This window comes from Halichondria panicea, chromosome 1 (genome assembly GCF_963675165.1).
Source record: "Halichondria panicea chromosome 1, odHalPani1.1, whole genome shotgun sequence".
In the NCBI taxonomy this organism is placed as follows: domain Eukaryota; kingdom Metazoa; phylum Porifera; class Demospongiae; order Suberitida; family Halichondriidae; genus Halichondria; species Halichondria panicea.
This window is the reverse complement of record NC_087377.1, coordinates 3,137,522-3,204,377: the sequence shown is the minus strand read 5'-3', so window position 1 is coordinate 3,204,377 and position 66,856 is coordinate 3,137,522. Positions and strand designations below refer to the sequence as shown.

At 40.5% G+C, this 66,856-nt stretch overlaps 5 protein-coding genes and 1 long non-coding RNA gene across 7 annotated transcripts; 4 read left to right on the top strand and 2 right to left on the bottom strand.

Annotated features, from left to right (window-relative positions):
- Positions 1 to 6,688: 6,688 nt before the first annotated feature.
- Positions 6,689 to 18,965, top strand: LOC135334111 (restin homolog). Of its 2 annotated transcripts, none has more exons than XM_064529168.1 (15): positions 6,689 to 7,128; positions 8,435 to 8,629; positions 9,819 to 10,266; positions 10,770 to 11,361; positions 11,696 to 12,607; positions 12,904 to 13,094; positions 13,360 to 13,498; positions 13,776 to 13,997; positions 14,388 to 14,578; positions 14,736 to 14,874; positions 15,152 to 15,373; positions 15,764 to 15,954; positions 16,112 to 16,250; positions 18,048 to 18,176; positions 18,666 to 18,965. In XM_064529168.1, the coding sequence occupies exons 4-15, from the start codon at positions 11,203 to 11,205 to the stop codon at positions 18,963 to 18,965; spliced, it is 2,934 nt and encodes a 977-aa protein (XP_064385238.1). In that variant the 5' UTR covers positions 6,689 to 7,128; positions 8,435 to 8,629; positions 9,819 to 10,266; positions 10,770 to 11,202. The 2 variants fall into 2 exon arrangements, with proteins under 2 accessions (XP_064385238.1, XP_064385245.1); XM_064529175.1 differs by lacking the exons at positions 18,048 to 18,176; positions 18,666 to 18,965 and adding exons at positions 16,528 to 16,749; positions 17,140 to 17,547 and having other exon boundaries at positions 6,690 to 7,128.
- Positions 18,944 to 28,560, top strand: LOC135334126 (uncharacterized). Its single transcript, XM_064529189.1, has 5 exons — positions 18,944 to 19,489; positions 20,040 to 20,147; positions 23,885 to 24,202; positions 27,308 to 28,239; positions 28,304 to 28,560. The coding sequence occupies exons 1-4, from the start codon at positions 18,944 to 18,946 to the stop codon at positions 28,232 to 28,234; spliced, it is 1,899 nt and encodes a 632-aa protein (XP_064385259.1). The 3' UTR covers positions 28,235 to 28,239; positions 28,304 to 28,560.
- Positions 28,561 to 30,844: 2,284 nt separating this feature from the next.
- LOC135334076 (protein Daple-like) lies at positions 30,845 to 46,223 on the top strand. The gene is made up of 22 exons (XM_064529121.1): positions 30,845 to 31,539; positions 31,873 to 32,106; positions 33,198 to 33,251; positions 34,970 to 35,459; positions 35,956 to 36,548; positions 36,899 to 37,795; positions 38,068 to 38,258; positions 38,527 to 38,662; positions 38,891 to 39,019; positions 39,510 to 39,653; positions 39,870 to 39,995; positions 40,150 to 40,260; positions 40,695 to 40,804; positions 41,113 to 41,194; positions 41,292 to 41,396; positions 41,692 to 41,885; positions 42,663 to 42,808; positions 43,928 to 44,050; positions 44,391 to 44,564; positions 44,903 to 45,067; positions 45,360 to 45,572; positions 45,835 to 46,223. The coding sequence occupies exons 1-22, from the start codon at positions 30,973 to 30,975 to the stop codon at positions 46,071 to 46,073; spliced, it is 5,223 nt and encodes a 1,740-aa protein (XP_064385191.1). The 5' UTR covers positions 30,845 to 30,972; the 3' UTR covers positions 46,074 to 46,223.
- LOC135334142 (uncharacterized) lies at positions 33,268 to 34,461 on the top strand. Its single transcript, XR_010394205.1, has 2 exons — positions 33,268 to 34,145; positions 34,291 to 34,461. It is a non-coding gene; the product is annotated as an uncharacterized LOC135334142 (long non-coding RNA).
- A 1,955-nt stretch (positions 46,224 to 48,178) lies between the features above and the next one.
- LOC135334066 (uncharacterized) lies at positions 48,179 to 50,148 on the bottom strand. The gene is made up of 4 exons (XM_064529110.1): positions 49,964 to 50,148; positions 49,708 to 49,809; positions 49,558 to 49,632; positions 48,179 to 49,462 (listed from the first exon to the last, which is right to left on the bottom strand). The coding sequence occupies exons 1-4, from the start codon at positions 50,131 to 50,133 to the stop codon at positions 48,445 to 48,447; spliced, it is 1,365 nt and encodes a 454-aa protein (XP_064385180.1). The 5' UTR covers positions 50,134 to 50,148; the 3' UTR covers positions 48,179 to 48,444.
- A 12,412-nt stretch (positions 50,149 to 62,560) lies between these two features.
- LOC135334049 (histone acetyltransferase p300-like) lies at positions 62,561 to 66,590 on the bottom strand. The gene is made up of 6 exons (XM_064529090.1): positions 66,573 to 66,590; positions 65,757 to 65,987; positions 65,555 to 65,647; positions 65,243 to 65,305; positions 63,171 to 64,394; positions 62,561 to 62,852 (listed from the first exon to the last, which is right to left on the bottom strand). Exons 1-6 carry the CDS (start codon positions 66,573 to 66,575, stop codon positions 62,646 to 62,648), a joined length of 1,821 nt encoding a protein of 606 aa, XP_064385160.1. The 5' UTR covers positions 66,576 to 66,590; the 3' UTR covers positions 62,561 to 62,645.
- Between the last annotated feature and the right edge of the window lie 266 nt (positions 66,591 to 66,856).

Here is a 66,856-nt window from a genome sequence, read left to right as displayed (position 1 = left end):
GATAGCAACGCAATGTTTTACTGTAGTCTACCAGGAGAGAAAGGTGCCTCATCGATGAGCAAGCTGCCAGGTGCAACCTCTGAATATGGCTTTCAGTTCTACCTATTGATGACCACGGTTTCAGAGATGGCCACTGCCATCAACCCCAACTATATAAGTGCAACCATAGATCGTCGACGTCTTCTATAAACCATAGGTAGACTGGGGCAAGAGGCCGCCACCTTCTACAAAAGACTAGCAGACATGCTCGCCTGGAAATAATGAACTCAGTAGTATTAATCAGTTGGCAAAGGTGCAAGCTATCCTTCGCTGCCGTCCGATCTTCAATTATGTGCATCCGTGGAACAAGATCATCAAATCATGGACCCCTATATACGGAACAAGATCATCAAATCATGGACCCCTATATACGGAAGATCATCAAAGTAATCATGGACCCCTACAGAACAAGATCATCAAATCATGGACCCCTACGTGATGCTACATCACTCTTGCTACAGAGGGCCTGATCCCTATAACTGTCACTATAAACTGCTTTCAATAAACCATGTACACGTATACATGCTTCTTCTTCTTCTTACTATTATACTACTCCTGGTTCTACACATATATCGGTATGAGATGAGGCCAGCGTCGTACGTATAGAAGTAATGGAGGTTTAGTCGAGAATCAATGGCAAAAACAATATACATTAGTAATGGTCTATATAATAATGGCAAAACAATAATATTCAATGTCTATATAATATAATTTATAGCTTGCTAGCTAGCTATTTAATAACAATTTAACAGTTTGGTGATATATATACAGTTAACATGAATTAGATCTACATGTTATATACACAGCCATCCTCTTGGCTTGACCTTGATGTTCATGCATTTAAAGTGAAACCACTTTTGGCATTCTGTACACTCGGTCATTCGGCTATCATATATATCTGGAAGACCACAAGTCCAGTACAGCTCAATGATTATCTGTTTGGGATCACATCTGTTGATTGCTGCCGAATTTTTAGATTGAGGAAACGTGCTGAACGTTTTAGCTTCAAAACAGTGCTGAATGTGTGAACGCATTTGTTGTGAGTCATGCGTTACATCTTTCGTACTCTTCGCCTGTGCAGCATTGTATGCATTTGCAATTCTGAAAACACCACAGTCCATTTCTCCTTCTTGCTGCTGTACAGGCCCAATGTAAACTTTGAGTTTGTTGTTTACCGCAAATTGATTGCCGCATATTTGAGCTAGCTGTACTTGATTGAAGACTTGACGTTAATCCTCCAGTTGAACAGCTGTCATATAGCCTCAGTTTTCCATTGGTGAGGCTGGAAACAACCCAGTGCTCTCTTTCCTCAACAAATAGTATCTGAACGGCTGCATATAATTATAGGCAAGTCTGGAATATACTTAGTGAGATGATAATTATACCCACACGCAGTTTTAGTATACACGCATGCATAATAGTTTTACCGTAATATACCTTGAGGGTGTTGTTTTCTCATATCGTAGATCATTGACATAGTTCATTGACTTGACCACAAGTGCAGGTTAGGTATGTTTTACCATACTTTTTTGTCAGGAAAGTACCAGACTGGGGATGTTGACGGATGTAGAAATGTAACAGGCTGAGTAGCTGATGTCAGTGTTTTCTGCTTTTTTGAAGTCGTCAAACTGATTGTGAAGGAGTGAATTGACAACCACGAAGTCAAACGCTTCAACTAAGTCTGGTTGATGGGTGTATGCTCTGTAAGCTAGCCACAGTGCCACATCAGTATCTTTGCTCAAGCCATACTCGTGCTTGTTTTGAAAGAGTACGATAACTGCAATGGAGAATTTTCAGTAATCTACTATCAAGTGTTAAAAATGTACAATACAATACACTTAATATAGCAGTGAACTTACCAAAATCATCATCCTCCTCACTTCTGTACAGATGTGTAGAAGCTCCTGTTCTGTATATACAGTTTTAAAAGGCTTGGATCAAACAGACATTCCATCAGAATAGGATCATCAAACCCACTGGAAAAACGTATTCTGAAGAGAGGCCAGGCGTATTATCCAGGAGTGTGGGTCCATTGTATTATCCGGGAGTGTGGGTCCATTGGGATCCTCCAATTGGTCATTGGGCCCGTCCGGTGCATAAAGTAGGGACATTGGGATCATCCAATGTGGTGGGGCCATTTGATATTCTGGTGGGGTGGGACCATCGGATTTCTCCGGTGGGGTGGGGCCATTTGGATCTTCTGGTGCGGTGGGGCTATTGGATTTCTCTGGTTGGGTAGAGCCATTGGATTTATCCGGTGGAGTTTGGCCACTGAGAGCTACATTAGGGATCGAATCTCATGCGCATGCAGGCTACATGCATGTATATATGTGCAGTATCAAATTGCCGCCTGTGCTGGTAGCTAAATAAATACCTTTTTGTTCAACCAATGAAGAAGGATCCATATAAACCATGTGTTATTTATCACAATTATGGTATATATAGTTATAGGATTAGCTATATACATTCATATTTACCTTGAGACGTTTGATATTATATTTCTTTTTTAACACCTTCCCATCCAAGTCCTTAAGGGTATAGATATACCCTTTCCATCTGAGGTCTTAATAATGTATGGTCCACTATACTTGTTTTCGAGCTTTCCACCTTTCCTCTCCTTTTGTTGGGTGTTCTCAACCAAAACCTTGATTCCAGGTTGCAGTTCCTATTTAATCAAACTGCACAGTTTGAAACAAACCCAGCTCATAATTATATGGTTCGTACATCTAGCATTCGCACACATGAATGTGCAAGTGTATAATTATACTTGCATGCAGCCTGTATAAATATATAGGGCTGTATAATTATAATAATATCTCCGGTGAATGCCGTTTATCATAGCACTCTTTTTGCTTTTTTCGAGATTTGTTTTTATGTTTTCACCAGCTATGCTCTTTATATATCTTCTTGCCTCTTGAGCATTTTCTCAATAAAAGCATCTGCAGTTGTCTCTGTATCTATATCTTCACTGGTCACAACAGTGTCTGTTTCATTTTGCTCTACATCTGCTTCTATAGGCAGCCGAGCTTCACGACGAAACATCATGAAGAATGCATGGCAAATAGCCGGTTGATCGGTGTTTCGACACTCGGTATGCAAACAGAATAGTTTCTATAGCTTTGTATCCCAATCATTGTGGCTTCATTCACTAACTTGCTGAGAGAACGACAGATTGTCTGATTGAATCGCTCCGTGAGGCCATTAGACTGAAAATTCAGTGATTATATAGCCATAATAATTATACCATAATTATAATAGTTGTATGTATTCACTCCTTTGTGTACTAGGTAAAAGTAAAAACGTTCACTCCTTTAAATAAGTTTGAACTTCCTTTCTGGGGTGGTGTGAAAGTATATCTATATATGCCTATAATTATGTGCATGCATGCTTCTTACTTGAGGATGATAGGCGGAAGTGATTCTATGCTGTGTGTTTGTTCTTTTAAGAGTGGCTCAGTAATTTTATTGACAAATTCTCTTCCTTGGTCACTGAGGATAACAGTAGGGCAGCCGTATGTGCAAAATACCTGCGTTATACAGTAAATAATTATAACTAAGGGCCGTTGCATGCATGTATACATGCATGCACAGCACATAATTTATATAATTATACCGAGTATAAGACGTTGGCTACTGACAATGCAGTTTTGTCTTCTAGAGCAGCAGCAGCTACAGCCCACTTTGTGTAGTAATCTGTAATTGTCATCAAGAACTTGTTTCCTGCTGGAGTTACAGGCAGAGGACCCACTAAATCCATTCCAACCTGATACCAGGCTTCTTCTTTAACAGGAATGGGATGAAGTGTTGCATTAGTTTTATGCAATTTATGGTTTTGGCGTTGGCAGTAGTCATATATGAAGCAATCTGCAAGAGAAATACTGTTCAATGCACCAAACACCTGCACTATAACAAGGTAAATTTGAAACTTACGTATAGGCACATGCTGTCTTGTACATGTTTGGCCAGTAGTATCGTTGAGTTAGCTGAGAAAGTGTTTTGTCTCTTCCTATAGATGAGCTTGCCCATGGATGCTCTCAATGATCTTTCTTCTGTCTTCTTCACCTTCCACCCAACCTAGGAGTGTTCTTCTTATTTCCTCCTACATACTGCAGCTTGCCCCCGAACAGCAGGAAATACTTCGCTCTTTTGCGGAGGCCACGCTTCTCCTTTTTGTCAGCGACTGGTGGATACATGACTAATTGTAGGTAAGTAGTGATGGCAGCATATGGGTACGTCTTAGTTTCTTGCTCTTCCATTTGCAACTTAGAGGAGCCAATTTGCACTTTGGAGTCCATTTTTACTGACTTCTGAATTGTGGGAGCAATGTAGACTATACAGTAACTAAAATACTAGCCAAACTGTACATGCATTGTCTTTATATACACCTGATTGGGCGAGCCTGAGGGTGCTAGTGTGTGGACTATGTCAGCAAGAGAGCTTGGTCCCATGGGTCAGATTTATAGAGTCAGCACTGTAGGATAGAGTCAGCAGGGAATTTTACTTGAGCGAATGGTCAGCACTTTGTGGTTGCCCATGCAGATCTATAGGGGCCCCATATCGCTGGAGGGGCCTCAAAGCGCTAGTGAAATAGGGCCGTGGGGGGGGCCCAAATCGCTAGCGTTTTAGGGCCGGGGGGGGGCCCTGAAAACGGGGGGAGCCCCATATCGCTTCTACACCGGTACCGTCTAAATTTAAGCAATTAATCTACTGTACTTCAAGTAATAAATATGCAAGCCATGCACCCAATTAGATACCATTACCACTACGAAGTTATGTCACTCTAGGTACTGCAGCAAGCGATGAGTACAGCTACCCATTACCGCAACGCTCCTTGGAGGGTGAGCCGGACCATGACTGAAGGCCGTTAATATGGATAGGAAGCCCCTCTAATTAATTAGAGGGGTGCAACCTCGCTAATTAGATAATGATGAAGCGTTTCTAATAATTATGATGCTCCCCTAATTAAGTACTTGGGGGTAAAGAGGTGGCCTAGCCAACAGTCATAGCCACGGCACAGTCATGTCGTACTGACAGAGAAATGTATAGAGACCAAGGGAGGGTTGGGTATGGGGCTTTAAACTCAGGTACAGGTATAAGTGTAGCTATAATCGAGCATGAGGTAGGTGTAGAGATAATTACGCATGCGCGTAGATGCTGGGCAAGCGGAGTACATCGATTAACGTTGACAAGGTTAATCGATGTACTCCGCTTGCCCCGCCTACTGCATTATGTATTATTAGTTGCCGACTAACCTTTTCCCTCCTTCGCTCATCGATCCAAGCCATCAGAGGGTCCAGATCGTCAAGTGGACACCCCTTTAGATCTGGGGCCATCGACCTGGTGATCTCGGAGACCCACCTCCACCAATAAACTGAACCTTTGTATGTACCCTTAATTTCTGTACCCTCCACCTTTCATTGTGTCTATATACATGTTATTATTCGTTCAAAAAAAAAAAAAAAAATTATGTACTGCCCAGTATCTACACGCACATGCGTACCGTATATCTTCTAATTTATCGGACAGCAAAAATAGTTATTTTGGAAATTGTCCGGGTATAATTGGAACAGATTTTTATAGAGCATGCGAAGTGTCCGGAATAATTAGAACAAGCAAGCAGCTGCATGCGAGCTAGCTAAGTTTAATAGAACAGGGTACGACTGAATAGTTGCACTAGCTATCTAAAACTAGCTAATCAAAGCTATCTAACTGCAGTACTGTAAGTCTTACTTGCCGTCTATCAATGACAACTCAAGGTATTGTCCGGATATTTAGAACAAATGTAATATTAAAGTACTGGAGTGTCCGTTGTATTAGAACAACGAAAATTGCCCAAAAGAGTGTCCGGGGTAATTAGAAGTGTCCGATAAATTAGAAGATATACGGTAATTATCTATGGGCGTTATAAAAGAGGGCGTCCTAACAGAGGCTGGTTCTATAATTAGAAAGCAGAGGAGGTACGACGTAGGTTGACCTTTTGCTAATGAGTTACTCCCGTATTGCATTCCTGCAGCATGACAGGATGTCACGCCCACATGATATTTGTGTTGACTCAGCAGGTATTTTTATGCACCGTCAGCGCTATTTTACTGTTCTTTGTGTTTATCGCTTCTGGAGTCTCTCCAAGAGGCATTTTCTACTAGTTTATCAATCTTAGTATCTACTATAAGTGTTACATTAACACAGGAGACATAGAAAGCGCAAAAAACTCTTACACTGTAAGTTTATAGCTTATTTCTTCAACAATGACTATGCTATTCATTTTCTTATGTCACAGGATATAGCTAGGCATTATTTACAACTACTGTGGAGTACTGTGATCGTTTGTAGTCTTTTAGCTAGCTAGGAGAGCAAGTTTTGGTGTTGTGCTTCCGTATATTCTCTTCTTTCTCCGTACACTCACAATTCCTCCGTGAAACTTGATGATAAATTATGACGCGAGGCCACACCTTCTCTAGGTGAATGTGGGCGTGACATCCTGTCATGCTGCAGGAATGCAATACGGGAGTAACTCATTAGCAAAAAGGTCAACCTATGTCGGATTAGAAAGTTTGAATTGAAAGACAGGGCCTGGATTCGAGGCTAGCTTGTTCCAGGCTCGAAAACGCATCGCATGATTGTGCACAAAAGAGTGGGAGGGGCTGCTGTTTGCTAATGTAGGTTATTCTATTAATCTCGACTTAGAAATAATACCTCGGAAATATACTGTGTAGCTGATAGGCGCTAGGCATGGTGTTAGTTAGCTAGTTTCAACCTTATACTCTATTCAGGCTCCTGAAAGACAATAATGTCAGAGAAAAGAAAGTCTGTCAAGGATAGACTGAAGGACTTCTTTATTGGGACTGAAGCAAAAGCCCTGTCCTTGACCTCACCCCCTTTACCAGGCGCGGGCATGGGGACTTCGGGCCAAGCTGAGAGTCAAACTAATGTACAAAGCGCAGCTAAACAAGGAAGAAAGGAGAACAAGTCCAGCACTACTCACACTAGGGACAAGCCAGCAGCACACACTGGGCCACAGTACTCGTACTCGAGTACAACTGACAATCATTTGATGAATTCCTTTGGGATATCGGATCTCCCAACCAGCCCAGTGAGTCTGGCGAGTCCCGTCACTTCACCCACTCTTACCTCACCAAATCCTTACCCCTCACTTCAACTCGACGAGCGTTCCTCTAAATAATAGTTATAGGCTGAATCCAAGGTCTCTATGGGATTATGAGACCCCAAGGGCCTGAGGGTCTCATAATCCCATAGTGACCGTTGGATGAGGCCTATAACTGATTTAGAATAGTGCTAAGCAAGCTAAGCTATATTAACACAAAGAAGACTTTGCAACCAATAGTTTCTTCAAGTCTCAAGCATAGTTATAGCTCTGCACTAGAGCACTAGCTATTGGTAGCTGCAAGATACATACAATCATACATGGAATGCTTAGCAACATCTATTTTATACATGCACAAGTACACACAGTTTATGTTGAAGTCATAGTAAGATGATGCAGTGCATCATAATTTTTAAAAGTCTTTGTGTTCTGCAGTGCCGCTTTGTAGCTTTTATCTCACTCTTGCAGCTACCAATAGCTAGTGCTCTAGTGCAGAGCTAACTACTAAGTAGAATAGCAACTTTCTATTAACCGTTTTTGCTATGCAAGCTAGAGACGGAAACTGCCTTCAATTTTTTATGTAGACTAGCCAGAGCAAAGCTTTAATGTTGCTTGAGGTTTGTAGAAACAGAGTCTTCTTTGTGTTAATATAGCTTAGCTTGCTTAGCACTATTCTAAATCAGTTATAGGCCTCGTCCAACGGTCACTATGGGGTTTTAATACCCTTACTGAGGCCCTTAGTATATAGCACCCTCGCTACGCTCGATATGCTACAGCCTCAGGCCTTCGGGTCTCAAACCCCATAGAGACCTTGGACTCAGCCTACTGCATGTGATACATGTACGTAGAGTTTTCTAGTGAAACGTCACTATCAGTAATCTTGTGGTAACCGCATGCTGTTAGTTGCCACAAATATCGTGGCAAACGTTACACGAGTCTCAACACGGAGTTTGACCAGTCTACTGTTCGCCTGCAACAGTGACGGCTTGCGAGTCTAAGCCCCCCTCCACCAGATGAAACCCTGGTACCCGTATACAATAATTGAGTATCAGAATTAATTTGTTAAATAATAATTATTCGTCTGCACATTATCAGGGTAGCCGCTATTGTTGGAAATGTATACGTACACTGTGTACATGTATTTATTGCTTGTTTATGCTGTATAAGTAATGCTAGGCTGGCTATGTGTATTTATACCGTACCGTGGTTGTGTGGAACGTGCCATCATAGCTATTGTCATTATGCACCTGTTTTTTGTTTGTATACATGTATTTGGCTTGCATTTTTCTTGTAGGAGGGTGACGAGGGTAATTCAAGGGAAAAACCCAACGAGCCACTGAAGGGCAAACCAATGCTTAGAGGCAATTCCAGTGAACTGTCACATCCCTCACAACCTCCACTAGAGTTCCACTGCCCACTCAACCCACAGTACCTGTCCACTCAGTACTCAACCGACTCCCTCCCGTGTAGCGACGAGTTCCCCACTCAGGTACTATCATTGCTTGTGTGTGGGTGTGTATGTGGGTGCGTGTGTGGGTGGGAATTTCTGTGTGTGTGTGTGGTCCATGATTATTCTACGTAATTAGGCTATAGACAAGATCCCCACTTAGTACTTCCGTTATTTGGCACTGTTTATCAATTTTATTGTTTGAACCGTCTGCTTCAGAGTATAGTACCGTAATACCTCGATTTAAAGCGACATTTTTGAATAATTACGAAACCAGAGGTCGCTTCTTTTGTAGGTTGAACAATTATATTGAAGTCCTGGTGTTGCATAATTATTTAGAGGGTCGCATCTAATTAGAGGTAACTCTACAGATGCCTCGATTTCAGGCCGCTCAAAAAGACTGATTTTCCAATCGAGGCTAGGGAGTGCTACATTTAGAACCCGACATTAAAAAATAATTGTTAACGCAGCTGTCGAGAGGTCAGAAAATTGCTGAAGCTCCTGTGTATCACATATTTGGAGAGTCGCCTTAAATCGGGGTATTACGGTAATAATGTGTTATGTGCTTTATATGCATGTTGTGTGTTTATAGAAATGAAGGTCACTCTAAGTTGCCTCACACACACACACACTCACGCAAGTACTTGTAGTTTAATTATCCATGTCTTCTAAGAAAGATTTCACGTATCAGGTATAGGTATATAATTCATATGTACAGTACCCATCAATAACCGTTCTGTTTCTTAAAACGCACGTATAAACGGTAGCGTTAAACCGGATGTAGAACGGCCACTTCCCTCATTATAAATAAAAATGGTGACGTCATCATGAAAAATTAAAATTAATTACACAATGAGTTTAGTTGACATGTTGATGTATAGTTGAGATAATTATAGTTCTGCCTGAGGCAAGTGTGGTATAATTATAGTCTTACAAGATTGTGCTACAGTTAGTGGAATAGGGCGTGCAACTTACTATGTACAGCATATAATTATATATACCCTATGTAATCATCAAACTTAATATCAGAGGCAGGTTCTACTATAAATAGAATCCAGTAGAGGCAAAAGTTACAAAAGTTAAGCTTTGCGCCCACGTAGAATGTCTAAAATTTAACAGTATGAAAATAATTTGCTGGGTCGGAGAATAGTCTGGGTTGCATGTCCTTGGTAGAAGTTACGTTTATGTGGACTTTACTTTTGATTTGTGTATTTCTCATATCTCTGCTTAGGCAATCAGTAAGTTTGTTGGAGGAGCTGGTTACGCATCAATGCCTTGTGACCCTGAGACTGGGAAGCCAGCAAAGCACGAAAATGTCTTCAAGCAAATCTCGACAGCATCAAGTGGTTCAAGTGGATCTGATAAACTATGCCTTGAGGAGTCCATTCCTATGAGGGTTTACACTGGAGAGAAGATGTCTTCTTTTAGAAATCTCAGAGAGGAAAATGATAAATTAAGGAATCAACTCGAATGTCAAAATGAAGAGATCAAAGTTCTAACCCATCTTGTGGAAAGTGGACTTGAAACGAATGGTGATGGGGGGGGAATTTTCTCAGGGGATTTCCCTAGTGAACTAGACAGCGTGGAAAATCGTATTATAGGCGTAGCTAAGATAGTGACCAATAGGAGCTCCATGAGGACGGATGAGAAGGGAGATCCTGTGCCCTCGTCAGCTGTCAGTGAGTATCGTACAATGATACTAGAGAAGCTTAATAATTGTAGTGATATGCACATGCACACACACACACACATACATGCACACACTCACCCCTCCACACACACACTCCCCATCCACACACTCCTCCCCCCTACACCACTCCCCCCACACACACACCCCCCTACACATACTCCCCCCACACACACACACACTCCCCCCCCACACACACTCACCCATACACACACTCCCCCCCACACACACACTCTCCCCCTCCACACCCCCCCCATACACGCACTCCCCCCCACTCACCCCCCCCTACACATACTCCCCCCATACACGCACTCCCCCCCACACACACACTCCACCCACACACACTCACCCCCCTACACATACTCCCCCCATACACCACTCCCCCCCACATACATACTCCCCCCATACACACCCTCCTCCCACACACACACTCCCCCTCCACACACACACTCCCCCCCACACACACACTCTCCCCCCCCACACACACATACACAGGTCAACGTGAATCCAAACAAGAGCACGAACTAATGCGACAAGTGGCCAGTCTGAAATGTCAGCTAACATTGAAAGAACGAGAGGTCACAACACTGAATGATCAAATGCACGCAAAAACGAAACGATTGATACCCTGACCCAAACAGTTGAAACTAAAGACCTTGAAAAGAGACGAGGCTACCATAATAAAGACATGGATGAATATCTTGTTCAAGTCACTCAACTAGCCAGTCAACTCAGTGCCTTGGAAGAAAAAGAGAAAGCGTATGTGAAAAGAATTGCCATGTTAGAAGTTCAACTGTTGAAAGTTACTGGCGTTGCTCGATTGACAAGAAAAACTTACGACGACAATACTAAACTTCAGGCTCAAGTGAAGGTATTAACTTCCTCTTTGGAGTCCGCCTAACAGTCGATTGATGAGGCTTCAACTCCAATGGTTGATGAGAGAGCTGACACAAGACTATTGACCCTTGAAGCCCACAAGGTGCCTGATCTTGAGAGTGAAGTGGAGGAACTAAAGAAGAAGTTGGAAGATATCGAGCAGGATACTGCAAGGCAGTACCAAGAGACACAGATGAGTCAAGTTATGGAGGTTGGTTATTTCCGTCCAGTAACGATTAATTATTCGGACTCTCTTAATACATTTAATCACTTTACCTTATAATGAACGCTAAATTATGCCCAGGCTTATGAATTTTTTCAATGTACTTTTGAGAGTGCTAGCCTTTTTTCAACTCCTTAACTTTATATTCAACCTTAAACATTTTCCGAATCGGCAAAATTAATTCCCTAAAAACAGAAAAATCTGGCTTCTATATAGTAGTTTCCAATCCATGTAGCTTTTTTATCTGGTCTCATTTCCTGCCATCGATTATATCCTGCCCCTATATATGCTATACTTGTGCATTATTGTTTTCCCCTCATAGATCAGTCAAAAAGAGGAAAACCTACGCAAGCTGAGCTCAGAGATGGAGCTTCTCAGAGAAGAAAATGCTTCATTGTCGTCTCGTCTCCAATCACCAACGACCTCTGACCCCACACTCGATACTGACTCATACCAGATTTTGTTGCAAGATTCAGGTGACAAAGATCAGAACGTACGACAATTGAAGAGATTAGTTGAAGAGAAACAGATGCTACTGGAAGTGAAAGCACAAGAACTTCAGGCAAAGTCACAAAATATGGAGGCTGAAAATGCTAAACAAATGGAAGAAATTAACAAGCTCAAGGTTCTAAATACGAAATTACGAGACCGTGTTGTTAGTCTTGCCACTCCTATTGACAGCCAAGCAGCAGGAGCTAGTGCAGACACTACTGAAACAGAGGTGCTTCAGCAAGGTGGAGCTCAGTTGGAGAAGGAGACCGATTCTAAAAAGAGGCTGAAAAAAGCAGGGCGTATAAAAATGGAGCAGAAATCAGAAATCAAGAAACTTGAGCAGCAAATTACAGACCTTGAACCTAGACAGAAAATAAAAGCCACTGACAGTGATGGAAGATTGACAAGAGCAATATCAAAAATTCAAACGTTAGAAGACACGATAAAAGAACTCGAGGAACAGATTGAACGTGGACAGCCAATGTCATCTGGAAATGGTGGTGATGGAAACAAATCAGCCGAGGGAAGATCAGTGATTGATAAGCAGCAGCAACAAAAGATCCGCGATCTTGAGCAGCAGATTCACGACTTGAAAGTTGGGCAGGAGAGTATGTACCAGGCAATGGATGACAATCAGGCAGCCGTGGATAAAATGTCCAAAGATCAACGTGGACTCTTGGAGCACTCAAAATCACAGAGCAAGAACATTGTGGAGCTGAAAGACGAACTTAAATTCTTGCAGGTACACACACACATGCACACACATTAGCTAAAATATATGATACAATCTGTTCACTAGCATGTGCTATCTATATACATGTACCATACAATTTATTCATTAAATTGTACGTAAGGTTAGTGGCTTTGAGTGCTAGCTATGTGTATATATACATGCAGTTGAATTAGGCCAACAGTTTTGTGATGGCAGGCAAAATTAGATCATCTATATATAATTATTTTACCTAAACATTTATACTCTACCATACAATCTGTTCATTATTATGTTTTCACACATAAAATGTTTTCACACTACTGCAGGAGTCAAAGAACGAGATAGAGGCCTCTCTAAGACGTCAACAAGACGAGAGAAAAACGTTGGACTTCGTGCACAAGAAAGTAATTTCCGACAAAGCTAAACTTGAGCAGCGAGTGACGCAACTACTACAGCGCCAACGTGACTCGAACTCTTCTGCAGATCGACTAACCAAAATGGAGGCTGACCTCGGCAGGTTTGTTGGTTGTCATAACAATACATCTTATGTTACCATAATGGTAATTTTCGTGGGGAAAAATACTCGTGGTTTTCGTGATTGAAAATCGGACCCACGAATGAAGCGACCTTGCCTACAGTTCAAGCAGCAACCACGAAATAATAATTATCTACAAGTGATTAAATATTGCTCAACTACGAATGTTTTGCCCCGAAAATTACCTGCTATACGGTACTCTATAATCACACTATATACGCACACCATAATTATACGTACTGTACAGGATAAGAGCTGAGAGGAATGAGCTAAAACAAGTTGTGACTGAGTTGTCCCAGAAGAGTGCTCATCTAAAGGAGGTGGAGGTGTTACAGTGTCAGCAGAAATCTATCGCTCAAACTGCTGTTATAGAAAATCAGCAAAAAGTAAACCATGTATTTTATACACAGTATACGTGCACATAATGTACAGTAGCTGATGTGTACATACGTACAATGTACATATACATGAGTAGGTCAAGGGTACACATAATTATCAGTTATATAGTCATTAATTATATAAGTTCAGTTATTCCTTTAAGCAACCCTTATTATTGTATTAAACGGTACTAATGCATGCACTTGTATATACAGGAACTGAATGATCCGAAACATGCAGGCAGGATGCTACTTAATATGTGCATTATTGTTTTCCCTCTCATAGATCAGAAGATCAGTGATTGATAAGCAGCAGCAACAAAAGATTTGCGATCTTGAGCAGCAGATTCACGACTTGAAAGTTGGGCAGGAGAGTATGTACCAGGCAATGGATGACAATCAGGCAGCCGTGGATAAAAGGTCGAAAGATTACCAAGGACTCTTGGAATACTCAAAATCTCAGAGCAAGAAAATTTTGGAGCTGAAAGACGAACTCAAATCCTTGCAGGTACACACACACATGCACTATATACATGTACATGTAGCTATAACTATATTATGATACAATCTGTTCACTAGCACGTGCTACTACTTAAACATGCTCGTAATTACGTTGCAAAATGTTTGGCCACTCTCACATTTGTTGACCACACCCCTATTACATGCTAGTGCAAAAACGAAAAGCAATTTGGCCTGGAATGTCATTAAAAGATCATAATTAGTGAAAGTTCAAGTGATGTCCGACCTCCTCTGCTAGTGCATCGTAGTAGATCTAGATGTGACAATGTCATTACTTCGAAAAGGGGGAGTGGGAGGTTCACCCCTACCCTCTCCACTAGATTAAACCCTGATACCATACAATTTGTTCCATTATTAGTTGCCATACTTCACATTGCAGGAGTCTAAGAATGAGATAGAGGCCACTCTAAGCCGTAAACAAGAGGAGAGAAAAATGTTGAGCTCTCAGTATAAGAAAGTAATTGACGACAAAGCTAAACTTGAGCAGCAAGTGACACAACTACTGGAGCACCACTGTGACTCGAACTCTTCTGCGAATCAAATAACCAAAATGGAGGCTGACCTCGCCAGGTTTGTTGGTTGTCAAAACAGGAAAATGCTGTTACAGTACAAAATTACAATTAACGCACATCTGCATTGTACATGTACTTTAAATGTAATATTTTTAATCAATGGCTTTTGTATCTAGCTCACGCACACACCATAATTATACGTACTTACTGTACAGGATAAGAACTGAGAGGAATGAGCTGAGACAAATTGTGCCTGAGTTGTCCCAGAAGAGTGCTCATCTAAAGGAGGTGGAGGTGTTACAGTGTCAGCAGAAATCTATCGCTCAAACTGCTGTTATAGAAAATCAGCAAAAAGTAAACCATGTATTTTATACACAGTATACGTGCACATAATGTACAGTAGCTGATGTGTACATACGTACAATGTACATATACATGAGTAGGTCAAGGGTACACATAATTATCAGTTATATAGTCATTAATTATATAAGTTCAGTTATTCCTTTAAGCAACCCTTATTATTGTATTAAACGGTACTAATGCATGCACTTGTATATACAGGAACTGAATGATCCGAAACATGCAGGCAGGATGCTACTTAATATGTGCATTATTGTTTTCCCTCTCATAGATCAGAAGATCAGTGATTGATAAGCAGCAGCAACAAAAGATTTGCGATCTTGAGCAGCAGATTCACGACTTGAAAGTTGGGCAGGAGAGTATGTACCAGGCAATGGATGACAATCAGGCAGCCGTGGATAAAAGGTCGAAAGATTACCAAGGACTCTTGGAATACTCAAAATCTCAGAGCAAGAAAATTTTGGAGCTGAAAGACGAACTCAAATCCTTGCAGGTACACACACACATGCACTATATACATGTACATGTAGCTATAACTATATTATGATACAATCTGTTCACTAGCACGTGCTACTACTTAAACATGCTCGTAATTACGTTGCAAAATGTTTGGCCACTCTCACATTTGTTGACCACACCCCTATTACATGCTAGTGCAAAAACGAAAAGCAATTTGGCCTGGAATGTCATTAAAAGATCATAATTAGTGAAAGTTCAAGTGATGTCCGACCTCCTCTGCTAGTGCATCGTAGTAGATCTAGATGTGACAATGTCATTACTTCGAAAAGGGGGAGTGGGAGGTTCACCCCTACCCTCTCCACTAGATTAAACCCTGATACCATACAATTTGTTCCATTATTAGTTGCCATACTTCACATTGCAGGAGTCTAAGAATGAGATAGAGGCCACTCTAAGCCGTAAACAAGAGGAGAGAAAAACGTTGAGCTCTCAGTATAAGAAAGTAATTGACGACAAAGCTAAACTTGAGCAGCAAGTGACACAACTACTGGAGCACCACTGTGACTCGAACTCTTCTGCGAATCAAATAACCAAAATGGAGGCTGACCTCGCCAGGTTTGTTGGTTGTCAAAACAGGAAAATGCTGTTACAGTACAAAATTACAATTAACGCACATCTGCATTGTACATGTACTTTAAATGTAATATTTTTAATCAATGGCTTTTGTATCTAGCTCACGCACACACCATAATTATACGTACTTACTGTACAGGATAAGAACTGAGAGGAATGAGCTGAGACAAATTGTGCCTGAGTTGTCCCAGAAGAGTGCTCATCTAAAGGAGGTGGAGGTGTTACAGTGTCAGCAGAAATCTATCGCTCAAACTGCTGTTATAGAAAATCAGCAAAAAGTAAACCATGTATTTTATACACAGTATACGTGCACATAATGTACAGTAGCTGATGTGTACATACGTACAATGTACATATACATGAGTAGGTCAAGGGTACACATAATTATCAGTTATATAGTCATTAATTATATAAGTTCAGTTATTCCTTTAAGCAACCCTTATTATTGTATTAAACGGTACTAATGCATGCACTTGTATATACAGGAACTGAATGATCCGAAACATGCAGGCAGGATGCTACTTAATATGTGCATTATTGTTTTCCCTCTCATAGATCAGAAGATCAGTGATTGATAAGCAGCAGCAACAAAAGATTTGCGATCTTGAGCAGCAGATTCACGACTTGAAAGTTGGGCAGGAGAGTATGTACCAGGCAATGGATGACAATCAGGCAGCCGTGGATAAAAGGTCGAAAGATTACCAAGGACTCTTGGAATACTCAAAATCTCAGAGCAAGAAAATTTTGGAGCTGAAAGACGAACTCAAATCCTTGCAGGTACACACACACATGCACTATATACATGTACATGTAGCTATAACTATATTATGATACAATCTGTTCACTAGCACGTGCTACTACTTAAACATGCTCGTAATTACGTTGCAAAATGTTTGGCCACTCTCACATTTGTTGACCACACCCCTATTACATGCTAGTGCAAAAACGAAAAGCAATTTGGCCTGGAATGTCATTAAAAGATCATAATTAGTGAAAGTTCAAGTGATGTCCGACCTCCTCTGCTAGTGCATCGTAGTAGATCTAGATGTGACAATGTCATTACTTCGAAAAGGGGGAGTGGGAGGTTCACCCCTACCCTCTCCACTAGATTAAACCCTGATACCATACAATTTGTTCCATTATTAGTTGCCATACTTCACATTGCAGGAGTCTAAGAATGAGATAGAGGCCACTCTAAGCCGTAAACAAGAGGAGAGAAAAACGTTGAGCTCTCAGTATAAGAAAGTACCGTATAGCGCGAAATTTTCGAGGCACTTATATTTCGTGGATTGGCCTCTAAAAGCCATTTCGTTGCACAATGTTCGCGGAATGACTGCTTACCGGAAGCCACGCCTTTAAATATTTGCATGATAGCAGGTAATTCTTATTAACGAACACTTTTCGTGGACTTAATTTTCGTGTAGAATTCCAACCCACGAAATCCGCGAAAATTAAGCCCCTCGAAAATTTCGCGCTATACGGTAATTGACGACAAAGCTAAACTTGAGCAGCAAGTGACACAACTACTGGAGCACCACTGTGACTCGAACTCTTCTGCGAATCAAATAACCAAAATGGAGGCTGACCTCGCCAGGTTTGTTGGTTGTCAAAACAGGAAAATGCTGTTACAGTACAAAATTACAATTAACGCACATCTGCATTGTACATGTACTTTAAATGTAATATTTTTAATCAATGGCTTTTGTATCTAGCTCACGCACACACCATAATTATACGTACTTACTGTACAGGATAAGAACTGAGAGGAATGAGCTGAGACAAATTGTGCCTGAGTTGTCCCAGAAGAGTGCTCATCTAAAGGAGGTGGAAGTGTTGTACGAACAGTGTCAGCAGAAGCCTATCGCTCAAACTGCTGTTATAGAAAATCAGCAAAAAGTAAACTTATACACAGTATACGTGCACATAATGTACAGTAGCTGATGTGTACATACGTACAATGTACATATACATGAGTAGGTCAAGGGTACACATATCAGTTATATAGTCATTAAGTTATTTCCTGTTTAAGCAACCCTTATTATTGTATTAAGTGGTACTAATGCACTTGCATACAGGAACTGAATGATCTGAAACGTGAAGCCTCCGGCCTGAAGGATGCCCTCACCAAGCAACACACAGAGCTCCAGCAAGTGACCAGACAAAGAAATGAACTCATGGGAGACCTAGAGGCTTACAAGCAAATGGTAAGTTTATATAGATTGCGTATGTTATGGATCCAGACTTTGAACTTACATGTACTTTATATTGTGTGAGGATGTGGGCGGTGTGAGGGTGTGTGTTGTGAGAGTGTGATGACAAGATTAAGAGCTTTCAAGAAATCTAGGGAATTGGATGTAAGTATATGCAGTAGCACATGTACCTAATTAATGCTTAAAGTCCCGCCCCCTCACTTTCTCCCCCTCTTTGGAACTAATTCCAAGTATGATTGTTGCCGAATTACTTAACCTGACCACGGGCCAGTCTGTCTCTGTGTATCCTGAGTCAGCTCACCTGCTGTCATAGCACTGCATTTAAAGCTAGCCTCCACATAACAATGTACATTGTTTTAGTGGCAGACTTTACTCTTTTGTCGAATAAAAGTGAGCAAAAGCTAAGAAGTTTTCCTTGTGTACATGTAGTACGTTAAAAGGTAGCAAAGTACTTAATATTATTGTTTTTTCCCTCTCATATAGATCAGTCAAAAGGAGGAAAACCTACGCAAGCTGAGTTCAGAGATGGAGCTTCTCAGAGAAGAAATTGCTTCATTGTCATCTCGTCTCCAATCATCAACGACCTCTGACCCCACACTCGGCACTGACTCATACCAGATTCTATTGCAAGATTCAACTGACAAAGATCAGAACGTACGACAATTGAAGAGATTAGTTGAAGAGAAACGGATGCTACTGGAAGTGAAAACACAAGAACTTCAGGCAAAGTCACAAAGTATGGAGGTTGAAAATGTAAAAAAATGGACAAACTCGAGATTCTAAACAAGAGATTACGAGACCGTGTTGTTAAACCTGCCACTCCTATTGACAGCCAAGCAGCAGGAGCTAGTGCAGACACTACTGAAGCAGAGGTGCTTCAGAAAGCAAGAATCAAGGACCTTGAACAGCAAATTAGAGACCTCGAACCTGGACAGAAAAGAAAATCCACTGACATTGATCGAAGATTTATAAAAGCAAATTCAAAAATTGAATCGTTAGAAGAGATGATAGGAAATCTCAAGGAACAGATTGAACGTGGACAGCCAATGTCATCTGGAAATGGTGGTGATGGGAACAAATCAGCCGAGGGAAGATCAGTGATTGATGAGCAGCAACAAAAAATTCGTGATCTTGAGCAGCAGATTTACGACATGGAAGTGGGGCAGGAGAGTATGTACCAGGCAATGGATGACAATCAGGCGGCCGTGGACAAAATGTCCAAGTATCACTCAGGGCTCTTGGAACACTCAAAATCACAAAGCAAGAGCATTTTGATGCTGAAAGGCAAACTTAAATCCTTGCAGCAGGTACATGCACACACACATACATGTACACATATACATGTACACATATACATGTACACATACATGTACACACATACATGTACACACACATGCACTCAGCTATAACCAAGAGGAAGAGTACGCAACTCCACTTAAAACCGTAGTGGGCGTTTCTTCCAACCTACGTCACAACCACATGCTGTTGTATAAACTGTGAAATCAAATTTGCAATGAATAACTTACAACTGCCAGTAGGAAAGGCAATAAATAACATAGTTACTCATTGCCTTTCCTGCTATATAGTTGCAGTTACAACAGCTATAGTATCTGTGACGTAGGTCTGGAGGAATGACTTTTGTGTACAGTCTATTAATTGGAGTTGCGTATATACTCTTTCTCCTGTTATAACTATAATTATTATGATACACTGTGTTCACTATATAGCACGTGCTACTTAAACATAAACACATAATTATAAGTTGTATAGACAGAATGCATTAATTATTTCCTGTTTATAGGCAACTCTTATTATTGTATTTAAACGGTACGAATGTACTTGTATATTATTATACAGGAACTGAATGATCTGAAGGGTGCCATCACCAAGCAACACACAGAGCTCCAGCAAGTGGCCAGACAAAGAGATGGACTTATGGGAGACCTCGAGGCTTACAAGCAAACGGTGAGGTGTAATTATTTGTTATTAATTTAAAATGATGTCAATTAAAGCTACAGTTTTGTACAATAATAGCATATTGTATAGCTGGGATAATATTCAATTGTTGTGACAATCTTATAGTTATTCTGCATGAGTTTAGTTTCAATTGCAGTACATGTAGAAGACATTAAAGATGTACCGTCACGTATAGGATGTATAATATTGTACAGTGAGATTTTCACCTTGCTGGGCAGACCACTATGAAGCACTGAAGTGCTATTTGACTGTTAGCATGAAAAATAAACATATAATTATTATAGAAGCGTGGCTAAACTATATAATTATATAGGCTACGAGGCGTGCTGAGAACAGAGTTTTGTTTTGTTTTGTAGTTGGTGATTTTCGTCCATGCAGTAATGATTAATTTACGGACTCTCGTAATGCATCAATATAACCAGGAGCGCATTACAGAAGGAGCGTCTAACTCTGCATGGGTTCGGAAATCGCATCTCGTGTGTTTTCCTAAACGACGCATTGCCTTATAAGAAAAGTGTGTAAGTACCTTGTATACATATAAATTACAGACCGCGGTCAGCCTGTGAATATCGTTATGAACGGATTTTGTATGTAGTGCAGCAGCAAGAGAGTTTAATAGGTTGAGCGAGAAAGAGCTAAAATGAATAGCTATAGGTCTTTGATGGGTGTTGGTATAATACATCATGGAGAGGAGCATATCCAGTCACTTTGTACAGAGAAAGTTTGCTAGACATAGACTAACACATACTATAGGCGCTTTGTTTTTGCAGTAGGGAGTCTTACTGGGGTTCTTAGAAGAGAGAGCTTACTACCAGACATATAGCTTACTACCAGACATATAGCTAACTAGCTAGCTCCCGCAGATGCATGATTATCACCCACTTAGCGGTTTTGCATATAAGGTTATGCTTTGCAAAGTTTCACGAGATGCGGTTCCCGAGGTAAGACGCTCCTTCTGTAATGTGCTCCTGATATAACGTACAATAGCCCTCCAATAAAAGTTCCCGCTTCGTTTGCGTTGAAGTCAAAGCCGTCCACGAAGGTCATATGCAGGTATACAATCTTTTTAACCCAACTGTAACATTATTACATGTATATCTTTTTCTTGTACCATTCATGAATTATTGTCATAAAGTAAAAAAAAAATCGGGTGAAATTTGCTGAGGTAGCAATAAAATATTATTATGCCTCGAGGCGTAGCCGCACGAGGGATACGGTAAAGTGTGTGTGTGTGTGTGTTCCAGCTGTAACTGCTCAATTTAACGGTTGCAATGCGACGAAAACTAACAGCTTTTATAGGCCACGTTCTCTTGGATTTTGATTTGTGGAATAGCAAACTAAAGCTTCTTTCTCGAGTTATGGCTAGTTTGACTCACATTGAAGGCTGTTGCAGTCTCTTCATAATCTTTCATAGCATCACCTGTTCGCACAAATTTTCTATTCAACTTATGAGTTAGCCTTGCACTAAAGCGCTAGCTTTTTGTTAGCTATAATTATAACAAAAGTCAGAAAGAGCTGCTAAAGAAGCTAGCTATTTTAGTAGCAATTATTAATTTTTGTGAACTTGCAGACACACCCCTTATTCCTGGATGTAATGCGCATGCGCGCTCAATACCAACGCGCTCAATACCAACGTGTAAGAGAATCAAAGAGCACGTAGCCAAACTTGTTTACCGAGTGTTGCTATACTCTACTTAGTATATAGTTAGCTCTGCACTAGAGCGCTATAGCTATTGATAGATGCAAGAGTGAGAAGAGAGCTGCAAGGCTCTGCTGATGTCAGCTATTAAGTTTAGACTTGAACTTTTGGTATCGATCGTTTTTAAAACAATCATTGTCGATCATTACCCATGCATTCTTTGGTTTGCATGCAGCAAATTGAAAAAATGTTCATTGTGTTAGTAGCTTTATGTTATGTAGCTTATACCGAGGCATCAGCATGCATGCACCCGCGGTGCTTTCATTGAATCAGGGATACAAAAGAAAGAAGGATTGGAAACGACCGCCCATGCACGCCCTGTGTAAAAGGACTGACATCCGGTGAAGCACTCCGTGTAATTAATCGCGCTCGCAAATAATTACATGGAGGACTGCGCTATGGTTTGTATCCCTGGTTTCTAGCTCTCCTATATCCACTAGTGACCACTCAGGGCCTGGGAGATACTCGAGAGAAGTAAGCTTATACCATGCACTGACAATTAATTAAGCTCTAAGTCCATTGTCTTTACTCTATATTGTTGAGTTTAGCTTGAATTACTCTATGTAAACTTTTCTCTGTCCCTCCTGTGAAGTCAAAACAGCAAAGGACATTGCTTGACTTGTATCTAAGTGCTACATAGAATGCCTTCATGCTATAAATAAGGTGTATACTGTTCATAAACGTTTGCAGTATAGTCCTTTAAACTGCTTTAGTATACTTTTAGACACATGCACCACGGGCCTGTCCCTCTTACGACTTCATAGTAAAGGCTATTCCTTCTTGCGTAGCATTATTTGTCTATAGTAATAGTGCATGGCTGCATGGCTTAGTCCACTTTTTAGAGCTAAATTCTCTTTACTTTTTAGAAAAATCAACATCAATTTCACTGTTCTATGTACAACACATTGTAGAGCAGTCAAGACAGGTAATGAGCATGCTGACTATAAATATAATCCCTTGTAGTTTTAGCCATGCCGTATAACGTGCAGTTTTTCACGCAAAAATTGTCGTTTCCTGTATCCCTGATTGAATTCTGTCTTAAATACTTATCTCACAGACTACTGACTATGCCTTTAACAAATGTTTGCTCCCGCTGTTTGCTAGAGGCCATTTAAGACGATCAGTATATGCACTATTAACTGTTGAAAGCACTTATTTACCTCTTCTATAACACTCTGAGCGAAAGCAAATTAAAACATGGCGAGAGGCATTAGCAAGCGCACGCTTGCAACACTCGTTTATTCTGTACGTATATGTAGCTTGCTAGCTGTATCTATGTGCTACAATGGACTCAGGAGTGTACTAACTTTACTAGTGCATGTGCATGTGTCCAGGGACGTAGGGAGACTGCAGAACTTCAATATGCAAGGCTGGAAGAAGATGAGAAAGTCTGCAGTAGCAAATAAATTCTCTGGAATCTAGATCTTCCTATGACTGCAGTGTATACATTTGTTGCACATGCACTTCGTTATTATAACGTACCATTGTCAATGATCGAAGAATACATACAGTTAATTATAATATTATTGTAAATGTTCTTACTGAATGTCAGTAACTCTAGCTCGCTTGACCTTACTTCTTGAAGCAGTTTTTCCACGAATATTGTGCAATGAAATGCTTTTAGAGGCCATTCCACGAAATATAATTGCCTAGAAAATTTCGCACTATACGGTATTTATCTATAAAAAGAGACAATTTAATATCTTACTTTGATTAGACGTCGTCTCCTGACAATGTATATAATTATAATTATACATGCATGTACCGTATTACTAGAATATTTTGCGGGTGAAAAACTTTGCAAGTGAGCAGAAAATTTGACCCTTTGCGATCTAACCATTGCGTTCTGGCAAGGATCGTGTGTACTTACTAGGTTTTGCGGATTTTATTGTATGAATTGATCAACCATCGTAAAGTTTGCAAATGTTTGATACTCGCAAAATATTCTACGTGCAGTAGTACAGTATAGTTAGTACATAACAGTCAGGTGCTACTCTTGTGCATTATTGTTTTCCCTCTCATATAGATCAGTCAAAAGGAGGAAAACCTACGCAAGCTGAGCTCAGAGATGGAGCTTCTCAGAGAAGAAAATGCTTCACAGTCAGACAACAATACTAGACTTCAGACTCAAGTGAAGGAATTAACTTCCTCTCTAGACTCCGCCCAACAGTCAATTCATGATGCAATGGTTGAGACGAGAGCTTCCACGAGACTATTGACCCTCGAGGCTTGCAAGGTGCCTGATCTGCAGAAAGAAGTGGAGGAACTAAAGAAGAAGTTAGAAGATATCGAGCAGGATACCGCAAGGCAGCACCAAGACAGACAAAAGAATCAAGTTATAGAGGTTGGTTATTACCCGAGGCGCGCGTGGGCAGCCACGGGTATAGTAGTCTATTGGTTTGTTTGTGTGTGACATGTGAGTCTACTTACCTGGATGCCATAGCACTGCGTTTACAGCATGGATAGCCTCCACACAACAAGTTAATGTCGTATAAAAGCTGTTGTCACTGTTCATCCATAATTATAAGAAAGACATAGTGAGGCAGCAAAGAAAGAAATGGGCGTACAGTTAAGAAAAAGTAAGGCCTGGTGTGGGAAATCGCGTGATCCACAAGGATTTTTATGAACGTGGGCGATATGTAGCCCACAATCGTGACGTAAAGTATATTCTCCCACGCATTCAGAGTGTACTGAGACAACCACCAATCTGTAGTGCTTGCAAACTTCCAGTTCCAAGTCCATGTCCAGCTTGCTGCAGGCAAAGTTTTATTAGTCATAGATATCTGCGTTGGCAGTCCAACATCTCTAGCTCAGCATACCCACGCTCATTTTCACCCTTCTACCACCCTTCTACCCTCACGCGACTTCCCGATACAGGTTCTCCTTTTTCCTAACTCTACGTCTATTTTTTTCTTTATTCCTCCAATTAATACTGTATTAATCTCATTGAACGATTAATACTATGATATTATCCTATGGATACTGAAGATTATCACGAGTCTGTGCCAGTAACTGCACGAGTGCCTGCAAGGCACGAGTGACAGTTATACTAGGCACGAACGAGTGATAATCATCAGTATCCATGGGATAATGCATTTATTGCTTGGAAACCAAAATGCAGGCTGAATCTGCGCATGCACAGCATGCGGTTGCTTTATCAACCAGAAGAATGCGTAGCAACAAAATTGAGTTCTCCCAGTTGAAGACGAGTTTTAAGAGAAAGAAAACAGCTAGAAAGACAAAGAAATAAGACTCTAGAACACCAAGAGAGCTTGCAAAAGGTTACTTAAAGATTTTATAGAGAATAATAGACAAGAAAAAAAGACAAGAAAAACGTTGACAACCAGCAACCCATTTTGAAAATGGATAGTTCTAAAGGATAAACAGCATGTGCTTGCTTTCTATCATGCTCCAGTGTATCAGAAGAGGAAATATGCACCGCTATAACTGAAGAAAGTGTGACAACCGTTTTTGAAGCCAAAACGACTTTATACAAGCCTGAACAGGCTTATATGGTGGTGCAGTACACTTCTACATGTGCAATACTCCGCTCAAAGCACCCACTCCCAACACTGATTCCTGCATTAAATATGAACACTGACAACCTCCTGACCCTCAGCTTCACTGCAAAAAGAGCATAGAAGAGCATCAAAAAACAGGAAAAGAGACTGATAAACATTGCAATGCATGTGTAAACTATGTTTTTCTTGTTCTCTCACTGCTGAAAACGTTTTATTCCAAATAATAATCACTTCCTAGTGTGCAATAACAAGTGTGCAATAATACTTCCGGGTATGCGATATGGAAAAATATCTACACAGTTGGTAATGAGTCGCTTCCTGTGCAATTTGAATGTAAAACGCTGATGTCAGCACTTATTAAAAAGCAATAAAGTATTGAACGATTGTGATAAAGAACAGAAAAAAAGAAAAAGGAGAGCCTGTGTAGAGGCTATGTGATTGGCTCGCTATATATACGTTGCACATTTACTGGGACCAGCAATTATTGCTAAAACGCAGCCACGCCCACGATTTTTAATGTGTTTTGTGTGTCAGTTTCGCTAGTTATCTTTTTTAGTTCTAAACGCGGTGGTCTAAACCTTCCTTTCAGCTCTAAATTGTTAGTGTAGTATTAGGTAGTTCAAGGGTTCATGCAGACATTCTCGTCGGGAGGGAGCATTGTACTCTATGCAAGGTTATTATAAGGTTTACATGTAAAATTAACAGCTAGAAAACTAGGTTTTTTTTGCAAAATTTCACCTTTGGCTGAATGAACAGCTCCCTCCCGATTGAAATGTCTGCATGAACCCTTGCTTTGTAGAATGCAATTAGGGTGGGCGTATCTCAGTAGAATGCGATACATACATGTGGATTATTAAATCACAGACAAAACTCATTTAGATATATAGTGCGCTGCATGCGCAAACCTTGCATGCCCTCGAGGCTTGACTATACAATACAATTACTTGACAATGGTCCCTAGTCCGACGACTTTTATATGCATGACTGTATTATATACTACCCATGTGCATTTTGTATACCTATAGTTATTATGCCTCGGTGCGCATGCGCAAGCGAGGTATACGGTAGTGTGTTTGTGTGTCTGTGTGTCTGTGTAGACTGCTACAGCTGCTCAAGGATGAATCCAGTGCAAGTAAGAGTTTCTATAGGCTTCTAGTCATGTTTACTTGGATTTTAATTCGTGGATTTGCAAAATAATGCTTCGTTCTCTAGTTATGCCTAGTTTTGCTTACTTGGAATGCCATTGCAGCCTTTTCAGAAGAGCACGTAGCCAAACTTGTTTACCAAGTGTTGCTACTCTACTTAGTAGTTAGCTCTGCACTAGAACGCTATATAGCTATTGGTAGCTGCAAGAGTGAGAAGAGAGCTGCAAGGCTCTGCTGACTTGCAGCCATTAATTTTATACTTGAACTTTGGCATCGATCGTTTTTAAAAACAATCATCGTCGATTATTACCCGCTCGTTTCCCTGGATTTTGCATGCAGTAAAATTTAAAATATTCATCATGATAATTGTGTGTAGCTTAGTAGCTTTATATTATGTAGCTTTGGCACCTCCACCGAGGCATCAGCACCCGCGGTGCTTTTATTTTTGTCAGTATTGTAGTCAAGCCTCGAGGGAAAAGTGAGCAGCACTATAAATTATAGCTATTCAGATTGAAAGCTAATTTAAGCAACCATGTGCATGGTTGTAATCTTTTTACCTTTATGTATAATATTACAATTATATTGGTGAGGTTTATAATCGTAGTTCTTATACATGACGATTTTGTTTGAACGTCATAATTAAGACTACACCCTTAAAAACGTTGTCATGCACAGGTGTAGCTACTGATGCGTGGGCACATAAACATTTTCGCAAGCTTTCAGCCTTTACTGCATTTCCTAAAAAACGAAAGCTATCGTTAATTTTTGATTTTATTCATACAGGCCAGGGATGAGTTGGCTCCCTACGTCCTTCCTCAACTTCCTTATCTCGGAGAGTGTCAGGGGTCGGGGTCTTACGGATCTGTGTATCGTATCCATTTGAACGGGATCAATTGCATCGCAAAGCGAATTTACGACATCTTGCTAGGTCAGGGGAGAGAGAAAGGAGTGAATATAGAAGACAAGCAAGCTGCCTACAAAAAGTTCTATACCGAGTGTGTGTTACTGAGTCGAATGCGCCACCCCAACATTGTCCAGTTCATGGGTGTGCACTACGGGCCACAGAGAGATTACGGGAAAGAGCTCACACTAGTTATGGAGTGCCTGTACATAAATCTCGAAGATTGCCTAAAGCGATACAAAAATATTGAAATGTGGTTGAAAGTGTCCATTCTTCTAGATATTTCCCAAGGTTTGCTCCACCTTCATTCTCAGGGTATTGTTCACCGCGATCTGACAGCTGCCAACATTCTCCTCACAACGAGCCTCCATGCTAAGATTGCTGACCTTGGTGTCTCAAAAATCATCAATGTCCACCCTCTGGCTGCCTCCAAACAGTCGATGATTCCCGGCACCCTCGGATATATGCCTCCTGAGGCTCTGGCTGAAATCCCCGAATATGGCTCTGCTTTAGACGTGTTCTCCTTTGGTGTGCTAATTCTGTTTGTTGTTCTTCAAGAATATCCACAATTCTATGACAATCTTGTCACTCCGGAAGGATTAATTCGCAAGGAATCTCATATTCAAAAACGGTCAAAATGGATCAACAAGATATTATCCGATAATCCCTTTTGCCAACTAATTTGTGACTGCCTTCAAGATGTTCCTGCACGAAGACCCACCACTAACAATCTCAATTCTAGTCTTATTCAAATTGCCGAGATGTACCCCAAGCCTTACCAAGATATTATCGATATGCTATCACATTAATTTTGGTAAGCCAATCATCGTTTGGTACACATTTAATGTGATTTATTTACTCGTGTGTCTATTATGCAGGCCCAACCACAACATGGTTTCCATACTACACTCCATAGCTCTCTCTCTGCCACATGCACATGCATCTAGTTATAGCATTAACATGCATTTACATAATTAATCCTGTATCTTGTTATTGTCATGATAGCCTATCAACAGCACGCGTGCATATATACATTCCAACAATTGACAGTTTAATTTTTTTGTAAGTATGCTAGCTGGTATAATTATTATACTTGTTTACAGTAGTGCATAAAGTCGATAAATTGAACATTGAACGCGTTAGTTTTCCATTATTTTTGGTCAAACGCTTTTAAAAATAAATGCATTATGTTCCCAGTGGGTAACCGTTCCCATGCAGTACAAAAGGTGGAAGATTCTGTGTTTGTAATGATGCATGCATGCATGGCTATAGCTACTTCACTATAAATCAAGAGTAGCTATTATATTACCTGATGTGCTGGTGCCTCTAATTATAAATACAGTAGACTCTCGCTATTCCGGCTCTCTGAAGTACGGCCACCTCGATATACTGGCCATTTGGCTTGGCACGGAATGCTATAGCTATAATTAATATGTTTACTGCACAAAACTCACCCTGAAGTATACGGCCACTCGCTATTCCGTTTACCGGCCAGTGCTGGCTGTCCCAACAAGGTTTTCAATATGTATTTGAGGTAACGTCGTTTTTAAGCCGCGGCTATTTCCTGAGCTACCTATTCCGGCCAAGCTGAGGGTGACCGGATTAACGGAAGTCTACTGTATAGTCTTAAGCTTGTGATCGTATATTGATGCGTCAAAGATATAATTATGTATACATATATTAACATAAAATTATGTATAAAGCTATTTATTTATAATTATTATAATAAGTAATCTCGGTCGGTTAAGTGCATGTTGTGAACAAATTCAACTGCATGTTCAGATTAGACAAAATGAGTATTATCATGCATGCATAATTATAGCTGCCTGCGCGTGCAGTACTGCGATTATAGCTGGACATGCATGCATGCAGGTGCCATATATATTTAAAAGTAACATGCATGCATGATGAGCAGATGTACATTAATGTACTTTATAATTACCTCCCGAAGATGTAGCATAATTATTATGATTGTTTTTAGGAATAATTAGTTTTGCAGGAAAAAATTTCCTTATATAAATCAAGAGAGTAGCTATAAATTATAATAATTATAATGCCCATGGTATTTGTTGGTGTTGGCAGTTTTTTGCCCGGCCTCGGCCCTCCCTGAAGTTTGTCAAGTGATAGGTGATTAGAGGTAGTACAGAATGCATATCTAATACTTGTCCTATGAAACACACCTCCTTCGATCTCCTTATATACAGTCAGTCAATTTCACCGGTTATACAGGAAGAGCGTCTGCAAAGTATCGATGACCTCACTATAAAGAATACGGTAGGTATATACATGCACAAGTGCATCTTGTTATATATAATATGTTACTAAACCACTCGATCTGACACAATTATAAGAACTCCAATTAAATATTGTTTAGTGATATACCGTATATAGCGCGAAATTTTCGAGGGGCTTAATTTTCGCGGATTTTGTGGGTTAGCAACTCTACACGAAAATTAAGTCCACGAAAATTGTTCTTTAATTAATTAGAATTATCTGCTATAACGGTGCAAATATTAAAGGCGTGGCTTCCGGTAAGCATTGCCACGAACATTGTGCAACGAAATGCTTTTAGAGGCCATTCCACGAAATAATTATAAGTAAAAAATCGCGCTATACAGTTTATAATTAGTGTGATATATACGTATAGCTAGCTACTCTTAAAACAGTTTCGGTATATACATCATGTAATTATTATTCTACAGATGCTATTGTCTGAGCTACCAGCGCTCAAGAAAAAGGGTGTGGTGTCATTGTAGGAGAACATTGAAATTTATTTCTGTACTTGTACTATTATTTTGCCTTAGTGTATATAAATTACAATAGAACCTCTATTGCTGCATGCCTATGTGAAGACTAGCTCTTGGGGAACTAGAATGCTGTATTATAGAAGGTTCTAGATGGACGCTATTTTCAGTGCATGTGTGTTGCTGTTATCATTGTGTTCATGCACTTCTATATGTGTTGTAATTGAGAGTTAATAATTATACGTGTCAAGTTATCGTATTAGCTATAGCTATAATAATTACAACCTCAATAAGAAAAGGCACAAAATATAATGTTATTACACAGCAGTTCATGCAGATCAGAAAGGTCTTAAGTGAGTTACCTCAGGTACACTAGGTAATCCGTTTACGGTGGTCGGTGTAATAAGGTATTAATTGGAGGAATAAACAAAGAAATAGACGTAGAGTTAGGAAAAAGGAGACTCTTTAATATTTTTTTTTACTTTTTCACTCACTATTCTTTCTTACGGATGAACAGTATATAACAACAGCAAGAAAAGTAAGGCCTGGGAAAGAAGCTAGCTTGTTCCAGGCTAGAAATCGATATAATTATGCATGATTGTGCACAAAAGAGTGGGAGGGGCTGCTGTTTGCATAGTTTGCAATAATTATGTCATTGGGTTAATATGTAGGTTATTCCCCTAACCGGGCTCAACCTGCTATAATCTTGGCTTATAGAAATACTGATAGGCGCTAGGCGCTAGGCATGGCGTTGGTTAGCTAGTTTCAACCTTATACTCTATTCAGGGTCCTGAAAGACAATAATGTCAGAGAGAATAAAGTCTGTCAAGGATAGACTGAAGCAGTTTGAGCCAGATGGGACTGAAGCAACAGCCCCGTCCTTGACCTCACCCCCTTCACTGGGCATGGGGACTTCTGGACAAGCTGAGGGTCAAACTAATGAACAAAGCTCAGCTAGACAACGAAGAAAGGATGAGAGGAACAAGTCCATCCCTACTACTAACACTAGGGACAAGTCAGCAGCACACACCGGGCCACAGTACTCAAGCACGAACAATCCAGGTTTGATGAATTCCTTTGGGATATCGGATCTCCCAAACAGCCCAGTGAGTCTGACGAGTCCCGTCACTTCACCCACGTATACCTCACCAAATCCTTACTCCTCACTTCAACTCGAAGAGCGTTCCTCCAATCGATTCAGTGACAGATCCTCTGTTAATCGTGGTTCATCGTCGCAGTCACAGTCAGCCGGTGGTGGCAATACGAGTGAGAATATTGGGGGAGGTGGTCGCACACCAGTACCCCCTCTCGAGAGCCAGAGACCTTCTGATCCCTTCGTCAGGACTCGGAGAAACAAACGAACAGCACAGGTACGTGTCATGTATTGATAGTACAGTGAGTGCCGTCTGCATTCAGTACCCGTATATACAATTGAGTATTATTGTATAGTTTGAAGCTAAAGTTGTCTGTAAATTATCAGGGTAGTCGCTATTGTTGGCAATGTGTACGTACACTGTGTACATGTATTTATTGCTTGTTTATGCTCTTTCCTGTAGACTAAATATAATTAATGCTAGGCTGGCTATGTGTACGTGTATTCATACCGTGGTTATGTGGAATGTGCCATCATAGCTATTGTGTAATCTCATTACGGTTGCACCTGTTTGTTTGTGTACATGCATGACTGTGTTATTGGCTTGTAGGGTGACGAGGGTACTTCAAAGGGAAAACCCCACGAGCCATTGAAGGGCAAGCATGATAAACCAATGCTTAGAGCCGATTCAAGTGAACTGTCACACCCCTCGCAACCTCCACACACCTCACAACCTACACTAGAGTCCCACCGCCCACACAACCCACAGTACCTGTCCACTCAGTACTCGACCGACTCCCTCCCGTCCAGTCCTCCGTGTAGCGACGAGTACCCCCCCACTCAGGTACTATCATTGTGTGTGTGTGCGCGTGTGTTTGTGGGTGCGTGTGTGTGTGTGTGTGTGCGTGTGTGCGTGTGGGTGTGTGTGCGTGTGTGCGTGTGTGCGTGCGTGCGTGTAATGTGAACAATTGCGAGTACTAACGGCTTCGTAAAAATAAGAGTCTACTTGTCTGACAAATTATTGTCCTTGTTGCAAATAGCCAAATAGTCTGCTTATTTTTGGCTTATTTGCAAAAGTTTGTGGCAGTACGGTAAATTCTTTGTTGTTGCTTTTGAAGCAATAAATACCTTCCGTTTATTTGGTACTGATTATCAATTTCCAGTGTTTGAACCATCTGCTTCAGTAATAATTTGTCATGTGCTGTACATGTTACTTGTTGTGTGTTTAGAAGGTCACTCTAAGTTTTGCCTAACACACACACAAGCGCAAGTATTTGTAGTTTCATTATCCGTGTCTTCTAAGAATGATATCTTATTATAGGTACTCTATGTACATGTAGGGGATTTATAATAATAATATTAAAGTGGTATTTACCCCCTAGATATACATGTACCATACTGCTTTTTAATGATTACCTTTTTTAGTCTAGTGTACATGTGTAAACAAGAGACAGCCAATGAGTTTATATGGTGCCTTATGGAGAAATCTTATTAGAAGGGGGCGTCTTTTAGCACAGTAGGTCATTTCCCTCATACGCATATCTCTCACTTCCCTGTAACCTTATAGCTTATTTAAACAATTATACACAATGTTATCTAGTGGGGGGGGGGGGTGAACCTTCCCCCCCAAAATGTTGGTAGAATAATGACATCATCACATTAGTACATCATCACATTAGTCTATGATGTGCAATATGTAACTATAGATGTACTATGATGCACTAGCATGTAATAGGGGGTGTGGTCAACACATGTGGGAGTGGCCAAACATTTTGCGGCGTGCGTAAACTCCCCCCCCCCCCCCCCCCACTTTTAATCCTAGATGAAACTTGACACGTATACCGTATAACAGTTTATGTAGTTTCACACTTTCTGAATCATTATTACGTAATTTATTTATTTATGCAGATTTATGATTAAACTATTTCCCTTCAGACTGATGCTGGATCTAACTTGACCGGTAGCCCTTGTCAAGCCGACAACTGTTCAGTAAGTATACACATGCAGTATACAAATGTAAGTACTGTGTGCCCACAGTTTAGTTGACATGCTGATGTATAGTCCCCCCTTCCCCCCCAGAGGAGGTCTGACATGCGTGCACGAATCACTACAAGTGCTAGTGTATTTTGGCCTGGACGTTATTACATGACATCAATGCACTGAACTTGTAGTGATTCATGCACGCATGTCGGACCTCCCCCCTAGCAAGAACCATGTAGTTGTGTGTACATGGGTATATGTTACAATTGATGTGGATTCCCTTACAGAAATGTATAAGTGCAGCAAGTATGCTGCACACATGCAACAATGAGTGCTGCACGTGTGCAATGGATATTTATGTGCAGGACAAGCGTGTCATGAGAACCGAGCTTTACGGCTATCGTACATATATGCCACACGCATGTAGCCTGCACACGTGTCTGTTGCACGCCTTCCACACGCATCTAGTTGGTATATGAGCAAACTGCATGCAAGCCACACACGTGTGCTTGCACGCATGCCAACTGCACTCGTTCCACACACATCCAGTTGGTATGCGAGCGAACCGCATACAAGCCACACACGTGTACTTGCACGCATGCCAACTGCACTCGTTTCACACACATCCAGTTGGTATGCGAGCGAACTGCATACAAGCCACACACGTGTACTTGCACGCATGCCAACTGCACTCGTTCCACACACTGTATTACTAGCAGCTGTCAAAAGTTTACTTCAAATCTTTGTCAAATTCTAGTCTAGTTAATAAGGACTTATAGCTCTTTTTTAAAGTTGGCTGAAGACTGAAGAAAATGCTAATGTGTCTTACCAACCAGTGACAAGCAATGCTACAGGCAACAAGTTCAAAGGAGAAAATCCCAGAGAAAACTGTTTTAGAGATTGGTGAGTTGTTTACATACTAAGTAGTCTGTTGGTTCTATTTCTGTAGTGGTTAAAACTGGTACATTAGTATAATTATGTACAAGCAGGAGTCCTTATACACTCCTGGTACAAGGAAGTGTAGTTTTCACATTATTTTCTAATGTAGGTAAAAAGAACATTTTCAAGCTGCAAGCAAAGCTAAAAGAAAACGCCTATATACTTCTTATGCAACAGAGGTTGGAGAACTAGGAAAAGAACAAATATATATAGCACAAGTCCTGTATATAATGTGATCTACTGTATGCTGCAGTTTTATATCGGATAGACGATATCTTGAGTTTCCATGGTAACAATGGCAAGGGCATCATACGTGCATAAAGCAAGCAGCACACGTGCTACATGTATGTAGCACGTGTGCTGAATCTGGAAGCATAGGTGTGAGACAAAAGCATCACACACGTTATGCACACGTGTGACATGTGTGTGGCATGCATACCATACACGTATGCCACACACAAGCAATACATAGGTGCAGTACGCGTGCATACAATAAGAGCAGCACGTGTGCAGACTGCATTCACAGTACATTCATGGGGCACTCTTAGTACAGCTTTTATGTTACTCTCCTCCTGCACTTGTACCACGCTTGAGTGCGAAATTCTGAAGTGTAGCACACGTGTGGCATACATGTCAGAAGTGTGTGCTATGAGAGTATATGCGTGCAACTGATATGTGCCACACAGGTGTCACACTCATTGCATTTCTGTAAGGGTTATGTACTTTTAGTTTTACTGTCTTGTTATTTCTCAAGTTTCACTATCTTGTATTTCTCATATCTCTGCTAGGCAAATAGTAAATTTGTCGGAGGAGCTGGTCATCCATCAATGCGATATGACCCTGAGACTGGGAAGCCATCGTTGCCTTGTGACCCTGAGACTGGGAAGCCAGCAAAGCACGAAAATCTGCTGAAGCAGATTTCTTCAGCATCAACTGGTTCAAGTGGGTCTGATAAACTATGCCTTGAGGATTCCATTCCTATGGGGGTTTACACTGGAGAGAAGAAGATCCGAACGCCTTCTTTTAGAAATCTCAGAGACGAAAACGATAAATTGAGGGAAGAAATTGAACGTCAAAAAGAAGAGATTAGAGTTCTGTCTGAGGCCGTTGATGATAGTATTGACAAGCAGGGAGGTGGGCATGACATTTATTCAGGGGATTTCCCCAGTGGACTAGAGAGAGAGTATGATCATGATATGGGCGAAGCTAAGATGGTGACCAATAGGAGCTCCATGAGGACTGATAAGAAGGGAAATCCTGTGCCCTCGTCAGCTGTCGGTAAGTACATGTATCGTAGAGAAAGGAGCCTTGATCAGCTTGTAGTATGTGACACACACACTCCCCCCATACACACACACACACACACACACACACTTCCCACACGCACGCACACACACACACACACACACACACACACACACACACACACACACACACACACACACACACACACACACACACTCTCTCCCCCATACACACACACACACACACACTCTCTCTCTCCCCCATACACACACACACACACACACACACACACACACACACACACACGCACACACTTCCCACACACACATGCTGGGTAAGTACATGTATCATAGAGAAAGGAACCTTGATCAGCTTGTAGTACGTGACACACACACACACACACACACACACACACACACTCCCCCCATACACACACACACACACACTCTCCCCCATACACACACACACACGCACTTCCCACACCCACACACACTCCCCCCCTACACACACTTCTCACACCCACACACAGGTCGACGTGAATCCCAGCAAGAACACGAACTAATGCGACAGGTAGTCAGTCTCAAATATCAGCTAACAGTGAGAGAACAGGAGGTCAAAGCACTAACTGAACATAATGCACGCAAGAAAAAAACAATTGACACTCTCACCAAAACAGTTGAAACTAAAGACCTTGAAAAGAGAAGAGGCTACCATAACAAAGACGTGGATGAATACTTTGGGCAAGTCACTCAACTAACCAGTCAACTCAGTGCCTTAGAAGAAAAAGACAGTGAGCATGTGAAAAAAATTGCCAATTTAGAAGGAAAATTGTTCAGAATGACTGACGTTGCTCGTTTGACAAAAAGAGTTCGCGATGACAATACTAGGCTTGAAACTCAAGTGAAGGAACTAACTTCCTCTCTGGAGTCTGCCCAACTGTCGATTGATGAGGCTTCGGCTCCAATGCTTGAGGAGAGCGCTGACACGAGACTATTGACCCTCGAGGCTCACAAGGTGCCTGATCTTGAGAATGAGGTGGAGGAACTAAAGAAGAAGTTAAAAGATATCGAGCAGGATACTGCAAGGCAGTACCAAGACAGACAAATGAGTCAAGTCATGGAGGTTGGTTATTTCCGTCCAGTAACCAATAATTTATGATGGACTTTCTTAATACTTATACCTTATAATGAACGCTAAATTATGTCCGGGCTAATTATGACTTACGAAAATGTACTTTTGAGAGTGCTGGCCCTTTTTCAACTTACATTCAACCTTGAAAATAAAAAAATTTTGAGGAATATTGTGCTAATGAAATAAATTTAGTTTTCTAAAAACAGAAACGTTAAAAAAAATTACTACACTTCTATAATAGTATAACCTAGGTACATGTAGTTTGATTAGACATCGTATACGTACTTACGTAGTACATGCAGGCAGGGCACTACTCGTGTGTTATTGTTTTCCCCTCATAGATCAGTCAAAAAGAGGAAAACCTACGCAAGCTGAGCTCAGAGATGGAGCTTCTCAGAGAAGAAAATGTTTCATTGTCGTCTCGTCTCCAATCACCAACGACCTCTGACCCCACACTCGGTGCTGACTCATACCAGATTCTATTGCAAGATTCAACTGAAAAAGATCAGAACATACAACAATTGAAGAGATTAGTTGAAGAGAAACGGATGCTACTGGAAGTGAAAGCACAAGAACATCAGGCAAAGTCACACAATATGGAGGCTGAAAATGCTAAACAAATGGAAGAAATTAACAAACTCAAGGATCTAAACAAGAGATTACGAGACCGTGTTGTTACTCTTACCACTCCTATTGGCAGCCAAGCAGCAGGAGCTAGTGCAGACACCACTGAAACAGAGGTGCTTCAGCAAGGTGGAGCTCAGTTGGAAAAGAACACTGAGCTGAATTTGGCAGGCAGTACAATTGCCCGTCAGAAAGCAAGAATCAAGGACCTTGAACAGCAAATTAGAGACCTTGAACCTGGACAGAAAAGAAAATCCACTGATAGTGATCGAAAATTTGCTAAAGCTACAGTAAAAATTCAAACGTTAGAAGAGACGATAAAAGAACTTGAGGAACAGATAAAACGTGGACAGCCAATGTCATCTGGAAATGGTGGTGATGGAAACAAATCAGCCAAGGGGAGATCTGTGATTGATAAGCAGCAACGAAAGATCCGCGATCTTGAGCAGCAGATTCACGACTTGGAAGTTGGGCAAGAGAGTATGTACCAGGCAAAGGATGACAATCAGGCGGCCGTGGACAAAATGTCCAAAGATCACCTAGGACTCTTGGAACACTCAAAATCACAGAGCAAGAAAATTTTGGAGCTGAGAGACGAACTCAAATCCTTGCAGGTACACACACACATGCACACACATTAGCTAAAATATATGATACAATCTGTTCACTAGCACGTGCTATCTATATACATGTACCATACAATTTATTCATTAAATTGTACGTAAGGTTAGTGACTTTGAGTGCTAGCTATGTGTATATATACATGCAGTTGAATTAGGCCAACAGTTTTGTGATGGCAGGCAAAATTAGATCATCTATATATATTTTACCTAAACATTACTGTACCATACAATCTGTTCATTATTATGTTTTCACACTACTGCAGGAGTCAAAGAACGGGATAGAGGCCTCTCTAAGACGTCAACAAGACGAGAGAAAAACGTTGGACTCCGTGCACAAAAAAGTAATTGCCGACAAAGCTAAACTTGAGCAGCGAGTGACGCAACTACTAGAGCGCCAACGTGACTCCAACTCTTCTGTGAATCAAATAACCAAAATGGAGGCTGACCTCGCCAGGTTTGTTGGTTGTCAAAACAGTACATCTTAGGAAAATTACCTGCTATACAGTACTTTATTATGTACAAAGGCGTTTGTATCTAGCTCACACACACCCACCCACCCACCCACACACACACACACACACACACACACCCACCCACGCGCACACTTCACACACACACGCGCGCACACACACACACACACACACACACACACACACGCACACACACACACGCACACACACACACACACACACACACCATAATTATACGTACTTACTATACAGGATAAGAACTGAGAGGGATGAGCTAAGACAAATTGTGACTGAGTTCTCCCAGAAAAGTGCTCATCTAAAGGAGATGTATGAACAATCTCAGCAGAAATGTGTGGGCCAAACTGCCGTTATCGATAACCAGCGAAAGGTGAGACAAGAACATTAGTCATATACAGTAGCGGTTAAAAAAAGTACCCGTTCTGTTTACGTAGTACGTCCGTAGTACGCTGGTACAGTACATAATTATTATCTCAATGGTATGTTATGTGTACGTTCACATAGACATAATTAAATGCACACATACGTACAGGATACAAAGTATGTCCTTCCTGTATTAATTGGTATGATTAACCATAATGCAATTATATAAACACAGGAACTGAATGATCTGAAACGTGAAGCCCCCGGCCTGAAGTGTACCATCACCAAGCAACACGCAGAGCTCCAGCAATTGGCCAGACGAAGAGATGAACTTATGGGAGACCTCGAGGCTTACAAGCAAACGGTGAGGTTATTAATTATATAATTATGTTAAATTAATTGTGTCAATTAAAGCTACAATTTTGTAACGTATACATGTAATAATCATAAACTAGTCGTAATTACACCAAGCTGGCTATAATTATAGCAGCAACTATGAAACTAAACTATAGATTTAGGCTAGATTGAGGCGTGCTGAGAACAGATGTGACATGCGTAGGATTACAGCAAAGAAGCCTGGAGTCTTAGAAATATATGGCTCCTGATACATGTCCTGGGTGTATCCTTCCAAGACAACAAACCGCGATGTTTCTGCTTTAGTGACCCTTTTCCATTTTTCCTGGTACAGGATCACTTCAGCAACAAATACGCGCCTCGAGTTAATAAAGAGGTGGCCTGCTAACGCAGGTCCCAACACATGCTATGAAGAGATGTTGGGGCCCAATAACCTGGCTGTGGTAAATGCTAGGGACACCACGATTAATATGTGCATTTATTATTCCAATTCTCTGCAGGCCCAGACGTACCTGGCTGACTTTGAAGAGGAGAGGAAGGACAGAGAGGCAGCTCACTCCAAAATAGCTGACATGGAGAACAGATATGGTCACCAGCTGGAAGCAATGAAAAATGACCTGCATACGAAATCCAGGGAATTAGATGTAAACATAATAATAATTATAGTAGCAGATTCGTATCAGTAGTGCCCTAGAGCTTGTAGCTTGTAAATGCATGTACATGTTCGGGCCAACGGCTAACTATTCAAAATTATATCTATAGAGGAAGCAGTTTAAATATCTTCTTTGGTTTAGATTCAGTATGTGCCTTTGTGATTAACGACTATTATAATTATGACATTGTCATTTCCTATTGTTCAGGTGGCAGTTCGTGCTAACAATGAGCTGAAAGAGGCCAAAGTTCAAATTGAGGATCAGATAACTCGTATGAGCTACACCGTGAGAGAGAGGGAAGAACAGTACGCGCAGGAAATGAAGAAACTTCAGGTGAGGAGTAGAACATGTATTGTATGTTACCAGAAATCTGCTGCAAATACAGAAGTAAACATGAGCACTTATTGGCATTTAAAACATTTTTATACTACCGTTTCTGTAAAAAAACGTTCTAAATAAATTTTGTTTTTGCCTTTGTTTTCTCCAGGAGGATATTCAGGCAAAGACGGCTCAAGTGAAGCAGTACAAGAAACAAGTGGACCAGTTCAGAGACCAAGTGGAGGTCGGGAAAGAACAGGCACAGATACACAAAGCTCAGGTGAGCTAATGTCAGAGGATCAGTATGACCTTTTCTTTGAACGATTCTTTCTTTCTTTCTTTACCTCTGTATGTTAGACACGCCTGAGCGTGTCCAATAACAAAAAATAAATTGTTCAATTAAAAAGGTCATAATTAGTGCCTAAGGCTCTGAGCCAATGTTGTGCATATAATACAGCTGGTAATAGTCGTCGCATTTTTTGTCAGCACTGTACGTTCAGGTTGTGTGTCCAAGCTACATGTAGAACATTTTTATGTGCAAGGGCCAACCGCTGAGTTCTTCGTTGCATACTAATTGTCCGTGTAGGTGGTACAGTAGTAGTAATGCACGTACTTGCAATCAAAAGGCATAATTTTTTGAGTAAGTCAGTATTATTATGTACTAATTTTCTCAATGTACAGTCATCAACCAGACTGCTTTCATTACGTATGTAGGTGGAGTCAACTGTCACACAAACTGATTGTTTAGAGAGAGATAACAAGAAACTGACCTACGAGAACCAACAGCTGATTGGACGTCTACGTCACTTGGAGGCTACCCAGAGGTGAGCTTATCACACACACTACATGTTTGTATACAATTACAGTGTAGTACTCTCAGTCGGTAAAATGAACCTTTCTGTACGTGTGTAAGACTGTGGTTTGCTGAACAGATGTATGCTGCCCTAGCTTAATTAGCAAATAGTAAATGCAACATTCTTATAATAGCATGTTTTGTAATTCAACTGCTATACTGCATAGGTACGAGCATTCAGTGGATTAGTTGAGGACATTATTATTAATAGAGTACACTGTTTTCAAACTAGGTAATGAGGTAGTCATGATAATTAAACCTCTTCTCCCTCTAATGCAGTCAACGTCCTGGTGACCGTCAGTTACAGGAGCAGCTTGACAAGTGTGTGCAGACTATCGATGACCTCACTATGAAGAATGCGGTAGGTACATGTACACTGCACATCACGTTATTATCTTAATCAAGTTCGTTTGCATTACGCTTGTGTTAATTACATTTTGATTAAAAATGTTCTACAGATGCTACTGTCAGAGCTAGAAGAGCTCAAGAAAAGAGGTGTGGTCTCAACTCAAGCCCCTCCCACCAGATCTTCTGAGTCTAATACAGCCAGACAAATGCCAGGGGTGTGTTTACTATGTTGCATATATGCATCAACATAATTTTTAATTTTTCCTGTCTGACATACCGTATAGCGGGTATATCATGTTTGTGATTTTCGCTGCTTAAGCACGTTTATACCCACGAATTTAATATCGCATGCACGCATATAATTATGCTACAAAAAGGCTGGTATTCCGCGAAAACTTTCTAGCGGCCATTCCGGAAAAATGTTATACCCTTAAAATACACCCGCTGTACTGATATACTGACTATAGCTACATGTATTTCCGGTGAATTCATTTTGTTTGTTTTTCACAGAATCGGTCATTATTGCCAAACCAAGCAGCCATGCGTCCACCGACACACCCTCCACAGCAGCTACTAGTGCCCCACCCACAACAAGCGCCACACCCCCAACGACTGGACCCTCAATGGAAGACCCAGTCAGTGGACGACAGCTACTACCATCGTGGTCAGAGGCTGGGTAATGATGGTCGACCAGCACACACTGGGTGAGTGGGCATGCATGGGGGACACAGTTTGTAAGCTTTCAGAGAATTATTGAACTTTCAGTTTTGTGATGGGGCTTAAAATACATGTAGCGCCTGTGAGGTATGCTCTAGGATAGGCAACAACTGCAATCATAATTCTAGCTTTCTACTTAGTGACCCTTTTCCATTGTTACTGGTACGGCCCGGGATCTCTTCAGCTGTAAATATGTAGTCTATCGAATAAAGGCCTCGTGTAGTTAACTAGCTAGCTGCCACATGAAAGTTCATCGCTTTTATTCAACAAAGAAGCTTTAACGCCACTATTAACTAATAACTTGTGTGGAGGCTTATATCCATGCTGTAAACGCAGTGCTATGGCACCCAGGTGAATAGATTCACCTGTCACAAACAAACAAACCACTATACCCGTGGCCGCCCACGTGTGCCTCGGGTAATAACTAATATTAATTGTTGATTTCAATATTTATAATACAACAGTGTAAACTGTGACGCATTAGCGTTGTGATGGATTGACATACGGGTAATTTTCGTGGTTCAGCAATATTGAGACTTTTCCTGGGTAATATTTTCGTGGTTGGAGCTTGCACTGCAGGTAAAGGTAGGCAAGGTTGCTTCATTCGTGGGTAAAATATTCGTGGTCAGACCTCCAACCACAAAAACCACGAATATTTTGTCCCACGAAAATTACCTTCTGTACGGTAATTGTATACGTCTTTCTTGCTTTGTAACGTTTTTACATGTTTCAACAAGTTGTTTTAATCTATATTGTACGTGCAGCTACGTTGACCAGTCTCACCTGAGTATGGGCGAGCCACATCGCCACCACAGGACAGCTGACTTAGGGAGACTCCCACACCCACCACAGCAACAGAGCCCCGCCTACCCTCAGGGACGTAACCTACCACCACCTTCATCCAATGCAGGTTTGTAGAACTATTAATTGATTGAGGAACTGTGAACTCCCTTAAGATGCGTATGTACTGATAACCATTGTCCACGTTACGTTAATTTCTGTAACGTTAATAGTCTACCACATGCAGTATCTCCATTGTTCTATTGTGGTGTCCCTATAAGCAGGCCACCCTCTATAATACAGCCAGATTAATGGGCACCAAAGTCTCCATAGCCTGTGTTTGGACCTGTGTTAGCAGGCCACCCTCTATAATACAGCCAGGTTAATGGACATCAAAGTCTCTCCATAGCATGTGTTTGGACCTGTGTTAGCAGACCACCCTCTATAATACAGCCAGGTTAATGGGCCCCAAAGTCTCCATAGCATGTGTTTGGACCTGTGTTAGCAGGCCACCCTCTATAATACAGCCAGGTTAATGGGCCCCAAAGTCTCCGTAGCATGTGTTTGGACCTGTGTTAGCAGGCCACCCTCTATAATACAGCCAGGTTAATGGGCCCCAAAGTCTCCGTAGCATGTGTTTGGACCTGTGTTAGCAGGCCACCCTCTATAATACAGCCAGGTTAATGGGCCTCAAAGTCTCCGTAGCATGTGTTTGGACCTGTGTTAGCAGGCCACCCTCTATAATACAGCCAGGTTAATGGGCCTCAAAGTCTCCGTAGCATGTGTTTGGACCTGTGTTAGCAGGCCACCCTCTATAATACAGCCAGGTTAATGGGCCTCAAAGTCTCCGTAGCATGTGCTTGGACCTGTGTTAGCAGGCCACCCTCTATAATACAGCCAGGTTAATGGACCACAAAGTCTCCATAGCATGTGTTTGGACCTGTGTTAGCAGCTAGGCCACATATATAATTATCACAGCCACTGTTGATCTGCCCAATGGCCGCTATAGACACGTTTTTAAATTACAGCATCCATTAATGGTAGCTTTGATTTCTAAGGGCCTGGGATACACAAATGCACAGTTCTCCAATTTCAAAACTGCTGTTATAATTATAGGCTAATAGTCAATTGCTTTTAGTTTTGTTGATGATTCACTTTACATGTAATTAATTCCTATAATTATTACACGCTTTAATTTTGCCGTACAAATTTGGGTACCAATGTTTATATCCTAGCTGTCTTCCCCCAGACTCTCAGCTGGTAGGAACGGGAGGAACCACTAGAGGACCATACGGGTACCCCACCTACAGCAACATGCCGCTATCTAGTGGCTTTGGACAACAAGGACCTACATCACTGCCTCCATCAATAGGTATGTGACAACAAAGAGCAACTCTATTAAATGTACACGTAGCTTTCTATTGATGTTTTTTTCTGAAACTGAAGCTATTTGGGAAGCTACACGTATCCTTGATGGTTGTAGCTTGAATCACGATTGTCATTTCTCTGAAAATTTACTATTTCTGTAGCTGGTCCAATCACAATTTTCTTTGAAAGGCCAAAATGGTATAATTATACATGTATGTTTTATTTACTACACACACACACACTCTCTCTCTCTCTCTCTCTCTCTCTCTCTCTCTCTCTCTCTCTCTCTTCCTATTGTGTGTTTTCTGCCTGTTTTTATAGTTCACTTTTTTTGGTTCTTACAGGCAGTCCGACTCATCCCACATATGGCCAGGGCTACGGTCGACCGGATGTGGGCGGGGCATATCAACAAACAGACGTCATAGAGAGAGACTCTCCGCCCAGTTCCTACCAACCACCCTCCACCAGTGCGTCACAGCAGAGCAACGCTAGGAACCAGTTTGCCAATAAGCATCCAGGTACAGTATGCGAAGCCATGTACATGTATGAGAGTATGTATGTACGTATGTATGAGAGTGTTGACAGTGAGGTATTGTGGTGAAAGTGCATAGTAACCCCATGCATATGTCGTTTGTACCACAACAAATGCACTTTGTAAACAATCATCGTCCTATCCCACGTGATGTTTTGCTTGTTTGCCCTAAAATTACATTGAATTTTCGGAAATGTGAGCAAAACACGATATTTTAAATGCAAGCTAGCATATATAACACTAAAAACCTAGAATTGTGCTTGCATACTATTGATCCCCAATTGAATCAAATTATTGTAACTATAAAATATCGTCCTATTGCAGGGATGTCTCACTCCACTGACAGCTACCACAACCAGCCCGCTGGTGGTCAATATCGCCCTCATACTGGTAAACCTATCCCCACCCCCAGGATACAGGGTGGCAGCGAGACTAGTGGGAGGAGACCACCCGCACACTATGGCACTGGACAACAGCAACTGCATCAAGGTTTGCACGTGTATGACATTACGCTGTAGTGAAACCTAGTATTAAATTCTCAGGTATACACTCGTGTGTGTGTGTGTGAGGGGTGTGTGTGTGGGGTGGGGGGGTGGGATGGAGGTGTGTAGGATCCGTTAATTAATGATAAGTAATAATTGTTGTTGACTCAGCGAAAACGAAGCTCCGCCCACGCTTTCTACTATCACTTACACTCAATTCCGGAGCATGAAATCTTCGTTTATTACTATAAAAAAAATAATCCTCAATTCATTGGTGAATTCTCTTCCCTCCCTCCCAGTTCCCTCCAGTGGTCTGCCCCCCACCACCAATGCTCAGCATCGGGTCCAGAGCTCTCAAGTCCCTCACCCTCAACAGGAGAGTCGTGGAGCGGCTGCCGTGAGGTCACCATTGCCCCCTCAGATGAGGGCACAGAGTCAAAACTTCTCCTACAGACCCCCGGCTCCACAGCAGTCAGCAGGAAGGAGACACGCTCCAGAAACTAACAGTAGAGGTACATGTATAGGTCAAACTGGCATTGATAATTAATTAATGTACATACAGTCAGTTTAAATTATAACTTTGAACATAATAATTATTTTGAAAACTCCTGACTCCTTGTAAGATAGGTGCCACACGCTTTGTCAATGAGTTCATTTATACAAATCATAATTGTACATGTACCTACAGTCATGCTGTCGTAATTATCATACTTATAATACGTATATTAATTTAAGGACTCACATCATTAACCCCTCCCGCACACCCACACACAGAAGAGGTATCTACCAGCAGTGACTATTCGACCTCCAATCAACTGGACAAGAACATTGACAAGGAGATTCGACAAGAGGCCCTGAGGGTGGCTAGACAAGGTTCTGGGGAGGACTCCCAACCAGCCGACGGTGATACCATTCCACCCGATCCTAACCTCATCTGCCCCAGGTGTGGGAGACAGTTTAGATTAGGAGAGATACAGAAGTTCAAACGACACGCTGATAATTGTAGTCGTTGATTGATAATTAATTCATAATTATAATTATGGCTTAAATTAATCATACAAAATATTATTACGCTTTGTATGTACATTGTGATGTTGTCAGCAAAATAAATTTATGTTTTCTTTTATTGTTTTTTGTGTATTGATTATTGTTTTACGATACTATCATGCCAGAAAGTAGATTACATCACCCACGCTTGGATTGGTCAGTGTGTAAATTTCAAGCCCATGACTAGTCCCTGATAAATATGCTGGAATAAATTTTAGCATAAAATGTGTCCCAAGAATATCAATGTCCATTTTTGGTAAAGATCATTACATTAAGTTTTTCATAAGGAGTTCTCATGGAAAGAGGGTGTCTCATGAATCAGCCTCCCTTCTTTTAATTAATTTTGGGTATGTAGAGTGATGTCAGAATATTTCAAGTCAGTGAGAAAATACAGATCGATCAGAATCATGATACTATGATATTATCCTATGGATACTGAAGATTATCACGAGTCTGTGCCAGTAACTGCACGAGTGCCTGCAAGGCACAAGTGACAGTTACTAGGCACGGACGAGTGATAATCATCAGTATCCATGGGATAATGCATTTATTGCTTGGCAACCAAAATGCAGGTGGAATCTGCGCATGCGCAACATGCGGTTGCTTTATCAACCAGAAGAATGCGTAGCAACCAGTTGAAGACGAGTAGAGAAAGAAAACAGCTAGAAAGACAAAGAAATAAGATTCTAGAACACCAAGAGAGCTTGCAGAAGGCTACTTAAAGATTTTGTAGAGAACAGACAAGAAAAAAGACAAGAAAAACGTTGACAACCAGCAACCCGTTTTGAATGGATAGTTCTGAAGGATAAACAGCGTGTGCTTGCTTTCTATCATGGTCCAGTGTATCAGAAGAGGAAACATGCACCGCTATAACTGAAGAAAAGTGTGACAACCATTTTTGAAGCCAAAACGACTTTATACAAGCCTGAACAGGCTTATATGGTGGTGCAGTACACTTCTGCATGTGCAATACTCCGCTCAAAGCACCCACTCCCAACACTGATGCCTGTTTGATGCATTACATATGAACACTGACAACCTCCTGACCCTCAGCTTCACTGCAAAAAGAGCACAGAAGTGATACAGAGCATCAGAAAACAGGAAAAGAGACTGATAAGCATTGCAATGCATGATTATAAGTGTGTAAACTATGTTTTTCTTGTTCTCTCACTGCTGAAAACGTTTTATTCCAAATAAGAATCACTTCCTAGTGTGCAATAACAAGTGTGCAATAATACTTCCGGGTGTGCGATATGGAAAAATATCTGCACAGTCGGTGATGAGTCGCTTCCTGTGCAATTTGAATGTAAAACGCTGATGTCAGCACTTATTAAAAGCAATAAATTAATTTTATATTTATCTTGCATGTGTGTTGTGTTTATATATAACATACGTCTTAACGGCCATATCATGGTTTTCAGATTTTTCTGAGAATAATCAGAGAATAATCGAATTTTTTATGAGATTAATATAGGCACATTTTTCAAGATTATTAAACAATGGGTGAAAAAAAAGCATAATTTACCAGGGCATACATCTGCATGATGCACAGTACGTATGCCTACGTTCGATATACTATCTTCTCTATCCTAATTATACTCTTGCAGAAACAAATTGAGTTCGATAGGAATTAATGTCTCAAACACTTCCTGCGACTCGCGGATGTCGTACCTCCTCTGGATACTCAACTATAAAGCCGTTGCAATGAGAAACATGAGAGGGTGAACTCCTATACTCACCAAGTTATTCATTATTCAATAAAATTCCACACAAAAATTATAACAAACATTTACACAGCAAAAACACCTATGTTATGTTATAATTATGAGATACATCATCGTGTTAAAATGACAGAAATTTAAATAATTTCTACATGAAATTTTAAAAGATGCGTTTCATTAACATGTTTATACTGTGCAGCAAAAAAAGGTGATGTGTTATATATAGCTATAATGCAAACATCCGTTCGCCAGTTCCAGTCAAATCGATGATCGCATGCATCATTAATCTCTTTTTGACTCTATTAGCCTGTTGGAACTATAAGTGCTTCCCCCCACATTAATTGTAATAATTATGTCTATAAGTTTATACGTCCTTGACATTGATCTAAAGATATTTATAATTAATGTCTATATACATGCACTAGAGTGAAGGTATACAGTTATATTGGTGTATAATACTATAATTATGCTCTTATATAGACTATAATTATGCATTCTATAATTTATACTGCAGGAGTCTATAGCTAACACTCAACTATATAGCTAATCTACACGAGGTGTAAGTCAAGTCTGTAACGCAGTTCAAAAGTATTCCTCAAGTCTCTTGGGTTGGTATTCAAGAGCACCAACCCACATGCTTCTTGGTGCTCTCGCAAAGCTTAAAATCATTGTGGTCCATAATGCAGCTAACTTGAGAAGAAGCGCAATTATTGCAGTTGGCATTTGTAGCAGTGCAGTTTCTTCCCCTGCCATACCGTTCTTGGCAATCACAATCGTTTTTGTATTCGTCCTGAGCGTTAAAAACATGTCCAGTTTCATGAGCAAAAACCCTGTCAATCTGATCGACACCCCAATTGCCATTGCTGTACTGCATGCTGATAGGTCCGCCACCAATATATGTAATCGCGTAAGTGATTTGCTTGTATTTAGAGAAGAAAGCAAGGAATGCACCATCAGCATTAGCGTTATTTTTGAAAGATTGTGCTAATTTGTCCTCTCCGACTTTACCAGTTGAGTAACCAGAAGCTTTGAGGAAAGCATTAGCAACAACGCTGTAGCAAGATGCATGACTATCGCAAGAGGTTGGGTTTGTAGCATTGATTGTTTCCTTCTTATACTCCACCACAAATAACAATTTGAAAGACTTCAGAGCTTCGTCTGCCCAGAATTTAAGCCCTGCTTGGCATTCACTTATGATCTTCTTTGTCTCACTATCGTTTATTGCTAAGCTGCCAGGACCGGAAGCAATAAGAATAACAGCGACAATCTTCCCAATCATGGTTTGGCTGTATGGTGAATCTCCCCGAAAATGTTCGTCTGAATCTTCTCGTTCAAAGGCCATTGGAGCCGTTCTTTCTGTCCAATGTTGAACCGTTGGTTGTGGTTTCAGCTCATCTTCTCGTGCCATCCAGTAGGCACTAGCATGGCTCAAAGTTTCTGCTGATGCTGAACTCGAAATATGGGCTGAAGCTTGACTGAATCTATTCTGCTTGGCTACATGAGAGGGGACTTTTGCAACTAAGAGGTTGTGACCAAGTTGGAGTAGAACGTGGCCCCCAGCAGCTTCCACTTCAGCAATTGCCTCGTCAATGTTCTCAGTATGAAGCAACATTTCCTCCATAGTGGCAGAACTTCTGTATAATATAGAGCAGATAATTATCGTGGAGACGAGTATATATAATTATACATGCATGCATGCATGTATTTAGAAATCTGGCAACCATTTTACCCTTGTGAGTTTTGTCTGTCGGATGGAATATCTCCCTCGATCGCTGCTCCATTCAAACCTTTCTGAAGTTCAGTGCTATAATACAAATAAAATAGTGAATTGTATAAGATAATTATGGCTCATTATCGTGTTGGTAATCAAACTTTATACCGATCATTGATCATCGACTCAAGTTTTTGAATGTCTCCGAGTGGTTCAGGATGAGGCTTATCATCGTCAGCTTTCAGGTCTTGCAATACCTCATCAATTTCACTAATGAAACAAAGCAAAGAGACATTAATTTTATGCATCATTATATCTCAGTATCTATCTCACTATAATATAGGTGAATGAATGCATGCATGCATAAAACCCCTGCTATATGAAGAACGGGTATAATCTCAGTTCATGTTCATGTATAACTCACTTGAGCACAGTTTCCAGTTTAGCCTCTTGGTCAATCAGACCAGCTAGTGATGTGGAAATCACACAGCAAACCACAAGCAGCAAAAACTTCATTTCATTCTGTTGGCTTAATTTTCTTGTCCCTTTGTTTTGTTGCTTGATATCTCTGAGAGTGAAGAAAGCTCTACACATAAGCGCGCTTTTATACAAGCAAATTAAGGCATGCATGCATGCACGTATATACAGTTGATCATTAATTAATGCTAAGCTACATGGAGGAGAGACTGTCTGAGTATGCACTTAGTGTATGGCGGCAGGCCAATTGGCCATATAGGTCGGAATTCCAACTTGATCAATCATGCAGATCAAGGATTGACACAATTATATAATTATAGAGGATACAAAGCATGCAAGAAGCATGCTTTGTATATATGCAGCCCATCATGCATTCAGGCACATGCACAATGAACTATACAGTTGGTCATGCATGACTATTGCATAAACTTATACATAGAATGTCCAATTATCTCTAATATTATTTCTCCAATGTGCATGCTCCTATAGTATAGCTATAGCACTTATTATCTGTTGCTCAACACTCAACGCTCACATAATTATATAGAAATTTTGTTGTTGCATGCTTGAAAATTATATACCAATACTATAAATTATTTCAATACTGAGTCTTGCTGACTGTGACCATTATCATCATAATTATTGTATTAAGCCTCCTATACTTCTGCATGTCAAATGTCACATTGTTATTAGCAAGGCACATTTACAAAAGACATTACGGTTATTCTACTGTATAGTACAGATTTAATTGGAGGTCAATGGAGGACAAAGATCATTGAGCAAAGTGTCTCTACTGTACTAAGCGGGCACATACCACCACAGCCCACACAGCTCACAAACTCTGACTAATTGATTGCAGCCATCTGATCATGCATTCATGGTGTCTAGTTGGCATGACTATATACTTATTGCATTATAAAGGAGATTGGGTTACTTGCATTTCAACACTTGCTCAGTAGATTAATGTCAAATGGATGGTATGGTACGTTACCAGGAGTTTAAATAGGGGTTGGTAGATTACCTATTATAAAATTATACTCTTTTATGCTCATGCAACTTTAAGTAACATAATTGCTTTTCTATTATTCCCACATATTTATTCCTCCAAAGCAAAACATTGATCTCCTAATTATGTCGTTGCACAAGTAACATCAAACTATAAAACAATTATTATACTGATCTATTATGCATGCCAGCATAATTCTCACCAAAAATATTTGCTATATAATTATTAATTAAAATAATTATGCCGACTTTTTCTCAGAGGGGGGAGGGGGAAGAGCTCCTAAATCCTAGCTCTCTAGATTTTGCCCCCGAGCTATTAGGTCTGGCCCCCAGACTACTGACAGTATAATTATACTCATGAATGTTCCTAGAATGTTTTCTTGGACAGTCATGCACAACGAGATCCGACAAGAGCGGACCCTGAGGGTGGCCACACAAGGTTCTGGGGAGGACTCCCAACTGGCAGAGGGTAATACCATTCCACCCGATCCTAACCTCATCTTCCCTAGGTGTGGGAAGGAGAGATACAGAAGTTCAAAATATTTATGGACGTTGATTTAACTACTCATAGTTACTCTTTGTAATTGTGCATGATACTATTGTCAGCAAAATTGTATATTATTGTTGCACGATACATTCACTAGAAAATCACGACGTCGTAATTATTAAAAAACAACATTACGAGGCCTCGTACACTGTTATAATTTCTGATGTATAGTGACGGGACGTGGTGCGTTATATAACATGCATACAATTTTGATTTACAATACTGTCAGCTATTGCATAATTATTACCTAACGCAGCCATTACTGTAAATAAAGGCATAAATCCCTTTTTACTTAACTCAATGGAATGTGCTGACATTGCAATTAGTTTCCTGGGGGACAGAGTGCTGCTGCCACGCCCATTTTACTATCAAATGTGTATGAAAATGATCACTTCAGTTGCAACTGCATTCTGTACTGCCATGTGCTTGATCTATTTATGCAAGACTGCATGCAAAATTGAAGTTTTAGCTATTGAATGATGCACAAGTGATTGTTAGCAAGCGCTCAGGAAAGGAGCTACAGCCCACAGAAAACAAGCAGTTATGACAGTAAATCCAACCTTCAGTGAACCAAACAAGAGTGGCAACTTGCAGTAATACTGTCTGTATAGCTACAGTATGCAGTAAGCTAAGGTATAGGCAGGATTTGTTGCAGAAAAATCACTCTTACTGGTTGGATTACTGCTTGTTTTCTGTGCTGTAGCTCCTCCTGAATGCTTGCTAACAATCACTCTTGCATTATTCAATAGCTAAACTTCAATTTTGCATGCAGTCTTGCATAAATAGATCAAGCACATGGCAGCACAGAATGCAGTTGCAACTAAAATGATCATTTTCATGCACAGTTGATAGTAAAGTGGGCGTGACATCAGCACTTCCGTCCCCCAGACTGCTGGAAAAGCTAACTCTATCCTAATGCAGAATCCAACTCAAAGAGTGGGTAATCATCGACAATGATTGTTTTTAAAAACGACCCATGCCAAAAGTTCAAGTGTAGCTGCGATTCCCGGGTCTATTGCTCGAATAGGAGGCCCATCTTCACTCTCAAAAGGATTGTAAACTGGCCGTTGATCTTGTAGTGATTGTTAGCAAGCGCTCAGGAGAGGAGCTACAGCCCACAGAAAACAAGCAGATAAGACAGTAATCCAACCTTCAGTGAACAAAACAAGAGTGGAAACTTGCAGTAATACTGTCTATATAGCTACAGTATGCAGTAAGCTAAGGTATAGGCAGGATTTGTTGCAGAAAAATCACTCTTACTGGTTGGATTACTGCTTGTTTTCTGGGCTGTAGCTCCTCCTGAATGCTTGCTAACAATCACTCTTGCATTATTCAATAGCTAAACTTCAATTTTGCATGCAGTCTTGCATAAATAGATCAAGCACATGGCAGCACAGAATGCAGTTGCAACTAAAATGATCATTTTCATGCACAGTTGATAGTAAAGTGGGCATGACATCAGCACTTCTGTCCCCCAGACTGCTGGAAAAGCTAACTCTATCCTAATGCAGAATCCAACTCAAAGAGTGGGTAATCATCGACAATGATTGTTTTTAAAAACGACCCATGCCAAAAGTTCAAGTGTAGCTGCAAGTTAGCCTAGAGTCCAGGCCGTATGGCAAGCGGTTTGTAACATAAGTATTATTATGACGTTGACATGCTTTACAGCATGACGTGTGAGGGCCTTACGGCCCTCACGTCATGCTGTAAACCACGTCACGTAATGTAGGATGTGCAAGGAACCGCGCATGCGCAAAGTGGAAAAGGTATGTGGACCTCCTTGGAGCACGAGTGCTACTGCAGTTATACATGGTGGCTGGATGTCCCTCTATATCAGAGACTGTTAACTCTCTTTCCTGATGTCATGGTGTTGTGATGATGCAAAAGGTGTAAGCGGCTCAACTTTAAATCATAAGGGTTGATGTACAAACAGACAGTGGAAGCCTTACTCTCAACTCTTCACAAGTGCAGTGCAGTTTATTTTTCCCCTCAATCATCACAACACTGATGTATATACTAGCATTGGTGAATGTGCTATTTGGCTGGTTATTAATCTCCTTGTGGAGGAAATGCAAGTGCCCTGTGAAGAAACCTTTTACAGTAGCTTTCTCAACTGAAGGCAGAGCCTCTAAAATCGGCTCCCTCTCTGACTACACAAGACTGTGGTGATCTGAATGATCCACAGAGGAGAACACTATCATGAGGTGGGTATAAAGTATATTATGTGTGTACAGTATCATTGACTCTCGCTATTCTGGCTCTCTGAAGTACGGCCACCTCAATATACCCGCCATTTGGTTTGGCACGGATTGCTAGCTATAGTTGTTTATACTACACACTTGCCTTGAAATGTATACCTGCCAGTTCTGGCTGCCCCTAACTATATGTGATATATACGTTTTTATTTTTATTACGGCCGGATGTGACGTTTTGGGTGTAGTTTGGCAGACAAGAGCATTATCTTTGCACCGCAAAATCATGCAGTCATTAGATTCGAGGTAGGGTCGTTTTAGCCGCGGCTATTTTCTGAAATGTGGCTACCTCGCTATTCTTGCCAAGCTCCACTGTCTAAGTGTGGCTGGATTAACAATGTATGTGCATGGTATTGCATGCATGTGTGTGTGCAAATTAATAAAGTGTGTTTTATCGTTGTGTTTTCCATTCAGGTTTTTGAGTTGATTGAATCATAGATTGAAGAGTTAGAGGGATAGGAAGCGGAGTGGTGCACGTGATGATTTTACATTGAATCTGCAGTGGAGCCTCGAAAATTATCCGCGTTACTCCCTATGAATGAGGCTATTAAGCACATTTTTGCCGGGTAACTCCCAAAGCTGTGTTTCCTCGAGAAATCATCTCTTTCAGCAACTTATAACACGCCTAGTCCATGAGCCACATGTAGTACTTGCTAATGACTGACCACACCCAGTAAAAAGAGACTTTCCAATAAAGTTATATATGTTCCCAAGGCTGTTTTAGAGCTATTGGAACATGTAACGTGTAAGCGTGCTGGTTATGACTACTACAATAGGTATAGACCTTGAAATATAAGTGAGTTGCACGGACTAAGCACAGTTACTTGTAGTTTATTATGCACTGCATGGGTGTAGAAATAGATATTGTTGTGGTGGCCTCGATTAAACTGCAGCGTATATAGCGCAGATGTTACTCGAGATACCAACCGTTTCCTATCCCTATAACTCTTCAATCTATGATTGAATTAAGCTGTTGAGATGCATGGTAGTGCATGTGCGGCCATTTATAATAATAATGCTGTATCCAGCGTGAGTTTTTAAGCCTTGGCTATTTTCTGAAATAGCAGCTTGCCTGATAGAGTGGACATGGTCACTATAGGTAAATTGTTGTGTTAAGATCTGTACGCTTATATATAATTATAATTATGCTTCGATCAAGTCCAGCTCATGCAGTAACGATTGGTCTATAGATACAATAATTATATTTAATCTGCTATAATTTATTTATACCTTTTACAGGAAGCTAGAATTATATTAGCTGTTCCTGGTATAACTGCATTGATCACCTAAAAAAAGCTTGCTGAATGGAACCTCATGCACAGACTGTCAGAGCTCACTTCACTTTGCATGGTCCAGTGATAGCTATGCATACACGAGCTGACAGCACCAGATTCTGTGATGGCAGTCCTAAATTTAACTTGGCCATTTTGGTCCACTGCGCATGCACTGTGTAAAAGCTCATAGCCATGGCAGCAGAACCTAATTTCATATACGCACCAGATTCTAAATTGAAGTTGGCCACTTTGGTCCACTGATCCATCAGCAATTATGTATACCAGGTCTAAGATTTGTTGATTCACCTTATAGCTGCTACAATACCATGCATATGCACCCTCAATAGCCTTCACTCCTTATCCAATATGCAACAAGTATCCAATATGAATGGAAGTGTTAGAACTAACGGTTCTTAAGAATTCCAGGTAATAAAGATAGAGAAAGAAAGCAAAGCAAATCTGAGTACCTGAGTTTCTTTAAAGTGGTTTGTCAGATATTATGATACTGTTGAAATTGGTGTATAGGACACTACCAACAAGAAACGATAATCTGTCGTTTAATGCAATTATATATATACACAAGGATAATAATAATCGGCAACTACTAAAGCCGCTATATATAGAAATCCTGGTAAGACTGCAATGTTATGCTATATTTTTAGCTCATAAAATTAATGTTCACTCTGGAATAATAAACTGTATATAGTAACTGAACTCTAAACTCGTTGAACCTATTTACTTATAAATCTTATAAATTATTATTATGTATATTTTATCCTCACGTGATTTTTGTGTTTATGCCATGCTAGCCTCGTTGTTTGCCTAACTGTTATAAAAGCGAAAACTCGGCCTGGGATCGAGGCTAATGCCATGGTAAGACTGCAATGTTATATATTTTTAGCTCATAAAATTAATGTTCACTCTGGAATAATAAACTGTATATAGTAACTGAACTCTAAACTCGTTGAACCTATTTACTTATAAATCTTATAAATTATTATTATGTATATTTTATCCTCACGTGATTTTTGTGTTTATGCCATGCTAGCCTCGTTGTTCGCCTAACTGTTATAAAAGCGAAAACTCGGCCTGGGATCGAGGCTAATGCCATGCATGTGTTTTCTGAAATAAGATTTAATTTGTCACTGGTGTCTCAGAACTAACTATGGTCCTATATAGTTGTCAGCGCATGCTTAAAATTTTCATTGTATTTGTGTCGGCTAATTAACCAATAATACATTGTATTATAGAAAATTCACAGATACCGTATGCCGGTGGAAAATTTCGAGGTGTTTTTTAATTTCGCGTTTTTTGTGGGTGGCTGCATGCAGAACACGAAAATTAGAACCCGTGGAAGGCTTCATATGCGCATGCAAGATAGGTGCCACAACACCCTACTACCCGCGAAATATTCTAAATATTGAAAATTTTCCACCCGTATGGTACATATAGTATACACATTATAGAGCTGCTTCACAAGGAGAGTTGCCATGCAGTTGTGCTGCAGCATGATTATAGTGACCCAGCTAGGGCATGTAACTTCATGGATGATGATTGAATTGCTCAAATTATGAAGGTTTAGCAGGCTGCTGGACCTCTCTGATATTCTAGACCTCTATTTGTAACTCATAATTTATGTTTGAGAAAGGTAGATTCTCTTCATGGCTCTGAGCTGCCAGAAACAACACTCGAATGAACAGGTATACATATACACTCCAGTCCTGTGAGTATAGGAAAGATTACCAAAGACAAAAAGAGGGTTTCAACCTTACTTCACACTATCCAGTCTCCTCCCTTAGTAGAAAAGAGGAGCACTGTTGGGATAGCTGGATATTATCATTGCTCTTGTGCAGAGAAGTATAGACATTCTATAATAATATATGTGTACATGCGATGTAAATTAAATGTGTCGTATTAAACAGGTCATTGTCAATCCCTCTGATGATGGCACCACCAAGTCCTCTAGCTCACATGCACTCTTCACTTCATCCACCATAAGATAATTATACCAATGATGGATCTAGATCTTTCCAAACAAAAATGACTTGATATGATAGAACCACACAACAAATCTGACCTTGACGAGCTTTAATTGTCAAGATTTGTAGCCTCCTCACTTGTTCTTCTGTCTTCAGAATAATGTTTTCTAAATAATTAAGAGCCATTCCAATCGATTAATGATAAACGGGATACTGACTGCTAGTACGATAGTACACGAATATAAATGTGAACAAAAATATCCATTAGTCTAATTTTTAATCTACTTGAATGACTGGCGCATGCATGCGCAGACAACTAGTGCAGGCCTATAGTTGTTCACCTAAACGTTATAAAAGCGAAAACTCGGCCTGGGATCGAGGCTAGCTATAATATAAAGCTACGACAATTCAGATGTAGATTAAATTTGGAATGTACCTTGCCATGTCTTGAACATGCACACGCATACATTGCATGCAAAAATAGTTTTTTTATGCATGAGTCTAATCTATAGCTACACAATTGTATTGGCCGCATCTCCTTTAACACGCAGGAAGAAACATCAATGATCATTAACTCTATCTGCTGCCATTGACTATAAGTTGGACTTACTATACCTCACGAATACTAAACTATTAATTTTTATCTTTACACTATATACTTGTAATAATTTATACACTTGTACACCTATCTCTAGTGGTGTGTTAATTGTTATTATTGTTGTAACATGCATGATATTACTACATGTTTTACTTCATTGAAAGACATAAATTTCTGTCATTTTAACACTAAAATACGATGATGCATCCCATATAACATATGTGTTTTTGCTGTGCTATAGCTAGCTTACTCTCAGTGTCATCCTTCATTTCAATGAATCACCTTCATGGATGTTCATAATAATTATATGATTATCGTCAATTCTAACAATAACTCCCTTTCATTATATAGGTAGTATTGTTTTGGCTTATAGCTATGTACTGCATGCATATTCTCATTAATCATTTTTCATGTTGATAATTATGAGCTTTGTTTACTGAGCATCACAATGGCATGCATCAAAATAATAATTATGTAAGAATAACATCAAAATTGAGTCATCATGGTCATGTTTTATACCGTAATCGTTGACATAAACTGCAAAACTTGTTCATACAAATCAATGCCAAACTCATCAGAAGGTGCTAACGGATTAACAGCTTGCTGTAGGAGAGCAAAATTCTCTGAACTTAGCCTTATTGGCACCTCAGGCACAACTATAGAACGTCCCTGAGACGGGATGGGGCCTTCCATATCAATTCCATATTCTTCCTCCACATTCTCAAAAAAATCCAAAGCTGCGAGTCGTGCTGCAAAAGTAGTGCCCCTGTTGTAAACAACTGGTGTGGAGACTTATGGTGTGCAGTTCGGATTGAGTGATGGTTCCATCCACCAATGAACAGTGCAAGTGCCTGATTAATACGTGGAATGAACACATAATGAAGGGAATACAGATGCGTCTCATTCAAACAGTCTAATAGATCCACTTGTTCCATAAAGTAAAACAGCTTGTAAAAGAGAATAGTCACAGCGGTGCATGTCCCTCCATATAGTCGCTCTATGCGTTGATTATGGACCGAGGCTCCTACAATCACACTCCTCATATCATGTCCTAACATGTGACGTGCGACCAATACATTTTCCCCACCTTGGTCCATTCTTATAATTATACGAGATGGCAGCTGATGCTTTTGAACTGCACACAAAAATAATTCGTACACGGTTGACGATTTATTATTGCCACAACACTTCAAGAAAGTCACCAGCCTACTGCAGCCGTCAATGCAGCCACGAGTGACGATTCTCCATCTAATAAGCTTATGATGTGAATCTGAAACAAGATAATTCAACCATAATTAATTTTAATGTGATGAAAATTAGTCAATACTATAATGAAAGCACCGCAGGTGCTGACGCCTCGATGGAGATGCCAAAGCTACATAACATAAAGCTACTAATAGCTTTTATACACATGATAAACATTTTTGATTTTGCTGCATGCAAACTTAGAGTGGGTAATGATTGACCATGATTATTTAAACAATAAAACAATCGATGCCAAAAGTTCAAGTCTAAAATTAATGGCTGCATCAGCAGAGCCTTGCAGCTCTCTTCTCACTCTTGTAATGCAGCTACCAATAGCTAGCATTCTAGTGCAGAGCTAACTACTAAGTAGAGTAGCAACACTCGGTAAATAAGTTTGGCTACGTGCCCGGCTTCTGAAAAGACTGCAATGGCATTCCAAGTAAGCAAAACTAGGCGTAACTCGAGAACGAAGCATTATTTTGCAAATCCACGAATTAAAATCCAAGTAAACATGACTATAGAAGCCTATAGAAACTCTTACTTGCACTTGATTGCAGTCTACACACACATAGACACACAAACGTATACCTCGCTTGCGCATGCGCACCGAGGCATAATAATGGTCTAACTGGTTTGGGTTTACGGGGCTGCCCAGGGTAATTAAAAGCGTATCACATACGGATCAGTAATTGCACAGGGTTCAAACAACAGCTGCGGCTAAAAATATTATTAAAATTCCTGAGAACGGCATCATAAACGATTAGGTTACTCGTATAAGGGATTAAGAACACTCATAACAAACACAAGCAAGGGCCAATTAGAAGCCTTGCCATTGCTTGTTACTCGTACTACTTGATCAGAGGCTGCAGCTATATACGATATTTTGCTAGCAATTAGAATTCGAGAGACCAGAAAGGTGTTCATTACGTCTACTAACGCTCCAGTAAAATGAGACCGCTTCCTTTTTTGCCTTTGGAAAGGGCTACTTTTAACCGTGCGTAAAGAATCTCACGCACGGAATAACTCTTCTTTGATAAGAATACACAAGTCACAAATTAATACTCGCGCTTATTTATTAATGTTACCATGCAGACTCAATTACAAACACATCTATGGCTGCTTGTCGCGGCTAAATGTTTGGCATCCATCCACGCATTATGTAATTTGTGGTTAGTTCTACGCTGGGACAACTCTTTGATAAGTAGCATACCAGTTCAACAGGAAGTGGTTTAGCAGGTAAGTTCTTTTCACCTGCACAAACTCAAAGTCTACCATGTGAAAGTCTACACTAAAAAGCTGCTACTTAGCTAGCAGCTACTGTAGATACCAGTATCAATATGACTCAGAGGTGATTACGGTTAAAGTTTATTGAGGCTACTATTTGAGAGCGGCTTTTATCGCACTGAAGATGGGGATTAATTTTAGAGGCTACTACTATTTGAGTGTGGGCTTTATACAAGGGCAGATTTTGACGAATATCAAAAGGATGATACCGTATATTTATTCGATCTAAGGTGACACTTTTAAAGCCTAATTTTGGAGGTTGAAAAATTATGTTGAAGTCTTGGTGTTGCATATTTGATCGTTGTTTCTCTATAGAGGCTATATAGTTTGACCTCTATTTAGAATGTGACATACAAAAATATTGTCAACACAGCAGTCGCTACAGTATAGCCGGACCACGAATATTTTACCCAGCGACCTTGACTACCTTTACCTGCAGTGCAAGCAGAAAATAAGATCCACGAATGGACTTCCTCCCGCTCCCCCCCTAAACATCTGCATTCAGGAATATGGAAAGGCAATCTCAAAACCCACTAGAATTTATCCTAGATCGACCTTCGAATGAACACCAGTCATGTCTCTGTTATTAATTATTAAACAGGGTGTTAAAATAATTATGGTGACTTTTAGACCCCCCTTATTTCCACTCGCTACTTCAAAGTCCTGTAAATGACACCCTGCTGACTAAATAACCCGAAATAACCTGCTATACAGTACTTTTAGAGGTTACAAAATTGCATATTATGGAGGGCCGTGCATGTCCCATATTTGGAGGGGGGCTGCTTTACATGGATACCTTTAGCTATTTTCCAACAATCAACATCAAGCTTTTGAGAGACTTAAAGAAGGCCTGTAAGGCCTTAAAGTTATTGCGGGGGACAAGATTAATCCCTCTTTCCTATTTTTCCTATAATTATATCTACATGTATATGGTTCCAGTTTTCAATATGCATTTACAAAAACTTGTACAAATAATAATTATACCCACCAATATGCCAGAGGGAGTTTGGACCAGCAACTGAGTAAGGCTGTCGTCGACTAAGACCACCCATCAATCTTGAAGCTGCACTTAATGGGTCAGATGACCTTAGAGAACATCGGACTCTATCCCTTGACATTAATCCCATTCTTCTCAGCCTTCCACATACCATCATAATGACTCTTAACGTCGGGGATTCTGAATGAATTTCCTTGACAATTCTATTGAGCTCATCATTTGATAAAGTTGTTGCAGAGTCATCCAGCAATTCAAACTCAACTCGTCTTCTGTATACACTAGTAAAACATGTATTACTTATGTTTATCAGTCAAAAACTTAATTATATATGATCATACAAGACACACCCAGCAGGGCCGCAATTTCAGTCTAGTTAAAATTTAGTGATGATAGGTACACTAGTTGTTCCTTTTCAATTTCAAACTTAGGTCTTCCTCTTCCCAAGATTCTTCTAGCAGCTTGATACTGGAATTTGGTGGTTTCTACATCCAACATCTCTTCATATTGCACCCACTGTCTGTGTACACTTCTCAGGCACTCTAGTAGATGAGCCAAATTCGATTGATTACTAGCTCATCTTCTTCTCCAACTTCAGAACCCCCTTGCAGCATTTGATCAGATAGTTGCATGCAAGTACTCAGACAAACTTCTAGTCTTGACAAAACATAGTCACAAAATTCTCGATTCGCTATTCATGTTGATGTTCTGTGTTCTCTAGGAATCTACTGACATCAATAAAGTATTGACTCCATGCTCCAAACAATTCATCCTGCTCAGCCATTCTAGCTAGCTAGCTTGTTATGAAAGCTAAGGCATGCAAGGTTGCTTATGCGCATGCGCATATGAAAAGGTTATAAGGTCACGTACGTCATGCTATAAGGTTATGTACGCCACGTTATAAGGTCACATACGTCATGCTGTATGCCACGTTATAAGGTCACGTACGTCATGTTATAACATTCAAACGTCATAACGCCATCATTTCTTTATGTTACAAACCGCTTGCCATAAGGCCGCTCTCAATTGAGATAGTGAGAGTATATAATTATAGATCTAGAGAGGGGGCTGGGATCGAGGCTAGCTGCAAGTCAGCAAAGCTTTAGCTACACAGTCTTCTGAAAAGGCTTCCAATTAATAACTAGAGAACGAAGATTTATTTTGCAAATTCCCGAATTGAAATCCAAGAGAACATGACTAGAAGCCTATAGAATCGAAACTCTTACTTGCCACTTCATTGATCCTTCAGCAGCTGTAGCAGCCTGCACACACACACAAACACACCATAGATGAACACACTACCGTATACCTCGCTTGCGGGCATAATTAATGCTTTATGTATTCTCTATACACATTTTACATCATGTAAGTTCACATGGAAAATTTACAGTATACATTAGAAATACAACTCGATTGAATACAGAAACTGCACGAACACAAATAATTAACAGTCATTTTTTTATTGAACGTTTTCGAGGGATTGGCTTATGTGGTGTGAGCGGAATGTCATCACCAGCTCCTCTGCTCACCAGATCCCTCCTCTCCTGTCCATACGGTGAATCCTTGGTATCAGCTCCTGTCCACTCAGCAGGAGGGGACGTCTTCTCCAAGCTGTGCTGTTGAGAGAATGGTTCAGTACCACTAGCCATCCTGTGATTCTGCATTGGAATGGGAAACAGTCAAACAGAGGAACAGCCATTTTTAGCACCAAAACCTCTATTGTTCAATTCGATTAAGTGACCAAGAGCAATGTGTATAATATTATTAACATAATTATCATTATAACAGGGTGTGAAGAATAGACGCTAAATGTACACAAACATGATCTGCGTACATACAACTATGAAAATGTGTGCAACAATTGAAACACACAATAGCACCGTCAATCCTGCATGTACACCTGACCGGTTGCATATACTACTATACTAACATCAGGGCAAATTGAGATGCATTTAAGTATTACTAAACGCACTCACCCATTTTTGTACTCTCTCCTCTCTATCGCCAAGGCAACAGCGAACGTGGGCCCCGCATTTCTGCGTCTCATCATATCTGAAGTTCTTCTTGCATACCGGACACACAAGGTTTGGATCGAATGGAGCATGTTCGTTGGTATCCCGACTCCGACTGTCCTTACCATCCAGTCCATCAAGCATGTAGGAACTGCTTGTAGCTACAATATGCGATGGTGGAAGATCAGAAATAGTTACGTTCTCTGGTCGATCACCAATTTTTTGTAAAGCCGCAGCTTTGCTCTCACAGTAGCCTGCAGTGTTTCTATGTTCGGCTCTCGCAGGTTTTGGTGGAAGTGGTGGTGTTGCAATCTCTTCGCGGTGAGGGGTAGAGTATTGTAGCTGTCTGGATTGGAAGTTTCCAGTAGGCTTTGGAGGCAGAGCTGGTAAAATTTGATCTCGGTCAGAGTTTATATGCCGGGGGTAGTCATAGTTTTGCCTTTGCTTTGGGGGTAGTGATGGAGGTTGAGAGGGGCTTTGTGTTTGAGGTTGCTCAAACTTTGTACGGGTATTTGGTGATGGAATGCCAGCTCCGCCTGGATGACTCAAATGAAGTGGTAAATTTCGGTACAAAGTCTGTGCTCCTTGCTGATGTGGGTTTACGTGATAATTGGTAGCGATGTTGGATTGTTGTTGAGGCATGGGCACATTTGATGCATTGTACGCCCACTGAGGTTGTCTGCGCTCGTTATACGGACTCTCATCGAAGCTGCCACTGAAGACTGGAGAATCGTTTCTCTCTAGGGTAGCATCAGCATGAGGTGATGGGGTACTGGGTGACAAATTGCCGTAACTGTTAGTCGATTGTTGTCCAGCGTACATGTTCGAAGGGCGTGCTGACGATGCAATGGGGGAGGTGGGATGATTATATTGTCCGAGCATGTAGTGGTTAGGCACGCCCCCCTCAGTGTGCATAAGCCCCGGGTCTATTGCTCGAATAGGAGGCCCATCTTCACTCTCAAAAGGATTGTAAACTGGCCGTTGATCTTGTAGGCCTGGGAACATTTCGGAACAGAGCATTGGAATGGGCTTATCCCGGACCGGGAATTGGACACCGTGGTACACAGGTATGTTCTCCCCACCGATATTGGCAAGCATGACAGGTCTGCCACCGCATACAGCTGGTCTCGAAGGCAAGTGCCCGTTTGATCGGGAGAGCCAAACATCGTTGTGAGAACTTCTCACTATCTGCAAAAAAGAGAAAATTTATTTGCGAACATCAAACATAATAATGCGAACTTTACAAGGAGGGTTGATCAATTACACACGATCCTTGCCAGAGCGCAGTTAGTTAAATCGCAAAGCGGAAATTTTTTTGCTGTGATTTACCTTAATTGCAAAAGTTTTTCAGCCCGCAAAAGAACGTAATATTTTCACAAGGATAGATTTGTCTGTGATCACTGTTTAGCTCAATTTGCTGCAATTCTGCTAAAGTTGTGAAATTAATGTTATTCATAACTCGCAAGTGGTTTTTTAATTGCAATTCCTAAAATTATCTGTGAGTACAACATTTTTGCTCTCATTCGAAGACCCGCGAAAATAATTATGTCAACTTAAGCTAGGTACAGGAATATCAAAGACTATAATAGTGCATGCTTGACGATATACCAGGAGTACGTAGGTGGGAATCATTTACTGTACACACCATTGTACTTTATTTATACATTGAAAGCTGTAATTGACACTACTAAAATGACATTCGTTTGTGGTATTTCCTTTTAATAAATTACACAGCGCTTAATTATTACAATATTGTGCATGGCCTATTAATGTCATTAACGACAGGTATCTCCCTGGGGTGGTCTACCACTATTGCATCAACCAGCAAGTCACAAGGTTGTTTGTGTATGGTATGGTGAAACTACTAATCTATGGTGGAACTGTCACAAGGTTGTTTGTGTACACAGGTACGACAACCATAATCTAGGTCATGTGAAAGTTGTGGGTAAAAGCATCAAAACACATCTGTACCTAGTGGTTAAAAACACAGCTCTAAGTTTTCGTGGTGGTACTGCACCTAATATAATCAGTTATACCTGCTGTCGTAGTTGGTCCCTCTCCTGCTCCAGTGCGTGAGCGTACTCTTCCTGCTGCTTTTGCTGTGAGGATATATAGGGGTACGTTATATCATTATTCTAAGTTGAACAAGAAAAGCTATATATACACAGGTGTCGGTCGATCAGCGTGCGTTTGTTGCAAGGTATAGAAAGTATTGTACATATTCTAACAGGTGAATGGTTAGTGGTCTTTGTTGGTTATTGTTTACACTGGTGATAAATACAATGTACAGTTCAATTAGTGCCATACGGTATTGGATAGATTTGCGCTTACTATAAATTATAACTTACACGGCATTTTAGCTCATTCAGCTCAATGGATTCAGCCAGAGCTCGTTCCAACTGCCTCTGTAACTGCTGGACCCGATCCTCCAGTTGATGGACCTGAGTGTGCACAATCCAAGTGAGTAGAAAAGTTAAGTTTGGATAACAAGCGATATCAACTTCATACTTAAAATAATGTGTAAATTAAGCACTTAATTAATTTACTAACATGATTTGTTAGTTCTCTGCACTTCTGGTCAGAAGCAGTGGAGTTTTCAGGTGATCTGTTTCCTCCATTCGTGTTTGACCGATTGGTCGAGTCACTCCTTACGAGCCTCTGTTTGAGTTGTCTATTCTCCGCTTCAGCTTTTTCCATAGCTTTCTTGAAATTGTCCTTTGCCCCATGAGCTGAGGCTCTGTTGTTTCTCTCCCTCAGAAAATCTTCTTTGTAAGTGTCAGCCTGCAAATAATTACCGTGTGAATTACAATAAGAAAAGTTATTTTTTAAAGGCAATGCATTAATTCCAAGGTTAATTTTTTTTCCATGTAATGACAAAGTGAATGAGGGCAAAGTGGGGGCAGAATAAATTAAGATAAAAATATATTAAAAATGACTAATTGAGTCCATCTAGAGCAGGAGGCAGAGTGGGGGCTCTGTGAATCAGCATAGACGCATTGCCCTACCACAAAGCCAAGCTGACTCTGCCGAAGAGGTGTTTAGTTGTATCCGTATCTCGGTCGGCACCTGATCGGAGACGAAGGTTAACCCTTTACGCAGATGTAATGAGATGCTCTTGCCTGATCACTCTGACTAGTATGTGATGTAAGTAAGTAGAAAGCTTGCCAGCCTAGTTTTTTTTTTTTTTTATTTATTTTCTATTTTATTTTAAACAAATTTATGCATACAGCAAAGGTAACAGAAAATAGCAGAATAGTAGCTAATCCAAATCAGTTACCTATAATTATACACAAAAACAATACACAACAACCTACAACAGAACATGTAAATTACACTTATAAGTAACAAAGAATGCAAAAGATATACCATCTGTGTCAAAACGTAGTTTATTCCAGGCTGTTATAGTGTTTGCGAAGAATGAAAATTTGAAATTATTAGATGACGCGAATGGGACCGAAAGCTGTGTAGTGTTCAAATGTCTTAATTGATAAAGCTGGACTCTAATGGTGAACGGAAGATTCGGATAGGATATGTCCCCTGGTATAATCTTGAAGAGTAGGCAGAGTCTGACTATGCTCCGACGCATAGCTAGCGTTTTTATGTTGCACATGGTTAGCAGTGTATCATAATTCTCATCCCATTTCTTGGTG

Coding starts and splice junctions, on each gene's coding strand:
- LOC135334076 (XM_064529121.1), top strand. CDS start 30,973: ATGTCAGAGAGAATAAAGTCTGTCAAGGATAGACTGAAGCAGTTTGAG. Junction 31,540..31,872: donor GAAACAAACGAACAGCACAG/GTACGTGTCATG, acceptor ATTGGCTTGTAG/GGTGACGAGGGTACTTCAAA. Junction 40,805..41,112: donor CACTTGGAGGCTACCCAGAG/GTGAGCTTATCA, acceptor CCTCTAATGCAG/TCAACGTCCTGGTGACCGTC.
- LOC135334111 (XM_064529168.1), top strand. CDS start 11,203: ATGGTTGATGAGAGAGCTGACACAAGACTATTGACCCTTGAAGCCCAC. Junction 11,362..11,695: donor AGATGAGTCAAGTTATGGAG/GTTGGTTATTTC, acceptor TTCCCCTCATAG/ATCAGTCAAAAAGAGGAAAA. Junction 16,251..18,047: donor TTATAGAAAATCAGCAAAAA/GTAAACCATGTA, acceptor ACTTGCATACAG/GAACTGAATGATCTGAAACG.
- LOC135334049 (XM_064529090.1), bottom strand. Junction 65,648..65,756: donor GCAGAGAACTAACAAATCAT/GTTAGTAAATTA, acceptor GTGCACACTCAG/GTCCATCAACTGGAGGATCG. Junction 62,853..63,170: donor AGGAGAGAGTACAAAAATGG/GTGAGTGCGTTT, acceptor ATTCCAATGCAG/AATCACAGGATGGCTAGTGG.
- LOC135334066 (XM_064529110.1), bottom strand. CDS start 50,133: ATGTGTAGAGCTTTCTTCACTCTCAGAGATATCAAGCAACAAAACAAA. Junction 49,633..49,707: donor GAGTCGATGATCAATGATCG/GTATAAAGTTTG, acceptor TTTGTATTATAG/CACTGAACTTCAGAAAGGTT. Junction 49,463..49,557: donor GACAGACAAAACTCACAAGG/GTAAAATGGTTG, acceptor TATATTATACAG/AAGTTCTGCCACTATGGAGG.
- LOC135334126 (XM_064529189.1), top strand. CDS start 18,944: ATGGACAAACTCGAGATTCTAAACAAGAGATTACGAGACCGTGTTGTT. Junction 19,490..20,039: donor AACTTAAATCCTTGCAGCAG/GTACATGCACAC, acceptor ATTATTATACAG/GAACTGAATGATCTGAAGGG. Junction 20,148..23,884: donor TCGAGGCTTACAAGCAAACG/GTGAGGTGTAAT, acceptor CCTCTCATATAG/ATCAGTCAAAAGGAGGAAAA.